We start from the raw sequence: 72,089 nt of genomic DNA, 5'->3' as shown, positions 1-72,089 counted from the left end.
TCAGCTGTCAAATTCATAAATCTCATTCTGAGATTCGTCAATAGAAAACGACATAAAACTACAACGAAACTGTTAATATACAGGAGCAAATGCTTAAAGAAAATACCACCGATATCGATGTTCGTAATGAGACCCTGAAGCAAGAAATATACCGTGAGTTAGTCATCGAACAGATTAATTCAACTTTACAGAGAAAAAAACCAAGGTAAAATCAAATTGAAAAAAGTATGATTTTTTTGAAACATGACTTCATCTCTGTAAACTGATTTTATTATGATTCAAAGTGTATTAGTTTTGTTATTTTATATCAAACTATACATATACCTATTCAAAACAACGTGCCATCAACACTTTGCACCAAAGCAGAGTTAAGCTTTGCAAAATTTCTCGTAGCATATGAAAATGGAATCCCTAACTTTCTTGAAAGCAGCAATGAAAACGTAAGTAAACTACCTGATGACTTTAATAACATTTTTGCAATTCGGAAAATTAATTTTAAAGACGTTGAATTTTATAATAAAATAAGCTACATTTTGTGTTTTTTTTATAAACAGTTTTATTGTTCTATTTATGCTGAATTAAAGATGTTTTAATTCATCAAAATTAGTAAGGCATTGCGGAAGTTGTGATTTTTTTACTCGATAAAGAAATTTAAATTTTTTGGGACAATGAAAGAAATGAAAAATTAATTTCTCTGTTCATAATAATGGTATTAATTTTTAGAAAAAATACTATTCTTTGTAACTACGTTTAAAAAATTTTGATATCGATTTTGGTTTCTCAAATTATTGGAAAGATCTATCACGTGCTTCCATCTTTTTTAAATTTTTTTTTCTTAAAAACAAAAATTATTTTAATATCAGTTTTCAGGCCTTGAATTGCTAAATTTGGTTCATTTTTTTTTGGTTGATAATACTGTTGCAGTTTAGCTTTTTTTCTGACACAAAAAAATACAAAAAATAATTTTAAAGCCATTTTAAATAAGAAGCAGGAGTATAACTAAAGATGAAAGAAGTGTGCGTTAATTTTGAGCAGGAGTTTTTAATACTGTTCATATTTTCTTGCCCATGATAACACAAGCCAAAAAAAAATGCCAGTACTTTTGACCGGACCTGCCTATCTTTATGTATTTTGACGTGCTGAATTCGAACCTGAAGTCATTTTTGCCCAAATACCCTCAAAATTTTGATAAAATTTCAAAAAACCATGAATATTGGGGTTTTTTGCAATTATTTGAAATTTCTGTCTCGAGAAAACCATAACTTCCACAATTTCTAACTGTTTTTAATAAGTAAAAGCATACATCGAACAATAAAACTGTTTGTAAAAAAAAACACAAAATGTAGCTTAAAACGGTCTCCGAACTCTAAAAAAGCGTGAAAAAATGTTGTACTTTGAAATTCAACCCATAAAATCTGCACCCAACTTGGTGCTTGAGCATAATAAAAAAATATTTTCAAAAGAAACAAGTACTTCTCTGTTTAAAACTGTAAACAAATCTGAAATTGACAGAAAAATGGCTGAGTAAAAAATCGTTAAAATCCGAAAACATTGAAAAACGTTTTTTTGACGATAACTTGAAATTGTGAGGGTCTACGAAAAATTTTAAGTGCCGAAATATGATGTACTCAGTAATACCTACAACCTCTGCTTAGGTCATTTCCAAAGTAATTGACATGATTTTTATTTTGTATCACAGTGTAATTGTAGTATGAAAAATAATATTTTCGTCCTACAGGATTCAGGTGGTCAAGATAAGGTGAACTTCTGGGGATTGTTGTGTCAGGAGGGGTGATTCTGATTAGACATTGGATAATGGGAACCAAACCAGTTAGCCAAGGAGCGTCCATTTTGGTTTGTTTTGCTATCTCTTTATGATTAAGATCTCCTCCGAGAACAGCTCCGTCGAAGATCTCTAATTTAAGCAATAAGCTTTTGTATCTGGATCTTTCTTGAACCAACATTGTCATGACTGATGAACTGCTGCATTTTACATATTTGTAAGTTTCGCAACAACCATTTGCCAATTGCCCGAAACTGTGGCATCTTCTACACTGTAGGGCACCCTTATTTCCCCTTGGCTTTTCCCAATAAATTTTAACATTGAAGATATATGTAGTTAATTTCAGTTATATGAGTTGACATGACAGGAACTCTGGTTTTAATCTAAATAGAAAGAGCTATTGTTCTCTTAAGATGATGTTCTCGGTCTTGTATTGCTGAAAGGTGAAAGAGTAGGTACCCTTGGACTTTTTAATTTTCTACCAACAAATAGCTTTGAAAGCCCGTCCCTAACATTCCTTATATAGAATCCAAGTTATGAGGTTTGATGAAATCTGCCATATTACAGAAGGTGTTCATTTAGGCAATATATTCCAAACAAACCAAATCCATACGGCACACGGTTGTCCAAAATGACTTATCTCGTTGCAAAAATCATAACTTTTGAACGGATTGAGTTAGCGGTACAATTTTTTTTTTATTTGAAGGAAATTTCTAGGGCTGTTATACCAATGAATTTCAATAAAATTATTTCACAGGGTGTTTCGGAATCATGGGCCAAAAACAGATTTTCGTTAAAAAAAAAGTTTAAATTAAAATTGGTATGCCATTTTGTAGAAATCACTAATCCACATTTGAAAACAAAATTTCAAAAAAATACAATGTCCCGTTTTCGAAAATTTTATTTTTCAAAAAAAAATTTCAAAATTTTTTTAAAAATCCAAAATTATTTTTTTTTTTTTTAATTTTATTTTTGTCTTATATTTGAGTTATATAAGTGCTTCTTCACAAAAAGTTTCGTTGAAATCGAATAAGCCGTTTCGGAGAATATCGGATTTAAAAAAAAACGGTTTTATGGCAGGTACCGTAAAAAATCCATTCGGTTCCATGCATTAAGCCGAATAGGGTATGTGTACCAACCAATTGTTGATCCAAAATAAAAATATTTAGCTGCGCATGCTTGCGCACTGCCGAGATTTTGTACTTTGAAAAAAAAAAAATGAAGGCAGAAGGAACAGATTTTCTTAAAAAAAATGTTTAAATTATAATTGGTATGCCATTTTGCAGAAATCACTAATCCACATCTAAAAACAAAATTTCAAAAAAATACAATGTCCCGTTTTCGAAAATTTTATTTTTCAAAAAAAATTTTCAAATTTTTTTTAAAAATCCAAAAATTATTTTTTTTGAAATTTTATTTTTGGCTTATATTTGAGTTATATAAGTGCTTCTTCAAAAAAAGTTTCGTTGAAATCGAATAAGCCGTTTCGGAGAATATCGGATTTAAAAAAAACCGTTCTATGGAAGGTACCGTTAATAATGATTTTCCAAAAAAAAATTTTCATTAGAAGATAGACCTTGTTTTAAAACTTACATTTGAATTTTTTAAACAAAATCGTTGGAGCCGTTTTTGAGCAATTACAACTTTACTGAAATTGGTGTATGACAAGTACCGTTATTTTTGGCCCAAAAAAATTAATTCCAAAAACCCCTCTGGAAGGTCTCCAAAAAATGCTACATACCAAATTTGAAGTCAATCGGTTCATCCGTTTAGGCTGTAGATCCTTATACAGACAGACAGACAGACGGACTTCCGGGACCAACTTTTTTGGTATTCTCTATAATCGTAATATCATGGAAAAGTGTAATCTCAACTTTTAGTGAATTAGTGATTTCTACAAAATGGCATACCAATTTTAATTTAAATATTTTTTTTTTAAGAAAATCGGTTTTCGGCCGATGATTCCTAAACACCCTGTAAAACAATTTTCTTGAAATTCATTGGTGTAACAGCCCTGGAAATTTCCTTCAAATTAAAAAAAAAACTGTAACGCTACCTCAATCCGTTCAAAAGTTATGATTTTTGCAACGAGATAAGTCATTTTGGACAACAGTGCGGCATCGAAATTCAAGCCCTTTGTGAAGCCAAAATATTTTATACATTTAATATTAGACCTTTTATCCGATACTGCCAAGGGTTCGACAGAAATGAGCGGGCATTTCTGTTACTTGGTTTTGTAACGGTTATGGTAAGAAAAGGGCAGGTTTAATCGTGGTTCGTTAAACATCCTGAAAAAAGTCCAATCCATTACTTATGATTTCCCAAAAACTATCTTGCAAGTAGTTTACTTAACCCAATAATAATTGTTTGTAAAAACATTTAAAACTATGACAGCAACAATTAATATCTCTTTTCTCGAATGTCAACAAGTTCAGTTCCATTAAATCCCTAAGGGCGACAATAATATTAATTAAATGTCAACTTTTACAAATTGGAACATCAAATCGTTGCAAAAACTAATTAAATTCCTAATCCCCGCATTCATAAGAAGTTATTTTAAAACATTTTATCTTCCTTTTGACGGATGACACCCACAAAATGAAAAGTTTAATTCAATAATTTTAAGATTGCCCCAAGATGATAATAAGAAGGCAAAGTTCGAAAAATCATGTGATAATAATAATAATAACTCAGTATCAGTATTTTATAATTGAAAACCTCCCTTTTCTCCTCCTCCCCCATCATCGTCAATATCTTAACAAAACCGAATTGGAATTTAACGTCTTAAGAAAAAGGTCCCCTTAATAATATCTCATTTCTCGATATAAACGGTTTATCGTATCAGCTTTGGCTTAGTACTCATAATAATTAAAATTCATTCGTTTGCGTATCGCACAGGATTAAGAACTCAGCATAAGGATACTTTCAATGTCAAGTTGATTGGAGCATTTGGTGTTTTTTATTCTTCTTTTTCTTTTTGAATAAAGAAAGGGAGAAGGATGAAAAAAAAACCTAAAATAAGGATATCCCAACTCCATCGCCAGAGAACTCCCTCAAACTTTCCGTTTCCAGTCTAAGGCTTTCTGGCATTGATTTTATTATTTCTATGAAAATATTTCATCCTTTCGCTCGCGAATTGAAAGGGGAATTTATAGTTATTACATTAGATTGAAATGGAATGTTTGTAATTCCAGACATTATAATCCTATTTCATTAAACTCGTCCGTGTGGAAAATATTTTTTCTTGTTTTTTAGACGAAATATATCTCCCTTTTTTGGATTCTTTTTTATTCCTTTTTTTATTAGTGGCCCCGTTATTTTTTTTTTATTCTTTGAAGTCCTTCATCTCTAGTGGAATTTAATTTTCCTAAAGCACCCACCTACCTACCTAGATATAAAACAGTTGTACTCACTCCTTTGAGCTATGTGCAGACAAAAAAAAATAGGAGAGATTTAGTTTGTATTACTTGGGTCTTTAAAAGGATAAAAATGCAGATAAAAATGAATATTTTAGGAATGAAGCCGTTTCCGCCGCCAGGCCATAGTGGCCTAGGAAAAAATTTAATTCATTTTCATTCATTATAGAAAGCGAGAAAATATTTATATTTGCTACTAGTGCTTTCTTTTCTTGAAGATTTCTATTATTTGAATATATTCTTTTTTTTTTACCTTTTTTTTGCCAATAGCGAAAGGGCTGCAATTTTATTTTTTTTTTTTAGAAATTTCCTTGAAACTGAGTGTTTGAATGGGAATGAAAAAGGTTTCATCGTAAAAAGTGAAAGTTATTTTTAAGTCACGTACAATAGCAATTTCGGAGAATTGAAGAAAAAGGGAATAGAATATTTTGAAGTAGAAAATGAGCCAAAAAAAGTTTAATGGGTTGGCATTTCAAAGTAAGTTTTTGTTGGAAAACAGTACTTAAGTAGAAGATTCGCAAAATTGTTATGATAATTGTGGTTGTCATTAAGTAAACTTGTTCTTAATAAAAGTCAAATTAATTTTAATCCTTTTTATTACACTTAGTTTTAAGAATCGCAAAACAAATTAGACTAGGTACTACCTAGAGTACCTAGTCTAATTTGTTTTGCGATTCTTAAAACTAAGTGTAATAAAAAGGATTAAAATTAATTTGACTTTTATTAAGAACCTATTTTGTTGTTGATGGTGCTAATACAAATTTGAGATCAAAAGAAAATTAAACCTTATGAATGGTTTCACAAAATTTTTAACTGCCTTAAATTTGTTTTTTTTTTTATTTTTGTTTATTCAATCCTATTCAACACTATTCAACACTGCAATTCAGTTCCATAGAGAAAGAATAAGACAAACATAATAATAAATAAACAAAAAATTACAACAACACAACATAAGACACAACCTGGCCCCAATAACATCAAACGTCACAAGCCCGATGATGGAGTAAGACACTCCGAATCGCATCGCCTATTTAAATAATGTTAAAAAATAAAGTTTTACAAAGTTTTTAAATAAATTTAAATAATTATATAAAATAAAACAAACTAATAGTGGTTTTTGATTTATATTGCACTCATGTATGTAGAAGATGTTTTGAATGTCTATTACATATTGCCTACAGACTGCCATTCAAATCATGGCGAGTTCTGAAAGGCATTGAGAACAAAACAATTTTTAAAGAAAGAAAACGTCACATTCTTAAAAGTAGATTGGGTCTCATTGTTGACAAGCCCAAGCCTGGATTAGGGTCAACAAATGATGGAAACACAGCAAAACGTTTTTTTTTAAATTCCAAAATAACTGCCGAAATAATAGGACTAGATGAACAGCTAATAAATAATATTTCAATTATTTTAAGAGTCTTGGCGTCAGGATTTTCAATTGATGTAAATGGGTTTTCTGAATTGCTTTCCGAAGTTAAAGAAAAAAATCTTGAGCTCTAAAGCTGGTAGCTGGTACTATATGCCTAGAAGACTATAGAAGAACTGAGGGATGTTATCACAAATTCTTCATCTTCAAATGCAGGTTTCGTATTCATCCAACTAGCTCAAACAAATGCCGACACTTACTACGATCACATCTGGGGTGTTTAGTCTCCAATTTTTTCCTGTAAATAAAACTCAATTTTTTTTATTGCTAACTGATCTATGTATATATTTCGGCAATCAAGTGCCATCATCAGGATCTACTTAATATGCAAGACACGAGTTCTACATAATTACAATAAATATTAAAGAGATAAAATTATAAATAGTGTACCTTAAAATAGTATATTACAAAATGTACCTACTTTTGTACAATTTATTTTGATCTGTCAATGAATTAAAAACAAAAACAATTATTATCTATCAAATCTGAAGCAGGTTTCCGTCCATGCCTGGAAGCTGTCCAGTAATGAATTAGCTACAAGCTGTATTTGCTGTGAAAACGGAAAGGAAGTTTCTTGTCTTTGTTTTTTATCAAGTTAACGTTAGAATGTTGCAAGTAAAGAACCAAAAGTTGTTCTTATATTTTGGAAAACGTACTTCGTCTAACCCATTTTTGGATGAAAAGACATTGCTCCAAAAACTCAATAATTGTTTCGCCTAAAATTGGTCACGTTAAGCTTTTTTAATTCGATTAACGTTTTGTCGTTAAATCGAGTTTTTCATATATAGGTATGTTAAATCGATTTTTTTTTCATGGCTTGGAATAGAGTGTTATAATATATTTGGTTTTAGTTTCAATAACCTGTGTTGCATCAATTTCTTCTTTTATCATCAGTTCGGCTTTTGGATCGATATATATATATTTTAGACACTTAACTGATGATTATTATTATCTATTGAAATCTATAATAAAAGCTACTGTCAGATGTTCACGTTTGATAAAATTTGACAAAACTCCAAGGGTCAAGATCAAGTCTAAATAGCCAAAGTCAAGTCAAGTAAAGTCAAAGTGAGTTGTTAAAAAACAATTATGAAAACAAATTTCAACAAGTTCTACAGCGTAGAAATATTTCAATAAATTAAATATAAATGAAGCTCAATGTTCCATTTGGTATAAAAAACTCAAAACAGAAGGAGGAACTCCTAACTTAAGAAGGCACCTAAAGAATAAGCATCCAAAACACATTTAGAAAAAAAAGTATATTTTTTATTTTACTAATGTTTTTAAGTTTAACCCTTCCATTTAACTTTTCGCAAAATAAGGATAAAGATTTGGAAATTTCAATATCCGAAACCAACTCTGTTGAAAATGAAAGTGAAAATGATTCAGATGTAGAGTTGCTAGAACCAGGAACAACGTCAACGTCCTCAACGACGCGTTTATATTTCAAAGCTCGCTTGTTCCATTGCGTTTAATTAGCGGTGCAAAAATCATCTGGCAAAACCCAACACCATCTTCTCCGCGATTTTGCCGGCCAATTCGAAAAAAACAGAAGTGAAGCATACATTGCTTCTAACTATGGTTGATGGAAAAATTTGCAACGCAATTAGCAGAACAACATCAACACAGAAGTGCTATGTTTGCGGGCTTACATCCAAAGATTTGAACTTTTAATGAAAACGCCATTACCTTTGGATTGTCAATTTAACATGCGCGAATAAGACTTTTTAAAGGTTTTCTTCATGTAGCTTACAAGCTTCCAGTTAAAAAATGGCAAGTAAGATCGCAATATGAAAAACAAACATGCAAAATATGAAAAATTAAAATTCAACGAGAATTTAGAAATAAGCTTGGTATCATTGTAGATCTTCCACGAGCAGGTTTTGACAATAAAAATGATGAACATACAAGTCGAAGATTTTTCAATAACCCTGAAATTGCCATTGAAATAACAGGGATTGATTTCAACTTGAATTTTTCGCTTTAAAATCATTTTGGCCATGGATACAGCCAGACTATATGTTTAGTTATAGCCGTGGCATCCTATGACTCCGACCATGCACAAAATATTAATCCACGGGTCTGTTATTATAGAAAATGTCCTAATTTCAATAGGTCAGCTATCGGAAGAAGCAGCTGAAGCGTATTTAATTTTAATATACATATGTAATAAGAATAAACTCATCACAAATAATCTCAATTTAAACTTTTAGACTAAATCGTTTTAACTATGCGAAAAAGTTTTCAAGGAGAGATTGTAACCAGGACGTCCTCAATCGATTGTTGCTCAGCTCAGATCCTCTAATCTCTCTTCTCTTAGAAAGTCTCAACCGGAAAAAAGAATAAACTTTTCAAAGGAGACATTAAAAATTTGTCTTCTTCCAGTTCAGCTTGAAAAACGCTGAAACTACTGGTCGTTCAAGGTCAACAACTCCTTCACCATCATTAACGCTAGACCGATGAAGATCTAGACAAATGACAATATATGAAGTCCAGGACAGGGTCAACAGCTATGCAAATAAGTAACTTTACTCTGAACAAAATTGTAATTTCAAGAGTTGTATAGGTACTTGGTCCAACAACTTTCATTTGTTAGAAGCCAAATTCAAGAACGAAAAGATCATACTTATTTCTTGTTCTCAAAAATGCATAATCGAGAACACTATTGCCCCAAGAAAAACATAGACATATCAATTGAAAACCCATAAAATTTGTTTGACCAAGTACAAAATTCATTAAATTACAATTTTGTTCGACCGTTTTACGATTACATTACTATGTACATATCGCGACTCTAGAACAACAAGGTTCTAAGTATCTACACCATAGTGTGTTTTGAGAAAAACGCATCTGAATATTTGAAGTCTTATATTCGGGCACTGTTTAAGAAAATTTTTATTTTTTTTTATAACCCGATGAATATGCACAAAATCTATAAAATTGCAACTTTAAAACTTAATTAAAATAGGTTTTTGACCCTTAAATTTGACTTTAAAAATTATGATAGGAATTTGCTGCTCAACGATGCGACACTATATTCTAGAACAATAAGGTTCTATGTACCACTTAGAACCTTGTTAACTTATAATTATCATATATTTTATTCACATAGAACCTTGTGAACTTAATTTGGGGGATAATTGGGGTTGGATGAAATAAAAAATCCTTAAAATCGCTTGGTTGCATTTGTATTATTATAAAAGGTTTTCGAACATTCACGCGTTTTAAATGACATAAAAGCCCAATAGGTAAAAAATATTCATTAACTGAAAGATATTTTTCGATCTGACTGTGAGCGTTGTTTAGTTCTTGCAGAGCTGAATGTCCTGGCAATGAGTACTTCATTGTGATGCTTTCGACACTATGTGTTTTTAAAATGTGTTGCATTGCCAAGGTCATTATTGAATTTTTGTTCTGTGGAACACAAGAGTCACTCCAAGTAATTTTTTTTTTTGTTGTTGAGAGATGTAGCTGCACATCTCATCTAATTTTGAATTATAGAACATAGGACGATTTCTGCTCGTGGACAAGTTAACACATTCTAGAGATCGAATGTTATAATAGGAATATCTAAACTTTTATCCAATGCTTTTTGTTCTCTCATATCAGATTTAAGCTTCAGGTGTACTTCCATTTCAGATTTCATTTAATCTGTTAATTCGTTTTCTCTTGTTGCAATATCGATGAAAATCTAAGTTGAAGTTCGTATTGAAGATTGTCCGGTAAAAACTTTCTTTAACAGGATTTTCAGTCTGATCCTTATAAAGATTGTACATTTTTGTTATGTTAAGGTTGGAATCTAAGTATCTACATCTTTGACGTTTTGGCTCGAGAATAGTAGGACTCAACTTTAGGGAATGAATTTATATGAGCCTTGACTTCTAAAACTTTGTTTTCTGGTACTCTTTTTTTATGTTAAACCACGTGTACCTACATTTTTTAGCAATACCAGTAAGCTCATTTTTGAGTTTGTGGGCATTGTACACTGCCTTTTGCGATATGAAAAAAGTTCCCAACCAAAACGGCTTACAAACTTGCACCTTATCTGCGCACCAGTCCATAAAATACCCAAACGCACTTGGAGAAACAGTCCTTTGTATTTTTGATCTCTTTTTTACGAACGTTTTTTCCCCTAGAACTAAGGTATCCTTTTCCGGCCTGACAATTTGCTTTTCGAACATTTCTTTTCCATTTTTTCTTTGGTTTACCAATCTTTTCCGAGTGTTTCTACTATCAACAAGAAATTCACAGTCTCCCTCCATGGTATTACTCAATGTAGAGTTGTTTAAATCTTGAGCAACATTTTATTACTGAAAGGTCGAGTGCGATGATATCGCCCTCGCATAGTGTGGTTAAAATTTCCTCAAAATTCATTGTATGTAAGAATCTGCTTCAAGAAAACCACTAAGCCCAAATAATAAAAGAGAAAGTTTACAAAAAATATAAACTTACCAAAACAAAATATGTATTATTTAAAAAACACTTGATTCATTTCTCAAACTCGAATATATTGTAAGATAATAGACACTATAATTTCCCTTAAAAAAAGTTGTTACAATTTTTAAACTTTGAAGCAATGTAAAAAATTTACTAAAACACACTTGTTCAATCCACAAAAATCAAATCCAAACTACAAATGTTTGTCATTTTAATGGTCAAATTTAAATTTACTTGAAATAAATCTCAAAAACTACTTGATTCTATTTAAATATAATAATAAATTCCGAACAATAAGGTTCTATCTGTATTTAAAATTGTAACAAAGTTCTAACTGCATGGTTTCTTTTTTTGAACTTTTTGAAACAAAGCTTTAAGTGGAAGTTAGAACCTTTTTGATTAAATCTCAAATAGAAAAAATGCAGATAGAACTCTGAAGCCCAGTCTATCATGGATATGGAAAGAGATAGAGCAAAATGGATTGCGGGAATCGAAAGAGCACCCAAAATTTACCCAGATTTGATATATAACTCATTTTTTTTTTTCAAAATTGTCGGTTAGAACCTTGTTGTTCTAAGGTCGAGATAAATCATTTTTATTAAATTTAAAAATCTTATGTGCAGGGAAGGGAAGACGAGCATTGGAAATTACCAACTCATTAATTTACATGATCTGCAAAGATAATAATTTACTCCACTCAATTCTCAATTGCCTAAAAAGTGGGATTCAACCAATTCATGAAAGTGTCAGTTTTAGAAAAACCGGCATAACTCAAAAATCCAGATTTTTAAGTTATTAATGCCAATATACTGGGAACAATGCATTCTTAATTTTTGTAAACTCAGTATAAATTTAAAGTATTTGCAACCTTTCACACAGCTGATTCATTTTCTTCAATTTATGAAAATAGTATGAAGAATTGAAAAACTTGGAAATTGAAAACAGCTTTTCTGAAGAATTAAGATTTTTAAGTTAACAGTGACGAGTACCCTTTTTACATTCGTTACTAATTCATTACCAAAAAGTTTACCATTTCCACACAACGAGGATCCCATTAAATGTTGGAATGCAAGAAAAGAGATAGTATTTATTTTCAAAATACATATCTAAATGGAATTGTGATTTAATTTTACTTTGCAGAATTTTGAAATTCAATCAGTTTTTCTCGGAGAAAACCCATTTAACAACTCTTTACTCCTTCCACTTTAAATATACCTATAATAAATTCTCTTTCGTGCATAACTTTAACCCGCAGATTAATACATTCTATCCGCCAGAATCAAGACCGCCTGCCTGTTTATTCAAAACAGAACGACCCATTTTTAGTTCGCCTATTTGACATTGTTTTCGTTTTCATCCAACCAAAACAAAAAAACGAAAAAAAAAACATCCACGACCCACTTCTTCAGACATTCATGTTTTATAAAACAAAAGTGTGTCCCGTTCACGAGCACGACTCGATGAAAAAGAAATAAATTCAATATTCTTTTCTACTCCTATACCTTTTCGTTTATCTGTTTTTCATTTATTTACCGTGGCAAAGAGAGGCACCCATATCACCCTTCATTCACCTTTCGAATCCTATACGATATCAGCTGAAATATATATATAAAAACAAAAAAACAAAACAACATAATGACCTGCATTGTAAGATTGTCAAAGTACAAAGGAATAATACAAAACCATCAAGGAAACAAAAAAAAAAGGGAGAGAAAGGGAGGAGAAAAACTTCGATTTGAATCGAATTTAAAATTTATTCATGCAAAAAGCTTTTATGTAATGGAATTCCCAAATGCGGACCGAATAACATCTAAGGCAGTCTTCTTATCATTAGAAAGCAGCTGGTTCCAATCTTTGTTTTGAGAGATTTATCAATAAATTCAAGATTCAACCCCTCTCTTCGATAATAAATAACCCCGGTGTTCACTTGAACTTCGACGTCGAAGAATACGAAAGAAAACCCAGAATGGTGGGGGGAAGTGAAAGCATTACCATCAAGTCCAACTCCAACCGAAACAACGATGACGAAAGAAACGAAGATATACTCCAACGAAAAACGTACGGTGCTACTTGAACAATCCCAAGTTCCAACCCTTCGACTAAATGGGGGCAAAATGTCTGCCCAACTTGTGTACGCATTGTCTGAGAGGTTTTTGCTAGCGATGGTACACTCGGTATACAAGAGGGGAAGGAAGTTTTACGTGTATAATCTAAAGAAAAGAGCATCTCTCCCCCTCTATGATGGCAGAAATGTGAAAAGTTTTGTGGAAAATCTGTTTTTCGTTGTCCTGCTTAGACAAGGGTTTTTGTGTAACGGACGGATTCTTTTCTTATTTCTTCCTTCTTTGTTCGAGAAAGTAATCCAAGAAATTAGACTACCAAGAAATACTAAATTTTAACGGTAATTGCGATTTGGGGAACAAACAACAAGAAGCTCTCGCAATACACACACATTCCTTAAGATCTGCTTCAGATTTTTTGTAATGGAGGGAGAGTTTCAGCTGGCGTAAGACGAGCAACGACGTAGACGTCGCATGTTAAGGAATTTTATCCTTGTTGTTTCCCGTTCATCAAGAGGCAATCATCTGCTGCTTGCAGCTCTTCTTGGAATTCACACATAAAATATCCAATTAGAGTATATCGAACACAGATAGAAGAGCAAAAAATTTAGATCAATAAAAATTATTTAACAGTGTGGCCGAAAAGAAAATTTATGGAGTCACTTATCTCAAAAGTTTCATTATCCTTTTGTTGTTTATAAAAGTCACAGAAACAAAATAAATAATTTTTTTTCTTTTTTTTAATATTCATTTTAAGTACAAAAAGCTTTTAAAGTTAAACATGTTTTTCATTTTTATTCATTCAATTCAAAATTCAAAAATTGTTATATTTTCGTTGTGACGAGAAAATACTAAATACCACAAAGTACTCATAACGTAAGCGCAACAACCAACTTTTCTCATACCCACCATACAATTGCAATAGAATGCTTCTATTGTGTTGCAACTATTGGCTGCATTGATGGACGTAAAATATATATTTTTACTCATAATGTCGAAATTTAATGCGACCCCTGAGCAAATAATTGCTTTCAACTAGGCTTGAATGTGCACCACTAATGTGCATTGGGTTTTGAAAAACTTCTATTAGGTATGTAACTTCCATTATTATTGAGATGTTCTCCACAAAAAGAACTAGCTTGTTTGATTTGGTAAGTTCCCACAGAAAACTAGCGAAGCTCTATCAAATCAAGCAAAGGAAAGTTGTTTAAAGTGGGAGGATGTCAATTGATTCTACTAAACACTGCCCTTATTCTAAAGGTTTTTTTTTTAATTCAAAAAATCCCCCAAATAGTTGGGAGTATTTAGCCTATTCAATGCCAATTTCAGGAAAACACTAGCATCTTCATTGTCCTCTTTCAATGGATGAAACTTATTTAGCATTGAAGCTGCAATTCTAATGTCATCCGTCAAATAAGGAGTTGCTAAATTGAAAAAATGCTGGCGGAACCGCTTAAAATCTCTCTTAAGACGTCCATTGACAAACTCCGCAACCCATCTTACCATATCATCTCTAGTCCAGTCAAGTTATACTTTTGCTGAGAAATAATTCGCAACTGCAGTTCGTACCAAAAATATGAAAGTAAACTAGTACAGGAACTAAACCCCTCATTTTCCACAAAAATATCTGGACGACTTTGGCCGCCTTTTGTTTTGAACAGTTTTGCGACTATCGCTTGTAGTTCGGCTAGTTTTGGCGTTAGAGAAAAATGTTATGAGACAAACTTGTAGTAAATTTTATTTCCCACAAAATATTTTTTATAAGTTTTTACTCTAAAACCTACCATTAAGGAATTATAATGAATTTCGTAAAATGCTATGCTCACTTTTTTTTTATATGGACCATAACTTTTTATTTTAAACTTTTATCGAAAAATTGTTATTATAAAAATTGAAGAACTATTAATTAACTATGTTTTTCTCATATAAGGTTTTTTTGTCCGACGTACCGTTCCCTCACTAGAACGAAAAATCAATAAAAAAAATTAGAAAAAACAGGGTGACGGGAGAGTCTTAACTATGGCGCTGAGGTTTGATAACTGTATTTTGTAGAAGGGTTCAATACAAGTATTTTTTTTACTTTGGGAGGGGGTACTATCTAACCCCGTTTAGGCGGAAGGGGATATTTTCTAAAAAACAACCTAATATTAAAAAAAAAATTCATGTGTGCAATTCACACGTGGTAGAAGTGAAACCTTAAAAATTATTTTTCTTGCATAAAATAAAAATCAAAAAAATGTACCTTTTTTTATTCTATCACCTTTAAATCCATATCTTTTATATGACAACCTTATAAATTAAAAAATAATAAATTTTAAATCATCTGAAAGCATATTATTTCACCTTTTATTTGGCTTTTCAATCATGTTTCTACCATGCCTACAAAAAAGTAAGAATTTTTTAAAGTCAACCATCTCGAAATTTAAAACTGAGATTACGGTACTTCCTACACTGGTGGCTGGTCATCGGCAACAGATCTTCACAGGTGTTTTGAGGTATTTTTCAATTTTTTCAATTTAAGATTGTGTAACTTGTAGAGTACGTACCGTTATGTGTGATATATCAAATAAAAGGTTATGTTATCAGCGTATTAAAGTTAAATCAAATTTATATGTGCACTAGATCAAAAGATATAACGTGTGTAGGAAAAGAACATCTTTTTACCGTTATCTCAGAATTTTTAATATGAAATTAATTGAAACTTTGTACAATCATAATTTATTTAATTACCTATTTACAGTACAAATTTGATTCATCTATCTATTAAAACAAAAAAGTTATAACTAGTTGAAGTCGTGTCGCGTTTTCGTTTCATCTTGTTTCAAATCACTACGATACTAAAGAAGTTTTCACTTCAAAAAATATTAAAAAACAACGGCAACACTAAGAGTTATGAAGTTTTCTGTAATTTTTGTTTTCTAGTAATTATACTGGATAGCTCATCAATGTATTGGACCAGTAGTTGATGATTCTCTCTTTCAACATTTGCTCTTTTATTATTTAAAGCAAGTTGAAAACTGATCCAAAAACTCATTAGGGTCCGAACAAAAATATATGTTCCGGCAATCATCACATAGAAAATAAAATATATTTGCAAATTCGTGTGTGTATTTAGAAGCTAATCTGGTCAACCCAATGCAATGTGGGTGAAATCTTTTTGTGCACGTACTACCTTTGCATTGAATTAACTCATTGTGATTTGTGTATGAGATTGATGTTTCTAAACAACCATTGTGATCGCACTTAGCCATGACACAAACGAAAAAGAGTGTCGGTATTTGAAGGCAATACAGTTTAGTATGTATAAAAAGCTACAATCGATCAAGTTTTGTGTTTTAGCATAGAAAATAGAATCATACAATTTTTTTTGTAGTCGCAGTTATATTTCTGGCAGAACATATACTAAAATTGTACTCACCGGGAGATGAGACAGATAGTCTATATTAATTTCTACAGAGAAAACACAAATAAATATGGGTTTTTGTTGTGTGTATTACGATATTTCTGGTCAGCAATTCATGAAAAACACGCATTCCAGGCAATTTAAGATCGAAACCATCAGTGTGTAGCAGAATAAAAGATAGAAATCCAATTTAAAACGAGTGTAGTTTCAATGTTTTGCTTGGCAGAAACATAACCAAAACAAAGCAAATTGTCACTCACCAAGGCAGAATGAGAAAGATGATTTTGATAATTTATTTATGAAAGGGCGAGAAAGACTGCTTATAACAATGAAAACACTCAGACAACATGCATAGGTTTTTTTTCCCACAAATATAAATTAAGTTATCAATAAATTAAAAAAAAAAATTCTGGTGATTTTACGTGAAGATCATTAGTTTTCAATAATATATAAGCACAGAATTTTATTCTTAACAAAATAGGCAAGGTCGTAATGTTAAATACTATAGCTTTAAATAAGAATTAAAAGAAAAACTGGCAGAGTAAAAACTTAAGCGTGCGAGAATGACAGAAGAAATTCACCTAAATGTTGTTTCTTTCAAAACAACACAAATTCGAAGTCATTTTCTTCTCAAACATAGTGTTAAATAGACACTAGTTCATCGACCCTTGATTCCATTCTAGACCAAGTAAACCGAATAGAGAATACCCTCGCAGAATCACAACCACATCCATCGCCACCGCCCATCCACCACCACCGTTCACGTCTCTCGCCTGCTGTTGTCCTTATTTTAGCGAAATGAAATTTTCAACAGGCCATCTCCTTATTGAAGTAATAAAAGAAGAATAGGAACACAAGCATCACAAGTCTTTTGAGTGACCCGTTGGCCGTTGAGCAAGCACATCCCCAGCAGATCAGTGCCAACTGGCAAAGCTTGAAAAGAGATTCATTTAAGGAATTCATAGCAAAATAGTATAGTAGGACCGTTTCGCCCCATCCATTCGTATTTTCGTTTATTCTTTTGGGATGCCCGCCCAAAACCCGTCCCAAGTTTTTCATCTCCGAAATTGTATAGAGAAAGCAATAAATACAAAGCGTGAATATATATCTATCTACAAAGTAATACACATACAATCATACACCAATATAGGTCTGTTTTGTTGTTTTGCTGCTTTGTCGTCGTCGTCATCGTCAGTTGGTCGTCTTATTCATGTCCTTCATGGATGCCGAGTCCTTTCATTCATTTAAGTTTTAAATTTTAATTCAATTCTCAGTGACTTTTACGAGATTTCCGGAGGCTGGCTGTTTTGGTATTGGAATGAGGTATAGGATGGTTGGTCGATTTTGCCTCAAGGCGGGTAGCTTAACTCTGTTATGTTATGCTCTTTATATGGTGGAAAGCTTTGTAAATGATAGAGCAAACAAAGCAGGACATCTTGTTTGTCTCCATTGTAATTTAATCAATGATAAGTTGGGTCAAGCCTACAAATCATTTCACCCGCAAGGACATTCCAATCGGGGCTTTCGTTTATAAACTGAGCTCCTGGGCTATATACAAATATATATATTATATTATTGAAATTGATTAATGCCTAAATGTGTCCGGAGCAGGTTTTCGGACGTCCGTCGTCGTCAGTCTTCTTTGGTTGTCTGGTACCTTCCATCGTCGTCGTCTTTGACTTATAATATTGAAGTATTTAGATAAAAGGGTGACATATTGTAGAAATGTGTGCTACGTGTATTCAGTAATTTTCACCTTATTTTGCTGATATAATTCAATAGAACGTAGTGTTTTAAGGATGTATTAAAGTTTAAATTAGCATTGTTAGTTAGGTATCTGTAGAAACCTTAGGAGATTTCTAACCAATTTCTAAATTCTAATGAGTTTTGTATTTCTCTATCTGACTAAGTAATCTACTGATTATTTGATGTCTGTGTTTATTTCGATTTTGAAGTATTTTATATCATTTCAATTATTCATTTATAAATAATTACTGGTAATTAGGATATGCATTACGTTTTATCAAATTGTTTATGTTATGAACGAAGATTTATTTCTTTTTTATTCGTGCATTCAGGATTTTGATACATTTGTAAAAGATTTCGTTACCGATGATTTGGTTCATTTCTGGATAGGGTTGTCCAAAACAACACTCAATTTACAGAGGATTTTTCAAGGCTATCAGAGATATAAACTGCCAAATTATGACATTTTTAAAATTAAACTTGAAAATATCAAAATGAATCAGGAATTTAAAATTGTGGCTCTGAGTTTATTGCAGAAATTTTGGCATTAAATTAATGAAATAAATTTTCAAATTCATTTTCGATAAAAAATTGAACTAATATTGCCCAACCGAAGGCTAATAATAAAGATTAAAAATTACGTGGACCAAGTAGTTGCAGCTTTTGACGAGCTTTTTTTTCCATCTAAACTTTCTTCTAACTAGGGTTGCATATAAGAGCTAGTACTGCAGGAAGTAACCCAAAATTGAAAAGAAGAGACCCTTGGACGAAAACCAGACAAGGTCATACGCAAATCGAAAAAGATTTGTGCCAAATACCTTGCAGTGCATCTGTGACTCAAATAATGAGGTTCATACCGGTTGGCCGAGCTCTGTTCCTGATATTCGGTTGTTTAAAATTCGTGACGTTTTCCGTAAATATCAGGAAAATGAGGAGCATTTTCTCAACGTGGAATACAGTCTACCGTTGCTTGAGACGTGTTTTTCAAGAAATTTTATATTGATTTTCAAAATATTGAAGCCAAACAAAAAAACCTAAAGTAACCTTTAACTGCAATCAATTGAGGTCATTAGAGGATTCAAGATAAGTATTTATTCTATACGTTTTTATAATTTCCTAGGATTATTTTTCTTAGCCCTGAAGAAGAGTGTAAGCACACGTGAAACGTCGACACAGAAGATAAGATAGAATCAAAACAAGACCTATAGCCAACGAAGAAGATTAATTTTATTCAAAATATTTAAATATAAACTTACTGGATGAGTATTATTGATTGGTTTAGGACATTATTCCTCTTCAGCTGCAGACTTGTTTTTGAATTTATTTGCGGAAAAGGCAACTCTATTTGTTTTGTTGAAGTTTGATTTGGATGGAGACAAGTCTTCCTCCTAATTACGATGGTTCTCTTGCACATATTGAGCCATCATTGTTTTGAGAACTCGGTCAACTCCTTCTTTAGGATTTTCCTGCGGATTTTATGGGGTTGAATTGAAATTCTTGGAACTGTCGACTGTTGAACTAAGAACCATTTTCGAATAGGTATGCTATCGGCACTTTGAAATGAGTGAAAATACGTTTTTAAACGACTTTATTCAGGTCCGGAGTTTACCCACTTGGTAAACTTGTCCACCATTTCAAGGAGTGTTGTATACGAGTATTGTATTCTTGAAAACGAAATGCTATTTTATTTCCTTAAGGCTTTTACAGCCCGAGTTGCATATCAAAATCATTAATTAGTGGACTTACATGAGATGCACAATTCTGAAATTATAGCTTTCCAAAAATAATTTTTACTATTTAGGTCAGTGTATGCTTACTGCTTTTGAAGGAGACACTTAATATTTCCCAAAGTGTTTTCAAGCGTACATGCGCAAATAAAAAAACAACTTTTTTAAGAGCCCCATTACATCCAAGATAAATAATTTACATTGAAAGTCATGTAATGCTCACCGTGTACCTACCTGTTTTCCCAATTTTTTCATTAAATTGAGAATCATATATCAGGCCACTTATAAGTAATAAGTAGGTAATTAAAAAATCCTGTTCCTTTGTTTTAAGTTGTTTTCTGTACATATAATTTTAAAACATGAGATGTTCTCATCCTTTCCGATGAAATGCAAAACCAAAACCACAGATACATTGATAGAATTTGGGTAGCATCTCCCAGTCAGCAAGTACATATGTCGAGACTTCATTGATTGTTTTTGCTTTCCAAATTTCAATTGGATTTGCGAACGATCCCATACCTCCACCATTCATCCACGGATGCAAATTGTGGGTATTCGCGATTTTAGGGGGATTTAATTCAAAAAGAACTTGCCTCAATTGATTCCGAAATAAAAAGAATTATTATTGCAGTTGTCTCTTAGTTTCCAAGCTAAAAATAAAATAAAAAATAAAAATAAAAATAAAAAAAAAGAACTATCAACACATAAAAAAACTTTTATATCAGATAAAGAGTGTACGAATTAAATTAAATTAATTAAAGAAAACATTTGGCAAAATCTAGCTCCTTCCTTAACAAGATTCTGTTGACCCGCTTAGCTTTTCTTTGCAAAAGAAACAACAGCCTTGATTAAAAGGGAAGTTGTTTAAGTTATAGAGCAATTGAACGCGTGGTCAGCTTTTAAAATACACGAAGGAGCCAAGTCAGTATTCTTGTTTTCCATGGTCAATGGCAAGGTTTTTACTGCCTTATCACTCCATTGCTATAGTCTATAGCAGAGATACCCAAAGGAGATGGGAAACTTTCGTACGTTTTACCCCCCAAAACCCATTTGTTTATTTCGTGTTGTTGTAATCTCTCTTGTATTCGTGAATAAATGTGAAAAACACACATAGTGTAGCCACGGTGTTTTTACGCACACCTAAGCAAAAATGTACGATTTTTCACGCATACTTAGCCAAAAATGCCTATTTTTTCACGCATACTTATCTAAAAATGTCTAAAGCAGCTTGTAGGCAAACCCGTATGACGTCAGAAGTTTCTCATCTCTTTTGGGTATCTCTGGTCTATAGACTTGATGTTAAAGTTTGGCAAGTAAAGGTAAGTTGGTAACACTAATGATGGAAATACGGCAAGACAGTTCTTCAGATATTAAACTGCCTGCTTAAATAACAGGCGTTGATTTAAGGATTTCACATATCTTTAAAAGCTATCTCCTCAAGGTTTCCTATTAATTCAGATGCCTTTGATACAACCCGAGACTTTATATTGAAAAATACGGATGATACTATATGCCAGTGAGTGTCCGTAAGGTTTTATTTCATGGTAAGCAAGTAATTTAATCTTGTATTCTTCTAGGATTCCATGGTTTTCATTTGGGGCTGTGACTGTGGTACAACCTGTATTATTTAGAAAAACTTCCAAAGAATTGAATGATTTGAAAACTACGAACACTGAAAATCCTGAAGCGCACAGATTCAAAATTTCTATTTAACATGCTAGAATAAGGTTCCTCAAACCGCTTTTGCTTATTGCCTACAAGTTACCACTGAAAAATGGCAAGCTAGTAGTCAAAATGAAAAATATATTGTAAAATCACCAAATAAAAACAGAGTTGATGATCGGTTCTTAGGTTTTGTTGATTCTTATTTCGGAAATAGAGCAAGACATTTTATTTAGCGATCCAGAAACAGTTTCCCAAAATAAATGACATCGACATAGGCCTAATAAAAAAAAATCAGAATAATTTAAGAAGCTATTTTTTGTGGATACGATACAAATGAAAATTAGATCCCCGCTGCCGTGCCCGTGACCATGTTCGTATGCCAACCGAAATAACAAAAAAATAAATTTTTTGTATATATAAGTATTTTCAAGATCAAAATTAATCGCGCTCCGGCTCCGATCGTCATCGAGAACGCTTCGAAAGCAGTTATTGTGCTTGGTTAAATGAAATCATTAAAATGCCACAAATTGTTTCTGATAAAATTGGCTCCTTATCTTGTGCAACCAAAGTATTATGTCCTTTAGGTTAAGTCTGCACTCTTGAAACAGATTAATGGAATGTAAATTGAGAGTAAAGAAAAGGTCAAAGGAAGAAAAAAGTTAATTCAAGATAGTTTCAGGGCTAAAACTGGGTCATTGATTGATAAATAACTAAACAGTCAGGCAACACAAATGATGGAAATACGGCCAGAAGATTTTTAAAAGTTGTACAAAAATTGCTGTAAATTACAACGATAGATAAGGAAATTTCCAATTGACAACATCCCTTCAAAACATTTGGAAATTATCAATTTCCAATTGACAAAGATCCCTTCAAAACATTTGGAAGAGAACCGAGAGAACTAAATCAGGAACTACAGCTGGTATGCCAGTAAGTAGGGACATTAATTTTATTTCATAGGAAAAAAATAATTTCCACTTGTATGTAGGTGTACTTGCAATTGGATATTGGACAACTTTCGGAGGAAGCTCAAGTACATAGCAAGAAGTAAGGAGAATCGACAATTTAGGGAGCATTTACTAAAAAAACGAGAGCGACCTCGAGAGTGGATGCCAGTATTCTCAGATCCATTTTTGGAAATTCTTTGCCACTGGGTACAAAGGGGTTAAGTCACAAAATTGCACTTTTCGGGTTTGGATGGAAAAAGAATAAGCTCTATTATATCTTTTATTTGGTATCAAAAACATAAATTTAGAGCATTTTTTTCCTACAAAAATAAGAAGAACAATGCTCAAAATTTCATCGATTTTCATACATTAGATCAACTTCAATCGCATTTTCTGCCAAACTATTATTTATGACTTAACCCCTTTGTACCCGACGGCAAACAATTGTGGGTACATTAAAAAAAAGTTTAATTGAACACAAAGTTCAACAATTACAATAAATCAAATGAATAGGTAATAAAACCCAGACCCAAATTGTTGGCCTATAACTATGTTCCACTTTGTATAACAGCACTATTTTTGGCGAATTTTTTGAAGAAGCCCTGCTTTATTGAATTGTGATTCGTGATATCGTCGCCCTAGTATTGGAGATTGGAGTATACTAGGAACTAGGTATGCAGTCTTATGTTTTCGAATTTGCTCTTTTCAAATCTGCTATCCGTTTCTTCTATCTTTTTTCGTTGTCGAGATGTTCACTATTGTTGTGACAAAAACAAGAAATTTTGGCATTTACGTCAAATTTTTCATGCAATGTAAGAAAATTTTGAGAATTGTTTTGACGTACGTTATGTTTTTTTTTTTAAGTACGTGTATATAAATAAAAGAAACTTCTGCTTTTCATGGCGTATACGGCAAACTCATTTTGGACAAAAAATTTAAATATTTTGAAAACTAAACGAATTGCAGATGTCCAATAACATGTATATAAAAGACACATTTTAATATCTAAATATCATTCTAAAATATCAGAAAATACCAGCGGTTAGTTCTTTCGCAATTATCTTCCGAACATTTAAATGCGATTTCCCAAAAATGTAAAAATGGCGTAGGGTAAGGCGAGGAGGATTGACATGTAGGAGGTTTCATCAAACTCAAATTTCTTCCTTCCTTTACATTTGATTGAAACGATTACTACCTATATTTAACGCTTCGAAGTATACCATTTTATTTTCCTTTATTCTGTTCAATTACTGTAATTGCGGAACAAATTATTTCATATTTTGTTTTTTGTGAAGTGCAGATGTAATTTTTCTTGGTGAGTTCTTAAGCGATACTTTTTTTGTTTTAAGTTTTTGAATGCGATTTGTTGATAAATAAATTAGGTAAATAATAGTGTTCTAATAATTGTAATCATTTAACGTGAATATCAATGTGTAAATTTTCTAAATAAATTTATTAACTGTCTTGTGTTGAAGGAGGTTTCGGCATGTTTTGCGTAGGAGGTTTAGTCAAAATGTAGGAACATCCTTATTTTATTCTTATAGTACGTTTTAGCTTTTTTTCATATTAAAACCTGTATAACCTTTCAGTGAAAATAACACAAAAATAAAAAAGTAGGTATCCTTATCCTGAGAAGACATTTGATAAGTTAGCCATGCTAGAAGCAGAGGCTACGTTTAGCTGCTGGGGTCCCGGAGCAAAACTTAATTTGGGCCCCTTTGCTCTTTATTTTTCTTTGTAAGAAAATGTAAGTTTCCTTTTATTTTTGTTTACCTTAGGTATTCAACATTTTGTACCTTGTTTCGGCCAGTTTTTATTTCAATTTAAAGTTTAATAAGTGCATTTCTGGTTCGATTTACCAATGAAGAAAGATTTAAAACTGACTTTGTGGAGCGTTTTTTTCAACGGACCCCCTTTTTTTACTTGAATATTTTAAAAAACGTTCAAATGACAAAGCAAATTAGAAAAAGATATTTTTTTTTAATTTCTCAATTGGCTTAAGCAAACTTAAAGAGCACTTTTTTAATTTAAAATTGGAACAAAAATTTACTCGTAGGAGTAAAAAATTAATTTTTGCACAGCAAATGAGCATAACTAGCTAGAGTTCTTGAGATTGAATTTTTCAGACTCCTCATTCATTTTTTTTAGAACCCAATAAAGGTTACGAGTTCCCACCTATTGTATGGTTAGCCAAAGAGACCCCTAATTTGAATTTCTTATGTTCCTGGTGATTCGTCGATAAGTAATTTTTCGAACTGACGGAACCTCCTATGGCATGATGAAACCTCCTACTTAAAAGTCGGAACCTCCTACAAGGTAGGATGTTTCGTCACTTTTTCTTTATTTACTAATTAACAATAAACTTTGATATGGGTAGTAATTTACTTACTAAAATTTGTTTTTGAATGAGCTTAAACCTTAATAAAAAGCATTTTATGTAAAAAGATGGCTATTTATAAAAGGAAGTTCTTAATTTTTAACAATATCCGTTAACGTGTCAAAACCTCCTCGCCCTACCCTATACGGTACTTCAATTCTAGGGCGACGATATGTAGACCGAAATTCTTAAGGATCTCATAAATTGAAATACTCATACATATCTGATCAAAATGTTTCAAATTAAGTTTAAGTTTTAACGTAACATAAGAAATATATTATAAACATTATTTATTAAGTTCTTTCATTAGTTTTCTTTCCTTTTATTATTTTTACTAGTACTTTATTCACAAAATACGTTTCTAAGTTTATTTAGCTGAAGTTTATAATTTCACTTTGCATTTAAACAATAAAAACTTAAATTTTCTGTTCGTTAAAACTTTGCTTTGTCATTCTCTTCGAGTACCACACTAAAATTTACTCACAAAATTCAAATTTCTGTATTAGAAGACACCAACACACGAAGACAACTAACATTTCCCTGAATATTCAGATTCAAATATCCTTGACCAAAATCTGATTAAACTAACCATAACGAGTGGTTAGAAAATTTAAACTTTTCTCTTCCTGATTCAGATGAACTCATCATAAAAAATTTAAAAAAAAATCAGATGAAAAAAAAAACAGAATAAGGAAAGAAAAGTCCGTTTCGGAAAATTGAAGCCAAATCTTCGATGCTTAAAAGCATCATATTCTCTCAGCATAAGAAGCTCAGAACTTATGGAACAACTTTGTGCTTGCTTCCCTTTGCCCTTAGTTTATCCTTAAAGTTTTATTTCTTTCCATTGGTGTTCTGTTTTTTTTTTTTATTTTTCTTCTACTAAAAATTAAATGAGTTTTCCCAGACACAAATTTCACTCTCAAACAAGCTGCTGGCTTCTGGCTGGTCCAAATGAGAAAGAACCCCCCCTAAACTCTCATATCAGCTAAAAACGAAAAAGCAGAAGTTGAAAGTTAGCTTTATCGTCCTGAAAAGTTCGGACAATAGTTGCGTTTCAGCAGCCATTCTTCCTACATGACATTTAATTCCATCCCACCGCACCTTTCTCATCCTTCTGCTTTTCTTCTACCGTAAGAAACTTCTTACTTCTTCCCTGTATGCATCCCGCATTTATAGTTCTAACACACACATACATAAACTTTAACAAAATGATTGTGTATATGTAAGAGTATAAATATATATGTACGCTTTTATAGAGAAAAGAGAAAATAATCCCTTTTGATAAGTCTTTGAGAAGAAACCTGCGGTAGTGCAAGGATGAGTCGAAGAAAAGTAACCAAAAGAAACCTCAAGGTGGGTAAAAGCTACGTGGACATAAAGTCATAAGTTTTATTGCCAGCAATTTATCATTCAAACATAAGAACAGGGATCCCTTTTTTTCGGTCCAAGAACGTACTTGAAGCTATATCCAACTTCATATAATATAGGTTTTTCGTTAAATGTTCTTGGATATGTGATCTGTGTGTGGTGGTGGTGGTGGTAGTGGAGCATCAGGCGGATGATATCACAATCTGGTCGCTCATGCTGTTGTAGGACAACAAAAGTTAAGGATAATTAAAGTTATTTTCTTACTCGTATTTACTTTTGTACATGGCTGGAGTTCCTTTTCAAAAAAATATGAACCAGACATAAACAAACATAACCAAATGAATTAGAAAAAATTGATGAATTCAAAATTGGCATAAGTTGAGAACGTTTCAGCAAATTCGGCTTTTGTTATGCAGACGAGGTTTCGTTTCGAGGCCAACATAACATTTTAAGCATTTCTTACTAGATATTCATTTTTTATATAAATGTGTTTCCAAGGCTATCGATATTTTACGAAGATAAGATATTTTTTGTTAGTCATGGAAATCTTCTATTGCTCAAAAACCTAGACCCTGTAATAAAAACTCGTTACATTTATAAAATTGATGATAGTTAGAAAGATCCATATTTCTTTTCGCTTCAAAACCAACAATTTCCTAATAATGTATCATTTTCTAATATTTATCAGAACAAAAACATTACTGTTTAAAAAAAGAGCCAAGTTCTCCTTTGTTGAAATTATGCTGGCACAAAAAGTACTGAAATGTAATAGTGTACCAAGTTCTAAAGTTTGGGTTCAAATTCGTATCAATAAAATTTTGATTGTTCTCTTGACAATTTTTCTTTTAAATACCGATTTTTAAAGTTATTTCAAAAATTGCTAAGTAAACAATCAACATTTTATTGATACGAATTTGAACCCAAACTTTAGAACTTGGTACACTTTAACATCTCAGTACTTTTTGTGCCAGCATAATTTCAACATAGGAGAATTTGGCTCTTTTTTTAACAGTAATGTTTTTGTTGTGATTTCACTACTTTTTGCAAGGTAGGTATGGCTGTAGAGTTGAAAATCTTTATATTTGATGAAAATTCAGTGAAAATGGGCGGTTGCCACGCCCCCTGGCTAAAATTATCAAATTTTTTCCTTTGTATAAACTACCATCTCTACCATTCTACCAAATTTCAAGATTCTACGATAATCAGAAGTGCTCTATAATATTTAATGAAAATTCAGCAGAAATGGGCGGTTGCCACGCCCCCTGGTTGAAATTCTCAGATTTTTTTTTCTTTTATATACACCACAAGTCCTATCAAAATTTCAAGTTTCTACGATAGCGGGAAGTTCTCCATAATTTTGATGATCTATCAGTGAGCGATTTTTGAAGTCCTGTATCGCAGAAACTACTCATCGCAAGAAGCTAAAATTTTGTAAGGAATTTGAGTTCGGCCAGCTCAACAAATGTAACGAGTTTGAAATTTCTGGTATCTTTGGTGTGGAAGTTAGAGGGGGGTCGAAAATGGCCTGAGTTGTTCCCTGTAAATAAGGGTGTAGTGCCGAAGTTGCTAGAGAACTTAGCTGGGCACTACCGTGCCCCTTGATCAATATTTAATTGCAGGTAAATCAGCACACACCGGGAATCCTTTGTCATAAAGGGAACTCAATCATGAAGACCGATGAACTCGATTGCCGAAAAAATTCGGCAGAAAAAAAAAACAACAAACTTTTATGTTGTCTTAGGAAAAGTAGCAGTAGGTTGTAAATTTTTTTTGGAACGATAACAAACTGTCGTTTTTCCTCATTTGCACTAACATCACTCTCACTTTTCAAGCAAACGAGTCCGACCTCTGTCCGAATCCGCTCTGCCTCAGGCGGAGCTGAGTCCGACTTCGACTAAGAAACTGGTCCGACGGCGGCTAAAATTTGTATGGAAATTATAATCACCGCGGAGCCGATTTTATATGTATTGGTTTTTTCACCACGATTTCTCCTTCGACTTTGTGCTCATACACAAAAAATTGCAAGTATGTGAGTGCAACCCCGTTTTTCTCGTTTTGAGGGCGGAATGTCTTTTCTGAACTCAGTTTTCTTTCTTGAAGGGCAGCAATTGAATGAAAATTTTCTTGAAACATGAGTGGGTGGGTAATCATTGACTTCAGCGGAAGTGTCCGCCCATTGTCAGTGTAAAGTAGGACTCTACGAAACCTGCATTCACTTTGGAATTATTTGGTTAGGACTGCAAAGCATTTCCAGTGGTTACTTGGAAAGACATTTTTTTTTTCATCGGAAAAGGGAGACCGTAACCGTACTCCACTTCTAGAAATGCTGGTGCCCTTGAGTCTCCTTCTTTCAACTTACAGGACTTTTCTATAGGGATCTCGAAGCAGTCTTTTATAACCGCAAGCCTTTTATTGCTTCGAATAGTTGCTTAAAACTAAACGAAGTGAAGTGTGTCCTGGCTTGTTTATCTGGTCATCTTACGATCGCGTTCATCTCTATAATCAGTTCGAGAATAAGCTCATGGAATTTTCTGGACGTAGTTTGCTTCTAAATTCCAAAAATGTATGTTTCCAAACAATGTGAAGGAAAGTACCATTCGGAGCTTCATCAGGGTCAGCAGCAGTATCTGAAATTTATTTAAGTTTCTAATTAGTGAATGTTAAAATGAAAAATTAAATTTCGCCAACAAACAAGAGCATTTTTGTAATCATGTCTTTTTTTTTAAGAACGTTCATTTTCGGATGTCTAGTCCAAACTTCCAGAAAGGAATAAAATCTAATGTTGCCTGGTGAATTCTTATTTGGGCAGCCAACTACGCCGCAGTAATAAGGCATTTTTTCGGTATCGTTGGTTTATATTCCTAAATTTATTTATTTTTGAAGCATATGAATTGTAGACTCTGACTTCAAAAAATACGATGAAGATGCCTTTTTGCGCCATTTCTGTTGTAAAAAAAGATAAAAAATGGAATTCATAAAAGAAACTAATAAAATGGTGATATCTTTGTTGTCAGAAGACGGCGCACCTTGAAGCCAGGAATCAACGTCCTCCTCGTCGACAGTAAAGGATGTCAAGGAGGACTCGCGTCGATAACTACGATTACATTGATTTAAGTACATATTTTCATAGTATTCTAAAAAAAGGCGACTATATTTACATTCCATGGCAGTGCAGAAATGTCCATAGCTTGAGTTCATTCGTTTATTTCCAGTCCGCTCTCGAAGTTCCTTTTCTGTTCTTTGTTGCTCAGAGAATTCAAAATATGAGTTTATAGCAATAAATATAAATATGATTCACCTACTACAACCCCAGGTGATGTATTGATTGCCACAAATATTGGCTCCCATCCCAACGATCACCCCTTTATTGTCATTTTTATTCCTTTTCCAGCTAGCAGCAAACTCGATCTACAGCTAACCATCTCCTATTTTGCATCGCTAACCGTTACCGTTGGTGTGCCTGTTCTTTCTATAATTCTAATACAAACACGGCTAGTGTTTACATTACACCTTATAAATGAAACAAACAAGTTATGTGTAAAATGCAGGGGTCCAACTACGGCATACGTTCGTTAACGTACTGACGCTTTATGTCTCTATTATTTTCTTCTGATTGAATAGAGAGAGAAATAGTCAAAACGTTAACGAACGTATGCCGTAGTTCGACCCCAGATTTCGCAACCAGTCCTCAGAAATAGTTTTACTTTCCTACTTTTTCAATCAGTTAAAGCAAGCTTTCAATTACACGGTGGAAACTTAAATTATTCCAATCAAAACCTTTCAAGACAGTACGGTAGATGCGTTCTCTACCTCGTAATGAATATAGAATGGAAATTCATAATAAACAGAGGAAACTATACAAGCTGCACCAATTTATATTCAAATTATTTCCTGGGAAATGCTTGCAACAACTGATCCATTTTTATATTGATACTGTTTCGTTTCTTGCTACTTTCTTCTATTGGCACAATTTTCGCTCCTTGTGGCTTCTTTTCTTTCTTCTTTTTAAATGCATTAAATGCATCATCTAAAAAACTATTTAACGTTGAATTTTCATTAGGTACTTCTTAGAATAAAATCTCTTTTCTTCCTTATTCTTTCTCTTATATTCGTTCGATTACAATCGAATGGTCCGCTGAATCATCTGGATTAAGTGTGCCGTCATTAATTTTGTAAGTCTTATTAACATGAGTGATGAAAGATAAAAGTAATAATGGATGGAAATTGGAATGTAAATTAGACACTCTCTTATTTAACTAAGTTACTTTATAAAAGAAGATATCTAATACCTTTAAATATTCCCCGAAATAAAGTATTTACTAATTTCCTACTTCTTATGTTCTATTCGCTCACGACTGATTTAGAACAACGTATGTTATAGCCTGATCTGGTTTCTGGCTTCTTCGTTGTACTTTGTACATGACACGTTTTGTTTTACACTCAACAATTCTATGCTTTTACTCACACTTCCTCCCTGAGAGCAGAGTGCCCTCTTGTTTTGTTTATCATAATCTTCATCGTCATGTGGATTATTATTGGTACTTTTTGACTTTGTTGAATAATTTTCTGGAAATATCGTAGAACACACTGCAAAATCCTAATCCTTGCCCGTCAAAGACATAACTTTAATTAAAACATTTCCTTCAAATTTTCTCTTCGTCACAACTTAGTACATCAAATAGTTCTTCAGCACCTGCCTAAAAATTACAGGTCTCTTTTCTTTTCTCTTACCTTCGCATTTACATTCAAATATTTGTTGTTTGTATACGTCTTTTAAAGTTTTTGATTTTTTTGACATGTGTTCTGTAAAATTAACTACTACAGGATTTCTTCCGACGTTGGATGCTTGGATCTTACATAATTTGTGACCCTTTTCATTTTATTCCTGGATATACTAATATTGGCTTATCTAAAGACTCTTCTTTAGGATTTGACGGTTTTTCACTTGAATCTCATTTTTGTTCAGGTTAAGCAGTTTTTGTGTGCTAAAGCGCAGTTTTTTTTTTTATTTTAGGTTGTTTGTTTTTAATTTCTTTGAAGTCAAGAATTCCATTATACGAAGAACATGCATTCGTTATGTCTTTAGTAATATCTTCCCCTACCTTAGGAGGGGTACCTACTCCCAAAAATAGGTGCTGATGATGCAGCGCCTTGAGCTCACCGGTTCTTCTTGTGCTGCTTTGGCATAGCAGTCTTTCAGCTGCACTCCGGTTTCGAGTCTTTGCAGATCTCTCTCCATCTAACTCGCTAAATCACTGGCGGTAACGTTCCGTTGAACAGCGATTTTTTTTTAATTTGTATTATTTCTTCATATTTTCGACATTTTTCTTGTATGTATCCTTAGTTCCCAAGATCAGATAGAGAAAATAAAAGTCTATCATATCAGAGCCCCGCATGATTAGATAAGGGGTTGATATTCTTTGATTCGACTCGGTCTTAAGGAGGCACCGCTAAAATGCAGGCAGATATTCCTGGCTGTAAACCACTCCAATAGGCAAGGTTACTTCACCCTGGATTAGGAATGGTTTTTCTTGGTCGTAACTCCTAGTAACTACCGATTTAGAGCAAAAGTACTTTCATAGTTAACTATGTTGTTATAAACCATTTAAAAGGTATACGCAATATATCGTAAAAGAACTGCACTTGGAATCTGTCCAACGTTAAAACTTTCTGCCAAACGGGAATTTTTCAGCACCCTTGCATCATGTACACCATCTGGCCAACTTACGTTAACAGCACAGAAGGAACGTCCTCGGCAACAATCCATCATTGCATTTAAAGCATGTATTGCATATCTGTTAACGAAGTTAACAGTGCATCGATGTTGATCATCGTCCCGTCAATACATCCAGCTGCACGTGAAAAATCTCCTTGAGAAAAAAATGAGTTGCTATTTCCGCAGAATTCTCTGGTCAGCAAAAGGACTTTGAAATCCATGATTGCATCTGAAACTCGGTGAACTACTCTACAGACTGTTGCTATTTTTATTCTGTGCATGGATGGAAAAATTTTTGTTATACTTTTTAAAATATTAATTTCCTGTTTGCAAATTGGTGTTTGGTTCAAGTTCAAATTATAAAAATGCCAAGTGGGTGAAAGGAATTCTGTTAAAACTGGAAGAATATTGGGATACCAAAGTTCGACAATTTTTGAAGTGGTATCTTATTTTAGAAAGCCTACAGTTCTTAAAAATGTATCTATTATCAATATCAAGTATTAACTTTCAGATAACTAATATAAGTAAGAGTGTCTTTTCTAAATAAATCTCAGAATATATTTATTTTCTTGGCCTTAAGGACTAAAAATAACAATTCCATCCCTTTTTGTTCAACCACATAACAAACCCACTACAGTCCCATCGTTTTTGTGGCATACGGATACGGATGTAATCCCATTGTCTCACTGATTTTATATGATTTCCGATCTTTTGTTATAGTTTCTTTTGTTTCCTACATATTTTGCCCGCACCATCACACACAGTACACAAAGTTTGGCGAAACTTTTTTTTTGATTCGTGTAGTCCTTACTCATTCCCTTGAACCGCATTTTAATCTAGAAAATGTATTTGGTCACACATATCTCAAAAAAAAACTAGGGGGTGACCTCTTGAAAAGTCTGTTCCTATATACGCAAAATGAATCCATGCGAGAAGGAAACAAAAAAAAAAACAAAAGCAAGAAAAAAAATATCTATCCAAAGGAAAATCGAAAAAAGTTTAAGGACAACCGCAACAAAAGATAAATCTTAAGCTTAAACTTGCTCAAATTCATTAAAAAGAAATTTTTATAGAGAAATAAATCAGACCAGAGAAGAACTGAGTTTGAAAATATATATTTGTATTTATCTATCTTAAAGATACTATATCTAACTTAAAAACTTTAACTAACGATTCACCTGATGAATTTTCATCTCAAAAAAGTCGATTCAAAAAACGCATTTCAATGTGGGCCAAGAGCCAGAACTAATGCACAATCACTGCAAAATTCAAATGTGAAACACTTTTGTTGGCCACACTTCCACTTTAAAAGAAAAAGCATCACTTTGTGTCTAATGGGTTTAGGGGTAAACTGACACACAACGATTTTGATGGTGTGGTTGCATGCCTGAAGGGGCTGGCGTAGCGTGTAGATGTGTCCAACTCTTGCAATGTGGAACATTTTTAAACGCCTGAAAGAACACACTTTGCGAAGGAATTGGTAGACCAGAAATGTCCTTTTATACAGAGCGGAACTGAGTGCAGCCATTTTATATATAGCATGGCATCATGGCATGATGGCAGATGCAGACAGATGAGAGAATGCATTATTTGAAATTCTGAAATGCTGTGGTGGCGGTTCTTGCTGCAATCCTGTTGGTTAGAGTTTGTTTGAGCGGAGCCATATCGGAAGGATCGCGATTGCAAAGGCAGCACGGAACATCAGAATGAAGTTAGCCTGTCAACGTTTTTGCTTGTGTATCGTATACAATCAATAAAAGTATGGATTGCGTTTTAATGGTTTAATAAATAATGAAACTCTTCAAGCAACTAAAAGGATTTTTGGAATTTGCTTGATTTGAGTTTTTGTGAGTTTGACGTGACAATCAATAAATCAGAAACCAGTCACATCACGATAAAAAACATTATAGTCAATTGTTCTTACAACCGTATAATTTTTTATGAATGAAAACTATCCAGTAAATTCTTGAAAACCTTGTAACGTATCAAAAACTTTGTTTTAGAACCAAAATCTTACATTTATATCGATAAAAGCTCCTTGAAAAAATTCCTGAAATAGAAATTAATGCATTCTAGACTACTTCAGGTCTCCACTTCAATGTATTAATTGCATGAGCTCATTGTTCTTTTCGATAGGAGTGAACTCTCTTCTTTTTCCTCTATTCGGGGCTCTAATGATGTCGATGCCTATGTTTAATGAATCTCCTACGTATATGCTTTACACTGTGAACCGTTTAATTTTTCAACTACTTCTTATTTCAATTTCGATTACAAAAGCCTTAGACCTAAAGTAGATACATTACAAATTGGCTCCCGAGCAGGCCATTCCGACTAAAATTTCAGAATCTTTAGTTTCGGAAAGGAAGCTTTTCGATTTCTCTCTGATTAAAACGAAATTGATAATTGAGGAACAAACTTGGATTTAATGTTTTAATAGTATAATGTTGGCGAAAGAGTTAGTTATTGAGGAAAAAAGTGATCCTCATTATCTTTGGTCAGCAAAGCATAATTTTTGAAATTAAAAAAATCAAAACGGCAACATCTTTAAAGAATTTAAAGTATTTTTAATTACCGACGCACACTGGGGCCGGTTGTATGGAGAGCGTGATCAAAATGCAAAATTGAGGATAACGGTTTCTTCAATTTTGTTGTTGTTGTTGCAGAGTGGACATGATTGTCTATCAACCTTTAAAACTTTCAAGGTCGGAGAGGCAGTAGGCTGCTAGAAAACTAGTTGTAAATGTTGTCTATTGGTAAATATAAAGATCTGTTGTGTTTTAATCGGTCAGTTAAAAAAAAATAATATTCAGAGGGTTAAAAAGAAAAAGAAAAAATGTCATCTATTAATCAAGGTTAGCAGATAATGAAAACGTTTTTTCATAAACAAAAATAATAAAACTCGCGGAAAGAAATAATAAAAAGTGCAAATAGCCATATAAAAAGTTTAAAACTGTTTTTTTTTTTCTAATTTGCAAAGGAGGCTTTTGAAACTGAGTACGTAGACTTATAGTATAGATATTCTTTTATTAGAAACAAAAGCTAGAAGTGAAAGCCTTTGTTGAAATTTGAAGTTTTTTAATTAATTCTATAAAGAAACGAGGTTTTGTAGGTTGAAAAAAAAAATTTTTTTACAGATTCTTCAACCGAAATTGTTATTAAAAAAAAAGTTTTAGTGGATAAATTTATTAGTAGTAATGCCAAAGATTTCGAACAAAAATTTGATCACATTATTGACTATGTTATGGAAATAACGGCTTGTCCTACTGAAAACAGCAACAAAATTAAAAAGGAGCTCCGGAACTTCAAGGCCCAGCTACGTAGTAAGTGGATTATGTATTCTAAGCACAATGAACGACTTGTAGCAAATGAAAAAAGTTGGTCGGAACAAACTTTTGTGTTCCAAAAATCAATTGTTCCTAGGGTAGGGATGGGAAGGCGTACGTTAGAATTTGAGGAATGCAGTGATCAATCTAAACGTAGGAAAACTGCTGCCGTGCGCTCTGAGAATCCGGCAAGTGCCTTGGCTTTTGCTACTCAGATGTCTTTCAGAGCTGCCGGTAAAATTCAAGAAGCTGAAGTTATAAAAAAAGTTTCACAGTCACATACATAACTACGCAAAAGATTGCCTTGATTTAACTCTTAATTCAAAAATTAAAAAATTGTCTCCACGAGAAGCACTTTCAATGATCATTGAAGTTCAACTCTCAAGAAAGCAGTACGAAATCATCAGGAATATTGCTAAAGATCTGTTTCCATCGTATAAAATGATTCAAGCTGAAAAGTCTTTATGCTATCCTAATAACATTTCTGTTAGTGAAACTAAAGCTGAGGTGTCTCTTCAGTCGTTGCTAGATCACACAGCCAATCGCTTACTTATTTCACAGCAAAATATTTTTGAACTTTGCACTGTTAATCCATCTGACGAGATTGTTTTAATTTCAAAATGGGGGTTTGATGGCAGTTCCAGCTATACGCAGTATAAGCAAAAGTTTATATCTGAATGTTCTGATGATAAATATATGTTCCTAACTTCCCTAGTACCTTTACGCTTAGTATTAAATAAAACGAATGATATCCCAGTTGTCTTGTGGCAAAACCCTAGACCTTCCTCACCCAGATTTTGCCGACCCATTAATCTTGAATACGCAAAAGAAACAAATGAACTTGTGAAGGAAAAAAAAGAGAAAATTGATAGCGAAATCAGAAACTTAATAAGTTCAGTAGTTAATTTAAATGCATGTTCATACAAAGTCACTCACAAACCCATATTTTTTATGGTTGATGGGAAAATATGCAATTCCTTAACTGATACAAATTCCACACTCAGATGCTATTTATGTGAATAAAATTAGAATACAGGCAGAATTCAAGAGCCAAATGTCTCTCATTGTGGACAAACCCAAGCCTGGTTTCGGAAATAGCAATGATGGTAACGTAGCTCGAAAGTTTTTTCAAAACTATGAAGCGTCTTCAAAAGTTACAGGAGTAAACCCAGAACTAATCAGACGATTTTATATGATACTACAAGCAATATCAAGCGGCTTCAATATCAACTCTGAAAAATTCCAAAATTACTGCCAAGACACTGCTCGTTTATGTGTAGAATTATATCCGTGGATGCCAATGATCCCAACTGTACACAAAATCCTTATTCATGGGCCTGAAATTATCAATAACGCTTTGTTACCAATTGGCATGCTAAGCGAAGAGGCGCAAGAGGCCCGTAATAAGGACTTAAAAACAAACAGGGAATATTTTAGTAGAAAGACATCCAGAAAAGATAATATAACTGTCTTTACTTACTTCTTGGTATCTGTGTCGTTGGTGCATCAGTGCTTCACAGTTGCCTAATTATGTTCTGGTGTCTCTTCCTTATTATTGCAGAATCTGCAGGTGGCACTGTCTGCCAGACCAATCCATCAGTTGTTTTCATCCATCAGTGTATCATTTTTTTGTTTGTAAATACTGAACTTTTTTTTTAGAAAAGTGAACTATTCCAATTAATCAGTTCGCAATTCATTACTTATGAGTCCTTTAATCTATATATTTTTTTACCTTTTAGTCTTAGAAAACAAGATGCTTCATGTTTTGTTTAATAAATGTATGTACAATACCTTCCTGAAATTCTTAATAAGGTTCAATTCATTTCTTTCAGGAAACTGGAATTATAAACGAATACGCTTATCGAATATCGTGTCAAACAGCCATTTCTCTTGAATTTATTAATTTTATTGAAGCACTCTCTGCATTCTATAGCAACATCAATCAATCTTAATTGAGTATCCCTCCCTACACAGATCCTCCCATTTTTTGTTTTCCTGCATCACGAAATGTTATTTTATTTTTCCTTCTAAATGATTTAGTAATCAGTAAACATGATAATTTATGGCATTTTTAAAAAGTGAATTGGATCAAAAAAAAATAAATAAACAAATAAAAAAAAAAAACGTATACATACGACAACGAGAACGACACAAAAAAAGGGTAAAAAACCGTCCTCAAATGACACTTGCGTTCCGGTAATTTATTTATTTTTATTGACTTTAAAGCTCTGCGACATCTTGCAGAACCAGAATATTTCAAAACAATAAATTTCCATAAAATAATATTTGCTTTTCCATCGCAGAAGAGGCATAAAACCTAAATAAAAATAAGACCACCGACCGTTTTGAAGCCATTAAATATAGGCGCAGACAAGCTGTACGTTGTAATATTGATGACACAGAGGGGTCCTTGAATTAGAAAAAAAAAAACAAGGATCTACCGAAAGGTTAAGCTTATAGGAAACACAACAAGAAAAATCCAGATATTTTATAAGGTCGATTATCATTAGATTCGGGATTGGGGCCGGGACCATGCCACCTAAAGAAACATAAATTCATTCGATTGCCTGGGTTGGAGTTTCCTACACGTCGTCGTAGAAGTCTACGTAGGTTGAAGTCATGGCAGTCCTCTTTTTGGTCTTGTGTAGCAACAATCATTTTTAAGATATTCGATTAGATAACAATTTATACAGAATGAAGGACAAAGGGAAAACTAAATTAAGTCCCACCCGAACCCAGAGGAATAAAGAAAAAGAAAAAAACGGTACTTTTTCGTTTTAGCAATCACTTCAAGGCAAAAGGATCAAGGCATGAGGATGAAATTGGGTACTTAAAACGCATTTACACACAAGACACGCAGCACATTATAATATATCGATGTTATATCCCGGATACTCTTCAACACGACCAACCAACCACCCGCCATCATTGTAACGGTGTAAAGGAGCAGATGGCTTTAGCATAAGCTCTATGGCTTCAGCACCCAAAGTCATCGCATTGCGTAAATAAGCACCCATATAGTCGTGTCGTCGCGCCACCTTTTCAGTCGAAAAATAGTCCAAGGGATTCGGGGCGCATCATTTTCGGGTGGGGATAACGACCTTTTTGCGAAGGATAATGCCAAAAATGGAATGAGTGAGCCAAATGGGTACAATAATTCCAGCCCACTCAATTTAAACTGCGGCTCGTTTCATGGCAGCAGCGATAGCAATGGCGGCGTGGCGCCACAATCATTACACACACATATATGAATATAGCGGTTCAATGCTTTTTGGCGGGAAGGAGTAGTATTTTCAAATTCACATCCAGTTGGGATTTTCATTATTACAATTCTCCAAACGTAATGTGTTTATGGGAAAATGTAACAAAACCTAGGATTTGGAGAAGAGAGGCGGCATGTCGTTACTGTGTTTTTCAACCGACACAAGGCTGGCAAAAAGGAGATATTGTTAGAAATTCTACAATTCAACGGAATCTAGGTTATAAGAAGGAAGTTAAAAAAGAATGATACTCTCGCATTATGGTGTGTGAAATTAAATGCATGTTTCTCAAGCTTAGCGAGGATATAGATTAAGAGGGATGTAAAGGAATATAATAATGGTATACGATAGGTCTACGTGAGTGTGTACCAAAAAGCTGTTTGGTTTTTGATAATTAAGCTTGGCAGAGTGTTCTAGATTATAGAAATAACGATTGGAATAATGTATGTTGCAAAAGATTAATTGAGCGGCATAAGTTTTAGTCCTTTTTGTTCTTTGTTGAGGTTTCTTCACATTATTCTTTCGACAGTCATATCTTATTAAGCTTAGTGTTATCTATGTGTTAAGTAGGAATGAAAATAGAGGGTTAAAAGCTCTATCCTTATTTAGTTAAGTTTAAGTTTAGTTGATGATAGCATTATAGATTTATGTAAGGACCTTTCGAAATAGAAAAAAATAGAATTCGGGACCAGTCCAATACTTTAATTTTTGCATCGAGGAATAACGTGGCATTGTTAACTTTATGGAAAAGACCCCATTATTCACAAATAGAGAATCCTTGAGCAGAGGCGGACTGGCCCAAGCACTCTGGATTTTTCTCGGTAGGCCCTCGGACAAGAACACATTTCTAAAAAGCACTTGAAATTCTATTTTTAAAATTCACTCACATCATGCCTCAAATCGGTTTCTGGCCTTTTTAGTCAATATAAATCTATTGTGCCCCCTTATGGATCTTTCCAGACATATAGAAATTTTTGTTGGAAGCCCCCTATGTATGTCTTGAGGCCCATAGAATTATGTTTAAGTCAATGTAGGCCTCCAATGGATCTTTGGGGGCCTGCCGAATTCTGTTTGCGGGCCCCCTATTCATTTTCAGGGGTCCACAGAATTATGTTTATGGTCTTTAAGCCAATGAAGGCCTCATATGGATCTTTTGGGGCCTACCGAATTCTGTTTGAGGGGCCACTATGCATTTTCAGGGGTCCACAGAATCATGTTTCATTTTTTTTTTCCGTCCTTTGCTTCTACCGTACCTAATCACCCCTAATTAGAGATTTAGGTGACCAAATTCTTTCGTTTTGTTACATATCTGTGAAAATAATGTTATTTGTTTTATTTTGTATCGTTTGTAAATAGATCAATTATACCTCCACTCCCAAAATTTGTTGTGTGCCTCAGACTAAAACCTATGTTATTTGAAATTCAATATTAAAAATAATTAAAATTTATTAAACTGTTTCACATAAATACAAATTTTAATTATCAGATATTTGATGTATCCGAAAAATTTGTCAACTAGGGAAACCAGCTCCTAGAAGAAAAAAAACACGGATCTTCTAATAGAATCTATACTGCCTTTGACAAAGATAAGAAGGTAAAAGAAAATGCCTGGTGAGTTGGCTACAGACGAGCCTATAACCAATGCAAGTTCGAAGCGGAAGTGTACAATACAACTCTTGACACGTGCATTACGTCAGTAACATCTCGTTTCCAAGAACATTAAAAAATAGCAGCAGACCCCGAAAATTTTGGGCATATTTTTGAAAAAAGGGATTTCAGAGACAGAGCAAATTTTGCAAAGTCTCTTCTGCTCAGTTGCGATCCGAACTGATCAACTTTGCTTCATCTTGGCCCAAAATCATAATGAGTGCCAATGAGGAATGCACCCCAGAGAGCGAATCCGATGAAAATGAAGAGGAAGGGGAGGAGAAGAAGGAACACTAACAAACAATTGCGTTTGTTGTTGTTTTAACGTTTTGCAGCGTTATTCTTTTAATTTAAAAACATACAAACATGTTTTTCTTGCGTACAAATTGCTAATGACCTTATCATGTACGCAAGTTGCATGTGAGAGGTCATTTTCATAATTAAAATATATCAAAAATTATTTGAGAAACACTCTGACGCAATATCATCTAGAAACGGCAATGTTAATGTCAGCAGAGTTTCAGATTTTAAAAAATATTTCCAATGATACACTTAACTTACTGGCAGAAAAAAGCAATTTATTGAAAAAATATTTAAAAAATTGAAAATTGTTGAAAGGAATAATAAACATATATCAAAAAATAATTTCTGCATATCAACTTTTATTTTTAAATATTTCGAGTAAGTAAATAATTATGTAAGTATTTTGTGGTCCCTTACCTAAAAGTCTCGGGAGGCCCTTTGACTCCCAGTCCGCCCCTGTCTTTGAGCCTCGAGACTATTCCGAAAACGTAGAATCAAAACAAAAACGTTTTAAGAGCGTAATCCCTTTTGCACATTATTTTTTATCCAAATTTATGAATTCTCTAAATCATGCAAAATTGTAAAGATTCCGACTTGATTCACATTGACGTGCTACGCTTTCGGTGTTGTCAACCAACAGATCAGTTCGGTACAACTTTTTGCGCCTTAGGATGTGTTGGTCTATTCTCTGAAATTTAATTTTTCCAGAATTTTTCTGAATACTTAATGTTTGGGTGATGTCAATTATTTTCTATTTATCGATTTTATTTTTTCCAGCAAGTTATTGGAACAAAAAAAAATTGTATTTTGTTAAAATGAAAAGAAAAACATTAAACAACAAAACAAGTGATGTATATCGATCCACTACAAACACACTATTGTCGAATCCTAAAAGACTCATTCATATTTAAATAGCATAATTTTGTAATGAAAGTTCAAGAACAAGCGTTAACAAGAGTATAATGCCCCGGATATACAACAACACGCAATAAATAATTCAAATTGATTATGTGTCAGAAATTGTATAGGAACATTTCATTTTCGACACTGGCACTCTTGTCGTCGTGGCACAGTGAAAGGCGTTTGCTTCGTCATCGTCCGTCGCGTATTGTTTGTTGGTCCTTCTATGCGTGTTGGAATAATTACAAAATTCGCCCAACGCCCATTCCCACCAGTTGTAGTGGGCTGACAAACGGCTGTCCCATAGTTCCACCTAACTAGCAAGGGAGTCTTTCATCCTGTCGAACACGAAACAAACCAATTGCCTATCATGTCAAACATGATAATGATAGTAATCTATTTTTATTTTGTACTGTTTAATTAGTTACGAAAAACGCTTAAACAAGGTTCTCTATATACTATTTGTTCGCCCACTTTTGGGTCGACGTCAACAAATGCATCATCCAGCATTTATCTACCCATCAAAACCTCATCCCCTAGTGCCCCAGAGTCATGGAATTAATTGATTTCAAATATTTAACCCCGGCCAAAGCTGCTTCATAAATTCGAATATTAATCCTGACATTAATTTACCTCATTTGCCAGGCATTTTTGTGCGGTCGGGTCGGTGTGGTGGAGTACAAGAGCTGGTGATAAATATATGTAGTCAAACGTTCATCAACTTCAACAGACGAGTCCACCACCTTTTTGTTGGACCCGGAGCAGGAGCTACTACCTGATGGCATGCTGGGATTTGGGTGGGGTGGAGGTTGGAATTTGGAATTGAATAACTCTCTACCATCATACCCTTGTCAAAGTTGAAATAAAGTCTCCCTCTCTCTCTCTCTTTCGAGTATTGGGGAGTGTTGAGTGTGCACTTTAAAATCTCCAAGGATATTCATCAGAGTTTTTAGCGAGTGAGTGAGTCTAGGTAAGGAAGAAAAAAAACTTCAAGTCGCTTCAAGTTTAATCCGTGTCAATGGTATAAAGGGTGATTGTGAAATGGCAATGGTTGCTTGTACCCGCAAAAAGCCGTCATCAACCATCGATTTCGACGGTTATTTAGAGTTTGAAAAGTTGGATGTAGAAAGAGGCAGGTTATGTTTTTTATTTTTTTTTTTCTTTCCCCTCCCAAAGGATGCGTTGGGTGGAAGAATGTTTATGATAGGATTTATTTAGATCGCATAAAATTACTAGAGCGTTAAAGATTGATGTGCCTTAAGTGGTACTGACGACGTGTTCTGCAAAAGTGCGTGACATAGATTATTTATTAAAATAAACAGCATACACATGAGTTTTCATTAAGGAATTGAAGTGACTTATTTGATAACATGCTTAGAGCATACGTTTATCTTTAGAAGCATGAAAATAATTATTGAAGATGATTTATAAAGGAAAAAATAATAATTAAAATGGCTGAAAATATGACATATGTGATGAGAAAACAGTTTTTGAATGCTTATAGTGTGTTTTCAAGTTTCTTTTTGGTTAAAAGGTTCTTTTATGAATATGTAGCCTAATTTGCACTTCCTGAGAATAAGGTTGAAATGTCGGAAATTGAACTTTAATTTGTTTAATAAACGGAAAGTTCATTGAAGGATGTTATCGCAACACTAGGCTCAATAAATGTAGATAGACACTTTTTGTTGCTATTGTTGCTGAGGGAGTTACAGAAAAGCATTGGTTTTGCATACAAAGTTTTGATTCCGCATTCCATTAACTTCACCCACAAACTTAAAGAGAACAACAAATTGTCGTTCTTGGAGCTCCTCGTTGACAAAATTTGGATACAAAATCGACTTTTCAATCCATCGAAAAGTAACTTCAACAGACAGACACATAACAAGCGATTCTTATTGTCCCACACAACACAAAACAGCGGCTTTTTACATAAAGGTTCACAGTGCTTGGCTTAGTTTCGAGGAAGATTTTAGTTCTGCACAAGACCAATCAGATCAGAATATCTCGGAAAAACCTCAAAACAGACCAAAATGCCATTTATGGAAAGCTCGTCAAGAAGAGATCGTTGATGTGTCGTCGATGACAATACGATACATACCACTTGTGCTTTAAAAAAATGCCAGTCCAAAGAAAATGTTCAAGTTAAACAACTTGATACGAAAGATGCTTTGGAACCTTGGGTTAAAGCAAATTTGTCAAAACATTAGTACCAAGCCATCAGGAACTTGGTAAACCAAAAAACTGAAGTCGATGTTTTTCCAAGCTATGTAAAAGTTCTTAAAGTCAAACAAGAATGTTAGCCAGCATTCAAACAATAAAAATATCGGATTTATTAGCTGAGGTTTCGCTTCAAGGGCTCTTTAATCAAAGAGCTGAACGCATCGTAGAATCCTAACAAGTAATAAAAAGAAATTAAAAAGCAAGAAACTTTTTGTACATTTTTGAAAACCTTAGGTTCCGTTACAATGTTCTCAATAAGTTTTTGGGCAAAACAAGAAGTGACGACAACGTTGACATCGTACGGAGACATGGGATGCAGAATATCCATCAAAAGTCACTTCTTGCAATCACATTTGGACTTCTTTTCGGAGAACCTCAGGTGTCGGGAAATTCAGTGATGAACATGGCGAAAGGTTTCATCAAGAAATGGCCTCAATTGATCAGCGTTTTCACGGAAAAAAACAGAGTTCATAATGTGAGCAGATTACTGCTGGTCAAATGCGAGACGATCGATTCTTCTCTGAAACGATGAAGGCTTAGCGTTTTTAATAAAAGTTTTACATGTTTTACGTGTTTCTAGTACAATGTGTTTTATAGTTTCTTTTGATTACACTGGTCAACAAAATTTAACTTTTTTTTTTTGCCACAAGAACCAAAATATAATTTTCTAGTAGTTTGGGATGCTGAATCCGAATCTTAAGTCAGAAAAATTGTATTGCCCTCCGTTTTTGAAATATTACCGTTATAAGATGCTAAAAATCGTCATTTTAGCTGTTTTCGAGGTTCTGTTTTTATGTGGGGTAATTTATTATAACCAAATTTCAGATTCGAGTTCAGCACATCAAAAACTACTAAAAAGGTATATTTTGGTTGTTGTGGCAAAAACCTTGTTGACCAGTGTTATGTAGGTACGTATTTACTCTGTTTTGGGCTATTTTTTAAAAACTGTTAATGAAATATTAATATAAGGTATGAACAAAATTTAAAAAATAAAAATGTGGCTAGACCATGTTTTAGATTAAATGTCAATCTTTCATTAGCAAATTAGTTTTTAGCAATAAGTGTTCTGTGGACCTCACAAACTATGCAGAAAATTTCCAAATTTCTCGTTTTTCTCAAAATTTTGTCCGGAGGCCTCTTAAACAAAAGCAAAAACAAACGGTTTCTTACTACTTTGGACGTTATTCTTTTATGTAAGAAAAATTGTTTTGTTTATTGGTCATCGATTACCTGCGCGTTATCAACGATAATTTTTCCGTCTTCGTCATCTAAGAGTTGATCATCTTCCTCTTCACTTTGCGAATCCCTGCGCTCTCATCTAGAGGAAAGGCTCGCATCGTTTTCGAAATCTCCTTCAAATTTTTTTGCAAGGGATTCTAGTTCTTTACAAAGGATATCTCTGTCAAGTCGGGAAATCGAGCAATGGCTTTTAAGCACTCTTTAGGAAGACCATTTTTGTTCATATCAGCAAATGATCAGGGCAAGCTGCATCCTTCATTAAGCACCCGTTGCATTTGAACTTTTCATCAATTTTCACAAAAATAATATTTATTATGACTTTATAGACTGTGATTTAATACATTCGTTTCAGGTCACCAGATCGTCTTCGCATAACTCATTATGTTTTCGGGTTTTGTTTTAGGTTCTCCGTAATAGTAATGAGGTTTGAATATCGTCTTCAATGACTTCAGGTAGAACCATCTTTTGAACATCCACGGCGAAGGCCCTTGCAGAATGAAAAAAAACCTTCGAATGAATCCAATTTGTCTCTCAAACAACCCTTCAAAGCCTAAACGAGTCCCCACGCTTTCAAGTAATCCATATTTGGAATCTGCAAGTATTGCTGATGATGAGTCGAATTTGATCGAAATGCATTTTTTTTTTTAAATAAATTCGTGTTGTGCATTTATCCACTTTGTATTTTCCAATCGGTATTGTATTTTGAATTATCTTCGTTTAAAATTGTTTGAACTATCGTAAGAAGATCATCCGATCTTTGAGGAAAACCACACCTCACGAGAGTGATAAGCCACTTTGAAAGCCACCATTAAACTTAATTATTACACTTTGCTTTTCAAATAAAATCGTTTTACCTTGAGATGCGCTTCGGTAGAACTTTTATAAAAAAATTTACCACAGATATAAAGTTTGGAGAATGAAGCGGTGAGCCTGGAACTATAATTTATTGAATTGTGATAGACGAAGAACTTGTTAAAATAATTCAAAACTAGCCGACCCAGCCCTCGAAATTGGAGGGCCAAATTATTTATTTAATTTACTGTCAATCAATAAAAGACGGAGAATTCGAGATATTTTTTTTTTTATTTTATTAAATTTTTTTTATTAAAATACAATAAAATACAACAAAATGATGAATGATTCTGAATGATCGTGAATGACGATGAATGATGGTGAATGGTGGTGAATACGTATGTGATAAAGCCTTAATAAAACTTTTTTTTTGTTCTGATTACTCAAACTCTAAAAAAAGCTAATGTATTGTTATCATTCAAACTTTTATTTCAGAAAAATCATAAATGTTTTTTTCATTCAAAAATTGGCTTACCGGTATTTTTGTTTTTTATTTTGGTATTGGAGTCGTCCTTTTATCGTTTTGTGTGCTGTTTTATTTCGTTTTGTTTCCAAAATGGTTTGCTTTCGTTAAAACCTTTTTAAAGAAATTATATATTTTAATTTCATTGAAATTTATGCTTTAGAATTTGAAATAGGGTTGAATAGAAAAACTTACCTGCTTTTTTGTTTTTGTTTTTTTTTAATGGCGCTACTTTTTTGTCCTGTGTTTTCTGTTGTTTTACTTTTTCTTTTTTTGTTTTTAACTTTTTGTTTTTATTTTTTTATTACTTTTTATGACTTTTTTTTGTAATTTTTTGGTTTTTAATTTCAAAATTTTTAATTTCAAAATTTTTAATTTCAAAATTTTTAATTTCAATATTCAATGACTGATCTCTGATCTCTAATGTAATGTCTACAGAATAAGAGAAGGAGTACAATGCTTCGGCTTCCATACACAATTCCAGAATTTTCGTACATTTTCTGAACTTTTGTTTCTGCATATCCAGTCCCAGTCGTATTGGTTTCATCTTTACTGTTATAGGTAATTAATCTTACTTCAAATTTTTTATAAGGGAATTTTTTTCTTTTTTTCCGCGCGAGGAACTTTCTACTTCTTCAACATATCCTGGTTCTGATGAATAGATTTTGTCGTCATCCACAGTTCTTTCGAATCCTGATGAAGAACTCATTTAATTTATCACACAAAATATAGGTAGAAACTCATATGTTTTGACGACCGAAAAATTTAAACTTTATCTGTACCTATACAAAAATAATTTTGATACTGGAATCGAATCTCAAAAAATGGTTGCATTCAGTGAACCAAATGAGAAAGAGTTCAAATTTATGTGAAATTTAATAACACTTTACACTTATAATAACAAAATTTATTGAACTGAAAAACATTTGAGGATATTTTCTCGGGATTTCAGGGACATTTAGTCTTCTTGTGGGACAAAACATAACAGCAGAACAACAGTTATTTTCCGGGCAGTCCAGCACATGGCGAGACGTCTGGCATCACTAAGCAAATCCTTATTAAAAAACATTAACTTATGCAACCTCGACTTTATTTTCTTTAACACCATATTCCATACAACTTGAAATTCCTTAATGACGGCTTTAATTCCTTAATGACATTGCAACAGAACTCAACCCAAATCCCAACACAAATTTTTAATAATTTTATTTGATTGAAACTTCCACATCATTCTTTATAATGGTTTTCTTCAACTTTAGCAAAAACCCTGTAGCCACCAACAAGAGTATTACCTCTATATATAGTTGCTTCTAGTTTCCAAAGACCACGTGACAAGTGAAAGGGAATTTTGTCTTCATCTACAGCCATGTCCTTGACATAATAAGTTCCCTTAAAAAAAATTGGAAATATTCATGAAAGAATTGACTGGTATAAATTATTATTTTTACATATTTACTTTTGGAATGGGACACAATCCTGCCGGTGGTATTTCAGGAAAAGTTGAAGAACCCGTTAGTGCTGGGCGAAGAATCTCCTTAAAAGTTACATTGTAAAAGTAACACATCGGGGTCGGATCAACTGTGAAAAAGGGTTTGTCAATGAAACGGCTATTTCCAGTCGGACTTTGCATAGATTTAATTCCATACTGTAAAATAAAACAGATAATTTTAAAGGAAATTATGTATTTAAATCTAAGAAAATTATATTATTAAAGACATATGTATACCGTATATTGACTTCTCATATTATAGTGATATGTAAAGCTTCCATTTATATAGTGATTGTGACCTTTTCTAATAACTCTCAAGCCAGAGAAATCAACAAAACTATCGTTTCCTTTAATAGCTTCAATTCGTTCTAGATCTATTGTAAATTTTGCACATTGGCACTATGAAATAATAAAATAGGAACAAATAATATTTTATTTAGTTGAAATTTATCAAAGGATTGAACTTACCACAGCACAGATCAAAAAGAAGATGCCAATTTGAATAAAATTGTTGATTGGTCTCATTTTAACTAGAACTTATTTTCAGGTTTGAATTTTCGTCACTGACCGACGATTAAGTAAAGGGAAGACTATTTAAATCAAATTAGAAGTTCGTCATTTCATATAAAAATATATAGTTACTTATGCAGTTAAAATTAATCTTATCTTATTGAGAATATTATACATATTTAGTTAAATACATACTTTACAAGCTAATTTTAGACCAAGTGGCTATGATATAATATTAAATTCAGGTAATTATATAGTGAAGAAACTAAAGAAAATTATTTAGGATCGGGTTCAACAAATCCGAGTTCGATATCTAATCTCTTTTTTTTTTCAAACACGTGCAAATTTAAAAATATTTTAAACACTATGGGTTAAAAATAATGTTATTTACTTTACAAGCGTTTTACCGAAACAAATTTTTTTGCAGTGTTGTTTTCATTCGAATCGGGTTGCCACATTTGTAGGCTTACGTTCTTGATATTATTTTATTAATTTCTTTTACTGTATTGACTTTCGTTTGGCATTTAAATTTTTTTTTTTTTATCTGGCCAAACAACAAAGATATGAATGTTTTAATTATGTGATTTGTTTCTTTAAAATAGGGTTGCCACATAGAAGTTCCCATTTTGGAAGTGGCAGTCCTGTTTTTACTTGCGATATAGGTACTATATATCGAGTTATGCATTCGTACAAAAAAAAAGTTGAGATAACATTTTTCCATGACATTACGATGGTAGAGAATGCCAAAAAAGTGGGTCCCGGAAGTCAGTCTGTCTGTCAGTCTGTCTGTATGTATAAGGAGCTACAGCCTAAACGGATGGACTGATTAATGTCAAACTTGGTAGGTAGCGTTGTTTGGCGACTCTCCAGAGGGGTTTTTGGAATTAATTTGTTTGGACCAAAAATAACGGTACTTGTCATATACCGGTTTTAGTAAAATTAAAATATCTCGAAAATGGCTCTAAGGATTTTGTTTAAAAAATTCAAATGTTAGTTAGAAAACATTTTTTTTGAAAATCATTATTAACGGTACCTGCCATAGAACCGTTTTTTTCAAATCCGATTATCTCCGAATCTGATTATTCGATTTCAACGAAACTTTTTGTGAAGAAGCTTTTATATAATTTAAATATAAACCAATAAAATTTCCAAAAAAATAATTTTTGGATTTTTAAAAAAATTTTGAAAATTTTGTTTTGAAAAATCAAATTTTCAAAAACGGGACATTGAATTTTTTTGAAATTTTGTTTTAAGATGTTGATTAGTGATTTCTACAGAAAAGCAAACCAACTTTATTTTAACACTTTTTTTCCAAACAATCATTTATAAAAAATTATTTTTTTTAAATGCCTGTAAATATATCAATCAAAACTGCATACTTGTTTTGGAGGGCAATTTAATTTCAGATTTTATTTTATTTAAAAAAAAAACGAATTTAATTTTGTTTTCCAAATTTCTAGGTATATAAAAAGTCTTAAAAATTTAAGCAACTTTAACTCTAAGAGCAAGTTCGTGCGACCCAGTCGTGCATTTTATTTTCTTTACTTCAGTTTTTACTGAACTATCAAACAAAGATATCACGGGGACGTCTAGTTTTTCAGACAGGTACCATAGATGGTTCTTCATTTTCTCAGTAGTTGCTGTGGATATTGCTGAATTTACTGCCTTGTATCTAATTGCAGCCAAAGTCGCTGAAGTAGAAGCAAACCAAGCTGTTATATAATTTGTGATTGTAAACTTGCATACTTCGCGGAGGCTATTTATCTCATAAGATGTTAGTTTGAACTCTTGTCGAAAAATTAATATTTTTAAGCAATACATTGCCTTTGACATCCAACGAGCATGACTCATAGCTGATGGACTTTTAAACATAAAATTTTCTTTTGGAACAACTCCTAAAAAGACTGATGACAGCTCCAAAAATTCTTTATAATCACTCCTTGGATGATATTTCTGTAGATTAGTTAAATTCAAAATATTTGTTAGTGGCTTGGAGTGATGGCAATATTTTCAAGCGGTTCATCCGAATCTGTTTATAATTAAAACATCGTGCTTTTAAAAATTTTCATAGCTAGATATGTTCTTGAAAGCTCATAAAGAAAAAAAAAATATAAAAATCATTAAGCTTTTTTCACGTGAGTTTCCTTGTAGGGACTGCTTTTTGACCGCAGCATACAACATTTTTGGACCAAACTAAACTTTTTGCAAAAACTAATGAGGGTAAAACAATATAAGGATTTTGTGTGATTCCTTGTCTTCTAAATGCGAAAAGTAAAAAAAACTTAAAATTTTACAATACATTTTTCAATCAGCAACTAACATAAGATATAATATTATATTTATATTATCTATAATGATGTTGTCTAATAATATGTTTCCACCTGCGCTTAATTCGAGATTTAGCTAAGTAGATTTAGAAAAAATCTCGAGATTTATTTTAAATCTACTTCGCTAAATCTCCGATTTGGGTTCAGCTACTCTAAATTTAAGATTTTCACCTACTTTCAATACGAGATTTAGAATAAAACTCGAGATTTATGCTAAATCTACTGAGCTAAATCTCGGATTTAGGGCAGGTGGAAACGTAGTATAAATGTAGAGTTGGCCGTTGAAAATTATCCTCATGTCTGCCGAATCCTAGGTACTATATAAAATATAATGGATATTACATGGGCCCAACTTCCAATAGTACGTCTTCTTGTGAGACATGTGCAGTAGTAATGTTTAAAGGCATCTTTGCCTCCTTGATCACGATCAATTAGGACGTACGTATAATACGTACGTGACCTAACATGTAGTGATTCCACGTGTCCTCTTAACAGCCAAACATTATGTTCTTGTAAGTATATTACATTGGCTTAGGTCACTTAAATTACTTTCCCGATATAATTTCTATAGTGTATACCCCAACCTTTGCGAAGGTTCTCACTTGCATATGACCTTGCAAGTTTTACTTGATAAGAACCTAAGGAAATCATTAGTTATGTCATCTTCAGTTAGGTGGGGAAAATCATTGAAAAGATGCAAATATATTTGCTTCCATCCTGATGAAGGCTACCCTTTGCCTGTTTAAGTTTTTTATTTAACGTAATTATAAAAAAGATTCGGCGAGTTCATTTTCTCACATAATGCAACGATTTTCTGCCACTACTGATTTTATCTAATATTTTTTTTATATTGTTTATTTTATATTTACTACACCTACTTATTCGTCTTACCTTAATTGCAATTAAAAGAATTTAAAAAAAAAGAACAAAATTGAAAGATCATAATCCAAATCGTAACCGATATCAACGTTTTGTTTGTAGAAAATAAAATTACAGTTATCCAGACTTCCAGACTATAGCTGTAACAAATTGTATGTATTCGTTACAGATTACAGGTATTCACATCAGTAAAGACAAAGAGTAACGAAATGTTATTTTCTTTGGCTTTGTAAAATAAACAGCACGTTATTTTTGCTGTAAACGTTGATTTTCAATAAGTTTTTTTCCCAAATTAAGTCAATTTTTTAGAAAATTGCACCTCCAGGCTAATTTTATTTCGAATAATAAAATAAGGCTTTTGTCGTTTGTCGCTCTTGTGGTTTTTTTTGTTGGTCTAATCGTTTTTGTTACTCTTGTCACTTTGTGTTATTGTTGTCGGAGGAACTTTCGAAGAGAACATTTCATCCAACTTATAAAATTGACAGTTTTCATATGTTAGCCCAGGAAGTACCCAAACCAGAAGTGAGAAGTATGAGTTCAATCGCGTGTACATGTGTTGAGTTGAAAGACACGTTTTTATTTTTTATTTCGTAAATGATAATATTATTATTAAAAGCTTATTGATCTATTATGAGATTAAAATTTTTAAGTGTACCTAGAAAATTAAAAAAAAAAAATTACTATAATTATAATTATTAGGTACTACAAAATTAATACATATTTAATAAAAGTTTAAAATGTAATATTTTGTTTAGATGTAGATATATTAAAATTTGGAACGGTTGGAAATTAAGTGTGTGCGGATGGAAGATCTGTATGAAGGCATTCAGCGGCAGAGGAAATCTTCAACTTCGCATTGATACCGCCCAGGGCGCCGCATTTCGGAGGTCTATAGGAGGCGGCGGTGAAAGCGGCGAAAACGCTGTTACAGGGTACCGTGGGCAACGCACTGCTAACAACAGGAAAGCTTCTCACCGTAGTAATAGAGGTCGAGGGAATCCTCAATTCAAGGGCAATTGGGGCGCTAAGCGGCAACCCCAACGACGACGGAGAAGCCCTCACCCCAGCGCATCTTCTAATCGGCAGCAGCTGTTTTTTGCTTTAGTCTTAAGGCTAAGAATAAAAAAATAATTTAAGTTTTTTAAGTTAGTTTTAATTTATAGAAAACACATTTACAACAAATATTTGAAAAGTCTTCCAATTCTTTGCATGCTTGTCAAAGCCTTTGAATGCTTGTCAAAGCCATTCTTTTCTATTTTATTTCGTGTGTAGTAAAAATTTAATCTTATCTCCTTAGGTATAAGGTTATATACTACAAAATGTGTCCGAAGCTAACTCAAAAGCATATCGAATATCGATCCTTTAAGTTTCGACAAATGCGGATTCGATCTTCGATTTCGATGTGGTGTTCAGGAAGACTACAGTAAAGGCTCTTTTCACGGCAGTAGAAACGGAGAATTTCAAATAAAATGAAAAACCAACCGGTCGGTAGCTGAATTTATGATTGTATGAACAGCGGACAAGACTGCATTGTAAATTTACAATCATATTTATAATCAAAAAGACAAGGTTGGATTGGATTAATGGGTTTGAACAAATACATATTGAGAGCCACACTGTTTGTTAATGGCTGAACAATTGTTTAATAATGAATATGAAAATATTGATTTTCTCCTAACAAAAAGATTAAACCAAGACCTAGGTTATTGAAATTTAAAAAAGTTGGAACACAAAGAATCCGTTTGTTCATGAAATTAAATTTCGGGTAGCCAAAGTAATGACAACGAAATCTGTCTCTTTTACAAAGCTTAAATTGAAGTGCTTAGAAGAAAGGATCCTACCTAAACCTTAAAAAAATATTTCATGGTTTGAAAAACAAAATACATGCAACCTTCACAGAATCTAGGCATCAAAAGTTCTAAGGAAAAGATTAAAACTATGGAAACTTGCAACATAAAAACGACTGCCTTCAAGTCGAACTTCCTTTTAACCACACAGGTATGTATGTCCTTATCAAAAATTACTAATTTTATTGGAACATTATTCTGAAAAGAAAATGTTAAGGTACATATAACCAATGATTAAATGGGCCAATAATGGAAGAAACTTCTTTTTACTTAATTTTAAAATATGAAAATAAAAAATTTAATGGTGTTTAATTATTTAAAGAACAATTCTTATTACAAGTGATTTCAAATAAGTACATAGTTTAAATGATTTGAAGTGATGCAGTTGCTGAAAGAGGTGCATGCCGGTTCCCTAGACACAACAGGTAAGCTAGTGAAAGAACAATTATTTATTTTACTTTTTGTTATTAATGTAAAATTCGCAAATTCTTTTAAATGGTCAAAAGGTCAGACAAGGTATTTATTGCCCTTGTATGAAAAAAAAGACCTTAAAGACCTTCATGAACAAGCTCCGAATAGTTAGGAAGGTAATATTGTCATAATACGGCAACGATGTCACCAAACGATGAACTGCTGCCCACAAGTGGTCAGGTATCAGGTAAGCGCTCTGTACTGCCTTCCTTGCAGGAAGATGAAGAGTTTCTTAGCTCGCCCTCCCACAGGAACGATTGGCCGAAAAGTTTCTGGAAGAGATGAGAAAACGATTAGCCCGTGCCGGTAAAAAACGCAGGCACCAGGAAATGGCAAAGATCGACAAAAACAAATAAAAGACAAGGTACGTTTTTGTAGTTGAAACCGTTGATTTTTTTTTTATTCACTTTTATTGTTTTTTTAATACTTCATTAAATTTCTTATATGTAATTAAATACAATTTTTTTCACAAATAATAACAAAAATAAAAATTGTGTTCTGTAACAATGAATTTGCCAGCTAATTAACACCTACATTTAAAGAATTCAACCAAACATTCTTTTTAATCTTACAAATCGAACCGAAAGAATTTCCAAACAAAATACAACTATTGAAATTCCTAGTAATACTCCACAAATATTATACACAGCATAAAGACGCTTATTATTCAATGGTTTCTTCTTTTGTTGCTGTTGTCTTGAAAAAGCTGAAAGAAACTGATCATTCCGGGTAAATTTCAATCTCAATTGTGTCAATATTCCTGCAGCAGCTAGATCTCTCAACTTTTTATTAAAAGTTGGCAAAAAAATCGAATGTTTCGGCAGATACATAACAAATTGATAATTGTAAATGACTTCTTTGATAGACAAAAGTTCAATTTTGTGTTTCAAGTTTCTCTCCACATAGTAAATGAAGCTATCCTGAAAAGCTACCGTAACATATTTTCCTTCTAATCTTTCCAACATTTGAAGTCTTGGCTCGTAGCCATAAGTTTTGGTTTTTATTGTACGTTCATTTGGAAACATCAATGACTCTGAGGACTCTGCAGGAAGTAAAATTGTGTAGTTCCATTTATTGAGATCGTTGAGTCCCGATGGGATTTGTGCAAATTTATCCATGCGAAAAGCATCATAAAGCGAGCCTTGATAAGCGTTGCGTAGCACAAGGGTGAGAATAAGCATTTGTAGGAGAATGAATCTGGCAAAATTACGGCGAGGTATTCTGCTAACCGAGTAGCCAAGGCAAATTGCCAAGATATTAGTCACTGGATTTTGATTCTCTTCACCGAAAATGATCTGATAAATTTTCAGTCGAACCAGTTTCAGGACAGATGTAAAAACAATTGTAACGACCAGAAAACCTGCCACTAGAATCCAAGTTTGCTTGCTAAATGGCTTCGCGAGGCGATCCAAGGAGCTTAAATAGTTTTTTCCTCGGACAATATACCTGAATGCCGAATTGTGGTACTGACCAGTTGGAGAAAAACCGAACCGACCTTCTACTGAATCAACAAAACCTCCAACAATAATGTCTACATCACGATCTTTTATCTGCAAAGAGGACATTATATTTATTTTGTATTTTCCTGAGTAATAAAATTACCTGTTTAAAGCAACCAGATGATTTGTTATTCTTAAAAAAGCTTCTCTCTTTTGGAAAAGGTTTCAAATCAATCGAAAAGTTAATTGTCTCAGCGAGAAATTTCAACAAACTTCCTTCAATACCGGAAATATTGTCCCAATCTCCTTCCGGCTCAGGATTAGTTTTGTTTCCAATAAATGTAAAATATGGAGGATAAATACGAGCCGATACTTTAAATGGACAACCAAACAAGTTTTTAAGTTTATTTGGAAAAATTTCAAATTGCAAATTTTCCGGGTCAAGATCGAATGTTATCAATGGTTCCGGGAAATATCTGCGACACAGGTGCGCCGCAAATAAATGATAGATATAAATTTCGAAGCCTAAATCTCCACGATCCGAAACGACACTCACATCAATGATATCAAATTGATAGCAAAGTTTAAAAATTTCTGCTAAATGATAAAAATATCCGCCTGGCGAAAATTTTGTTAGAAATATTAGAAAACGATAATGCCTTTCGAATGGAGTGTCCACAAAGTAACGAAAGAGTGTCCTATTGATACAAATATAAGAACTTTTACTGTAAAAAGTTGGTACAATGACTTACCGGAAGGCTTCTGTAGAGTCTACAATGAATACATAGTACTCCAAAGGTTGATGGCATACACCGCGAACGTAAAGTTGAACCGATATACTTCCCTGTAAATTCTGAAGAATGTAATCCAACAGCTGGGCATTCGTATTTTCATATTCTGGAATAGAACTATGCTCAGCTATTACAATTGTCGACGTTAAGTTGCTTAAATGTTCTTGGATTAAATAAAGTGCCATTTCCGGAAAGGTTTTATTTTTTTTTGAACGGAGAGTTGAGCTAGTGTTGTGAGTTAGAAGGGCTAATGTAAGCCAGAAAACAAGCAGACAGTTCGATTTAGCCATTTCAAGCTAACTGAAGGACATTTAACAATCCACATTTGATATCTAATATTACAATGTGAAATGCAATGTCTAACTGGGGACTACCAATCAACTGTATCGTTTAATTTATTAAGGTTCTTATAAGTTTATATCTATTTCAAGTGCATCTAGGGCGCATTGGGTCATTAATTAAATAGTCTACTGTAAGGCTGCATTTGTACAAGGAAGCAATCGGAAGAGAATGGTAAGGTACCTAATTTAATTAATTGGATTGTAAAGAATCCTGTTCTTGACTTATAGTTTGCAGTTTTTTATTTTAAAAGATAAATAACTCTTATTCTCAGAAACTTCTAAATCATGTAGAGTTTGCAGAGTGTCAAATTTACGGATAACGGAAACCCCCCCATGAAGGCGTTAAAAAAAATGGAGAATACTATTACTATGCATTCGACACTGTCCTTTCTAAGGGTGACCAGCGTTTTCAGGCGGCTACAATCCATTGTGGATTCGAAGCTCAACCAACAACTCTCGAACAAGCTAAGTCTACTCTTAGAAACACTTAAATAAAATCATTTTCACAATCAAAGACAACATCATTTAATGTGGTAGCAAGAAGTGTAGTATCAACTGAAACTATGAATTTCTTTTTGAAGTTCAACGAAACTGTTGATATTTTAAAAAGAAAGATTGAACATAGTTTCAGGTATATTTTTATAATCAAAATCCTGAGAGATTTGAAATGCCGGATAGAAGAATAAACATTCAAAGTTTTGCATGAAAAAAAAAACACTTAAAAAAGGACGTTAACAGGTAAGAAAGTGCTTTCAAAAAAAGGAGCGTGATATTTTCGGAAGACTGTTAGCTACAGCCCTTGAAAAAGACTTGACTTAGTAGAAGGCTGTTATTTTCTTCATCATCGCGTACTATCGATACCTCAAACATTCGACAAAATAGCTGAACTTGTTTTAGGAAAATCCTTGTAGTACTTCTGCATCTGAAATACATTTAATTTTTGACGAATATTTTAATCCATCAGTCAAAGATGTGGATCATCTTAAATCACATTTAATGTTTTCCTTAAAAAATTGCAGACCAAATAGTTAAAACTTAAATTTGTCAAGTCATTGTCTGAATTAATGGAAGATCAGCAAGATAAGTTCATAAATAGAGACACAAGACATGTTTTTAACCTTTGAGAAGCAATGCTTTTCATACACCTGTTCCGATCGTTCAGTCACTAAACTATTGAATATACATAAATACTTTTGGCAACATGAGGAAGCTGACACATAAATAATATTTAATCTTAGCAAAATAGTTAAAAATTCCAAGGTAATGATAAGATCATTTAACGCAGATATTGGAAATATCCACAAACTTTGAGTTTGTTATATAAAATACCTTGTGCAAATCCTTACCCGGCTTTTAAGCCTTGACATGCTGTGATTATATAGCAAGTTTTTATCGAAAAGTTTAAATCCGACAAGGTACATCATTTAAAGTTAATAATCGAAGTATTTCTTAAATAGTTGATCGATGAGAAACAAGATCCACCTGCTCTACACTACAGCCTGAAAATATTTTTATTTTGTGATAAGTTCAATTTTTCAGAACTGACCAAATAAAAATATGAAATATAAAATCTTATGCGCTGGCTACAAAGTGAAGGATATGACATTCTTGTGTCTTACAAACTGCTCTCAGATTGTTAACAAAGTTCTTTATTACTCCATGATCTACTTAAAAAACAGCACAGTATGAGACTGAAACTCCAGCTACTTTTTTAGAGGGCAACAACATCAAAAATGAATAAAATTGAGAATATCCAAAACATAACATAGGTTGACACTGCCAAGCAAGGATCGGGTACCACCAAACCTGGAAAAACATCAAGAATATTGTTTGCCAATCCAGTCTTAGTGTCTGAAATCACATGTTGGGGCAAAAACCTAATCAAAAGATTTGCTGTAATTTTGGCGGCAATTTTAATTAGATATAACCAGTAGATCCAAACAAATAAAAACATAATGGTGAAATGTATTCTTCCTGTAGGAGTATTGGCGGGAGTGGAAAAGTGTCGGAATAAAGAGTACAAAAATATTGACTCAGACGCACTCGAATAAAAGGCGTGCGTACAGCCACTAATCAAGACGTGATGAACCGAATGACAATTTTCTAAAAAATTGTTTAAAATAAAAAAGGATGTAAAATTTAAAAACAAAGGCAACACCTTATAAAGGTTCATTTGAATCATTTTCAGCAGTACTAGTAGGCTGTTGTAGTAAAATCTCGAAGATAGAAGAAGGAACTGTTCCTTAGGGTGTCCCTTATTTTTTCAACTTGTTTTTTTTTGAACGCATACCCCCTAAATTTGTTCTCTTTGATGTTATGAACGTTACAAAAAAATGGCGTCATTTGAAGTTCATATGATGGACGCGACTTTCAATCAAAGCTTACAGTTTCAATGCATATGGAAATTTCGTTTTTTATTTATTTTTTGCATAGATAGATCACATTTTTTGATTTTTATATGGAGTTTTTGTTTTTTTTTTAACGCTTACCCTCTCATTTTCGTTTGTTGTTTAAGGTAACTCATGCACAAAATCAAAAAAAAAAAAAAAATTATATGAAAAAATTAATGTATTCGGTTCAATAAATTCTGTTTATTCTTTGAATAAATATTTTTAAAATGGTAAATTAAATTAATTACTAGGGATATTTTCTTTTTAATGCATCTTTTCTTTACTTTTGGAACCACAAATCGCAGGTAACATGAGTTACCAAAATAATGTAGCGTGAGTTACCTAAATATTTTAAAATTTTTCCTCGAAATATTGAACAAATGTTTGGTTTTGTCATTAATATTAAAAGCTTGTAATTTTTTATGTGTGGAATCTTCATTAAAAACAAATAAAGGTTCTTAATTTCGCAGAAAAACTTCATACTGTCGGACTCTTAAAAGTCTTGTCCGATTTTTGTAACGTTAGTTACCATCATACTTTTATTTCTCCAATGCAAATGGTAAAAATAAAGAAATTCTTTTTTGTTAATTATGAAAGTAATAGTTATGCTCCATTCATGGATAGTAATTTCGTATCAATTTATATTAAAATTAACAAAAAAAAAAATTATTTATGTATAGGAAATTTTTGTGAATGTAACGTGAGTTACCATGGAATTGCCCCAAATTAAAAAAATACAAAATGCGATCTTTCAATGAAAAAAACAACATTTTTTTCCATATAAGAATTGGAGTTGTAAGCTTTGGTAGAAAGTCGCGTCCATTAACTAAACTTCGAATGACGCCATTTTTTTTTTAACGGTCATTCATAAAATTACAGAGAACAGATTTAGGGGGTATGCGTTCAAATTAAAAAAAAAAAAAACAAAAAAAATCAAAAAATGTGATCTATCTATGCAAAAAATAAATAAAAAACGAAATTTCCATATGCATTGAAACTGTAAGCTTTGATTGAAAGTCGCGTCCATCAAATGAACTTCAAATGATGCCATTTTTTTTTGTAACGTTCATAACATCAAAGAGAACAAATTTAGGGGGTATGCGTTCAAAAAAAAACAAGTTGAAAAAATAAGGGACACCCTACTGTTCCTCCATCAAACCAATTGGAAGCATAGCTTCCATCGATAAGGTTCCAACCATTTCTTCAGGTTTAAGAACCGTTGCAACGTTGGCACTTTTATTTAAGTGACTATTTGGCCAGATATTAATTTGCAATGTACAAGAATAGAAATAATTATTGTTGTATAGTTCCCGTTCGAGGAATTATATCTTATAAGTTTCGTCATAAACAAATCAGTAGAATTTTGCTTTTATACGTGGTGAGAAACTTTTCAAACCGTTCTTCATTCTAATTTTAAATGTCATCCCGTACATTTCAAACTTTTCAAGTACTGCAAAAATCTTATCTTTTTTAACTATTGTTTCGGCATTTCCTAATGCTTCTGAAAAAGAATGTTTTTTGGAATAATTGATATGGTTTGTTTTTTTCTCTTATTAGAAAAAAAAACACATTCTGTTAATGAATGAAAGCCAGTTAAACTTTGACATGAAAGAGGTCCTAAGCTTATGTGCAAAGTGCAACTGATAATAAATACAAAGAAGGAATAATTAAACCTTCTATACTTAATTACTTCATTTAACAATTAATTTGTTACTCCCAAGGCCACCCAACGACACACATTACAAGATTTTCATGGATAACAAATTGTTCTGCTAATTTTCAATTACTTGTGCATGTTTAATTTTTATTTAACAATTTCCTTAATATTTAAACGAATTAAAACAACCAACTTATGTTAATGACATTTTTGTTGTTGTTTTTTTTTACAGTCGGCGAAACAATTTACACTTTCCACATCAAAAGTCGATCACATTCACGCAACATCATTGGCAAGCAAAAGTAGGTTGGTATAATACGAACCAGTATTCCACACGTAAGTAATAAAAAAATATATAAAAACGACATTAAAATAAAAATGAGACAAAAAAAAAAAAAATTCAAATTTAACAGTCGCTCACAGGACCATAAAAATCCAATTTGCACTGAAATTAAAAACAATAACAATTCTTTTGGTAAATTGACTCTGGAACTGTCATTCAGCTTCCGACTGATTGACTTCTAGCCCCTGCTTCCTACAATTTACAAGCTCGTTCGGCTGATCAGCTATATAGTGACACAATAAAACCGTTATCATCGGTATATGTATGTGATGCTGCTCCATTTAAAACTATATACCACCTCCACCAGGCTTTCTGGGTTGTTTTATCTTGGTTTTTTTTCTTTTTTTTTGTGCAGATTCGTATCCCAACAAATTATACATCAATGTTGAGATTTAAAAAACATGTTTGTTTGTTATTGAAAAGATAAAATCTGGAATTCGAAAATCGAATAATGTTTAACATGCACACATATGGGGTGAGCCTTGAGCGGGTAATGTTGGGCGGTGGTGAATGACAATGTTGGGGGGTGGTATTGGTGGACGATTGACATGCGGGGGTTGGTTTTGGAATTCGATGTGCATAAAATTGACAACAGAACATGAAGCAGCACAGATATAGGAAAAATGACTATACGACTACGCAGACGACGACGATGTAAATAATTAGGTTTGGGGGTTTTTGGAATTTATCCAAACACCAACACAAAGCCAAATAGTGTAGCTCTAAAGCCTCACTGCTCTGTTCTGCTTTAAATTTCTCTGCGTTTGTGGTTCATTGGTGTAAATCCTGTTTGCCATTGCTAGTCGATTTTGCTACTCAATGGTTACATTGTAGAGTTGCCAACAATTTTGTCGTACTGTAATAAAAGTATTTGGAAGCCGTCAAATGTCCAGGTGCAGATCAGTGTCTTTACTCGTAAAAATCTCAAAATATGGAAATGTCTTTTTGCGCGATTTTTTGTTGTCAAAATCATCGATGATGTCGTCGGAAGTAATCTTGTTCATTAATTCTGACTCGATGCACAAAAGAGCCAAAAGTTTAATTTTTCATTGCTCAAGGCTGTTTCAGATAATTTGTTACCCTTTTAAGACAAGAAAAGCTTCTATCACCAGAACAATTCGTCGTTGGTATACATTGGGCCTAATGAACGTCTATAGCCAAGTTCGGTTAAACGTTCTACAAACTCTGTCGAATCTGAAGTACCTACAACTTTTTTTTCCATTTATATGTAGGCCATTTTTTCATTGATGGACAAAAATTCATCGACAAATGGTTTCATAAAACAAATAAACACCCTTGGGTTTACCTAAAATTATGTTAATTTAAGTTAACATTGTTCTTAGAAAGAAGTTGTGTACAAATCTTACCCTTTCCATAGTAGATCCGACAATATCTTATTGTTTGTGAATATTCACTAGAATTGGCCAGAACTCAAACCTAGAACTCTTGAAAAGAGGTAAACCGTCGACGTTAATGTGTATTTGTATCGTTGTGTCTTGTTGCACGTTTGCTATACAATTTGTGAGCGCATTTTCAAGACCATAGTGCCGATAGGATCCACCAAATCCATCTTCATTAATGTCGCATTTATTCCTTGGTGTAGACATCACTGTTCTGGAATCCTTTGGCAGGGCAAACTCTGGCACATTCCTGTTTAACAATGCAAGAAGAGCGTTTAAAGTGTTCTGCTTTATAAAAAATTGGCCACTCCATTCCCTTAGGTCTTGAATGATTGATGACCTCTTTTCTTCCGAGTCTGTTTCTATATTCAACTCGGAAAAATTGGATTCGTCCAGTTCTGTGTTCCAATTTTCGTTTTGGTTATCACTTTCGGGAGGACAACATTCTTGCAGTTCATTTTGGGTTGAAAGTTTATTTCTGCTGTCAATGGGAAAGTTTTACAAGCCTTGAAAGCTAAATTATACTCCATAAAACGGATTCTTGCGTTCAAGCTTGATATTCCCAATTTGAGTTTAAGTTGAAGTTTTGAGATGTGTTGATTAATTTCGATAAGAGATCCATTGCACTCAATTTCAGTGTCTTGAAAGGTCGGCAATGACGGGTAGAAAACGACTAACTACATTTACATCACTAACTACATTTTTACGCCAACGCCACCTTACGATGCTGGCCACCATATGTAAGTAATAAGTTAATAATAAGTTGATATTCTTCGTTTGACACTTATAAATAAAAAAGCAATTAATGCCTCAGAAAAAAATCCGATAAAAACAATTCTTGAAAGTTGATAATGCCAAGAATCTACCCGATATCTATAAATTCAAGCTCTCGCCTTACAACATGATAGAAATTTTCCCACTTATCCCATTTAAATGCACATGGTAACCCTTTAAAAAGATGCCTGAATCTATACTTCTTGTATCTAAACTGCCACAGACATTGATTTCCATTACCAACCACGCACCAGCCCCTTCGCAATAAAAATCCTGAAGTACCACCAATAACACTGTGTGCACTTGCATCTAACATATGCGAGAGCAGAAGAAGATGACAATCGTCGTCGTCGTCGATAGAACAAACCTGATCAGGAGGGGTTATACACACCACACATCTATTTAACTTTGACAGATAGCTAAACGTGCAGAAAAACGAAATATTTCGACGAGAGTAGAAGTTGGGGCTGCATTGACTTTAACTAAAGCCACATTCGCCTTACCTACTTATTGTTAGAAATATATTTTACCAATGTGCAAGTTTTTCTTCAGCAGGTTGTTTTTGGAATTCCATGACAAGCGACATACAACCCCTCGTTGGTCCTGTGAAATATTTTATGGGCTACAATATGCCTATAGAAGAAGAAAGTATACATTTTCTGTTTGCAAATGCATCGCTCAGAGATACTCGTACATTAACCGTATAAATAGGAAAATAACCGGAAGGGCGGAACTAATTTGGGATGACTCGAAAAAGGCGTTTACCTTACCAATGGAAATTTCAAAAACCAGAAAACATCCCCCCATCACAACGAGCTTTTTCTTCACAGCATAGTACAGAGATGGTATTGTAAAAAAAAAAAAAGAATTTAAGAGCACCACATACCGCAGAATGTATTGTGTGTATGGAATAAAGTAGACGCTATAAATAGCGCATCAAAAATTCCTCCCTCATTCGGCGGGCCTTTTTGCTTATGTTGGCTTCTCCAGCAACGACGACAATTGCGACCTTCTGATTTATGTCAATGGCTTCGGTGATTGTTGTGTGCAAAAAGGATGTTTTTTCCAAGAGTACCTTTTCGCTTTTACCTGAACAGACGAAAAAAAAAGGAAAACCTTGAGTGCATGAAATTTTAAGAAGATGAAGTCGGTATTCAGACAAAGAGATGGGTTCCCCCTTCTAAATAAGTTACTGCTTTGGGAAGACAAACTTTTTAAAAACCCCACGTCATCGACAACGCAACTGTGATTAAGTACATGCTTATGTTTTGTGTTAATACCTACCCATCAATTAGACGGGAAGTAGACTTGATCGGGATAACTTTAAGATGGAAGCGAAAGTATTTCACTTTTTAAGTAGTCTTCCGTTTGTAGGTTTAAGTTAGAAAAAGGGTGATGCAAGCCCAGGGAGTTACATTAGTTTTCCTAATGGCTGCATGAGTTCTTACAAAATTGGAGTATTTAAAATAATTGGTTTCGGTTCTAACTAAAAGGGGCAAGTACATCTTTGTACACTGAGGGAAAAAAGAACTTAAAATCAACGAAAACAACGTTGATTCAACTATTTTTCGGAATGATTTTGCGTTGAAGACGAAAATTTTAAAATCAAAGTAGAACATCAATCAAAGTTGTTTCAACTTTAAAAAAAAGCATCAATTTATTAAAAAAAGAAAAAATAGGCAGCCGCTGGGGATCGAACTCTTGAGTTACTAGGCGAATGCTTTACCAACGTGCTATCTCACTGTTGAAATTAGAGTGGTAAAATGCAACAAAAGCTGAAGTCCGATAAAAATAAAAAAAAATTACGTTGTTTCAATTTTATTTTGAAGAAGTTTCATGTTAATTTTTTCAACGTTAAATCAACGTTGAACATTTTACATTTTACGTTGCGTTTTTTCCCTCAGTGTAGCCTGATTATGTTATTTACATATTTTTGCGTACAAACGTCTTCTTTAAACTTAAAACTCTAGAATAGTTGCTTTTGCAACAGTTTTTCTATGATTTCAAACCACGAATGTGATTGATATTATAAGAATTTGGCATAAATATAAGAAAGCTTGATGAAGCAGAACCTGATTCATCGTGAAGCTGAGTGCTGGAAAACATGGAAAAGCTATTTGCTCATAATTATTTATTTAATAAATATTTCACAACTTATGAGTGGGAGTTTTTTTTTGTTTTTCTTACTTATTTGAGCTTTCTAACTCTGTTTTACTAGGTATAAATGTAAAGTGCTGTGGAAATATTTTTATGAACGTAGTAAATTCATGACTATAAAAGTTTTCTTAGCCTCATGATTTGGTTATGGAGGTATTTTATGCCGCCAACAATTCATAAGATCCTAGTTCATGGGGCTGATATTATAAGAAATACTTTGATGCCTATCAAAAAGCTTTCTGAAGAAGCTTCAGAAGCTAGACATAAGGAGTTTCGAAAATTCGTGATAGTTCCATTAGGAAAATGAACAGAATAGTTACAAATTGAGACGTGTTAATCAATTTATTAATATTTTCTGATCCCCATCTTACGGTTTATCACCTTCATTGGTTCAATACAAAAAACGTGAAGTTCCAGAAGAAGCTTTATCATTAAATAACAGCAAATTACCGAAGAATAAGGATGTCGATACTTACTTTTTATGATTAGTTTTTTGTCTTTTTTATTGTTTAATATGTATGTGTTAATTGTTGTTTTTTTTTTTATTTGTTGAAAAAAACATTTTGTTTGTTTTTTTTTTTTGCAAAATCTCTGGAACCTTTTTTTTTTATTTTACTTCATCCCCACAAGAAATTTCAGAAGGGACATAGGTGAATCCACAAGTGAAACGTTCAAAAACACGAAATACCAAACAAGACTGAGGCAACCTTTCCTTTCTCAAGCTTTTACAGTCCAGATGTCTGCAATGTAATTTTCCAAAAAAATAAAAGGCTCGTTTTCAAAGTACGTACTTCGTTAGAGTCATTTGTAATTTTTAAAGATAAAAGTGGTTATCCCAAGGATGTGAGGTACAGCCAAATGTTCCTAGAACGTGTGTGAAAGAAGTCAGAAGACCAAATGCTACCCAGGGAGAAGAATAAAATATGAAGCATTTATTTATTACAAACCCAAAATGTGTATTCCTTTCCTTGACCACTGTATATAAGAGTTTAATGAAAGTTTTTGTCTTACTGCCAACTATAAATTTTCTTACCCAGCTTTATTACTCTCGCTAATTCAGAAGATGTTAAAAAAGTTGTAAAATCGGTTTCGTATCCTGATATTTCAAATAATGTCCTTCAACTTGAGAATTACTTTTATTTTTTTAAACAAAATTTGATAAGATAACTTATAATTAAAATATAAATAATTAAAACAACTTTTTTATGTTACTTGCCCAAGTCCATTTTCCATTGTTTTCTTAACCCAAAATTTAAAAAAATTGGAACTTGAACAGCCTGTAAATAAAGGTTTTGACTATTTCGATTTTTAACAAATTTGGCTTAAAAATTTTTAGGTACAGGTGAAAATTTGTAGTTTCCCCAACCAACTTCATCCAATTTTTTTTATTCTTATAAGCCCCATAACTATCAGATTTTACCGCATTTGTTGATGTTCTCTGTACATAAAATTTGTTTGTATTATTTTTAAATTTAAAATTATTTTTTTTTTAAATATCTAGTTTTATGAGTTTTTTATAAATTTTTTTGTGTTTTTAATTTCCAGATTCAAAATGGGAATGGAAATGAATAGCCGAGGGATTTGCAATATTGGCAGTTTCCAAATTGTCATGGCACTCTTGACGGCAAGCATATGGCGTTTCAAATCTTGAGAAAAGATGTTCTTATATTAGATACCACAATTATAAAGGAACAGACAATAGGTTAATATAATTTTAATGGCGCTAGCAGTAGCAGATGTTAACTGCAGAATGATCTATGTGGAAATAGGATGCAATGGACGAACAATGACCCTTGAGTGTTATCTCCTGCAAAGCTCTGTGCAATCTAATATTGATTATGGAGATAGTATGTCTCCACTAGATAGATCGAGGCATGTGGTTGAACATAATTTCGGAATAGTTTCCAATAGTTCTATACAATCAACACTGAATCAGCTTGTTGCATTTTATATAATCATAATTATTATTGAACCATAACAGTAATAAAATTAATGTATTATCCCAACCATCCTTACCTGCTTTAATACCAAGCAAAAGCACGGGAACTCAAAGTGCTCATGGTCATAATTCCCGTAAATGGACAGCAGAATGCAAAAAACCATCTTGAAGTTATTATTACCTTATTACGATAAATGGGGAACCATTTTGAATACCTCCAAATGTGAATTTATTTGTTTTAGAAATGCATCTACAAAAGGCCACCATCTAGTTGTAAGGGAAAGCAAACAGATAAAACTCTGTATTAAAGGAAATAATATCCCAAAGAAAATATCCCTTTGAAAGTCCAGATGGACACCCTAAACATCAAAATCTATTTATGCAAAATATTTTCCACAACACTGTTTATATTGTTTTTTGTTTTTTATAAAAAGAAGTGCAGAGATATCGAAGGCATTATAGAAGCGAAGCGACCCTTTAAAGAAAATGTAGCTCTTTAGCATTTTATATTTTGTACTTCATAAACTAAAAGTTTCCTGTCAAACAATGAGACATCGACTAACTATAGTGGAACATGGTAAGATGGCTTATATTGTCTACTATTATATAGCCTTTATATGGAAAGAGTCTCTAGGACAATGTCACATGGCATAGGTATACTATTCTTTATACTTTCTACTCATACTGTGTTCTCGTTCAAAAGTTCCCCTTCTTTCTTGTTGCTTGTCAGAGTGATGCTATTGATTTGGTATTATCGTCCACAATGGCTTCGAGTATAAAGGGTATATTGGGACTGAAAGTGAAGCTGGAATATTAATTTTCATAGAAGAATGAAGAAGCTTATTGTTTTAATGACGATCCATGCGATATATAAAGAGAGAGTGAAAGATGGAAGAAGATGAAGAAACACGTTAAACGAAAGGGGATGCTTATTGACACTGTGTCGGTGGCTTTTCATTAGTTTTTAATTAAGCTTTTTAATAGTTTGACATAATCCTATTGAACTTAATCACTTTAGTTTTAAGGTAACTAAAGTAAGTAAGTACAGATTTGGTTGAAAGTCTTTGTATTACCTTTTATGTTTTGTTATTATAGGGACCAATGTATAAAGTGTATACACTTTAAGAGATTTTAGCACTTGAGGCTTTGGTTAATTCATGCATGCATGTACATAAAATAATTTTGATGCTTAATATTGAAATGGTTTCGTTTAATGATAGCAAAAATCTGATTTTTGAATTTGGAGATAGGTTTAGCGATTTTTTTTTTCTGTAAAAGCCATAGAGCGGGTGGCGGCTGCAGAAACGCTCAACTCATCGAGTTAAATAAAAATTCACTTTTGTAGTAAAAGATGACCGTGAGTAACTTCGAAAATCAGAGGTCTTCCCGTCCGCATCCTGGCACCCTGGCAGAATTGGCATAGAAGGGTGAAATTGGGTGCATTTTTTTGGCACCCTTCAACTCAGTGAGCTAAAGAAAAAAATTACCATGGTGGCCTTAGACTCAATTAGTGTATCAAAAAACCACAAGTCTTCCTTTCGGTAACCTGGCAGGAGTGACGGTAGGGCGCATTAAAGTGGTCGATTTTTAGGGCCCTCCTAACTCATCGAGCTAAAAGATGAAATTGGTGTCAAATGAAAGGTAGCAATGTCTTCTTTAATAACTCACAGGTCTTCCTGGCCAAATCTTGGCAGTTTCTGCACTCGAAGAGCTATTTTTTTATTTTGTATTTATTAAATTAAAATATAATTTAATATTAAGATTATACATCTTTTAGTTAATTAAGCTTTGTGAATTGGAAAATTATACAATTAAATTAACATTGGTATTAAAAAATCAAAATTTAGAAAAAAACAATCAATAATAAAAAGAGAAAAAATAGAAAAGGGAAAGAGAAGAAGAGAAAAGCAATTTTAATTATAATCACAACAAAAACATTACTGTTAAAAAAGAGCCAAGTTCTCCTATGTTGAAACTATGCTGGCACAAAAAGTATTGAGATGTAAAAGTGTACCAAGTTCTAAAGTTTGGGTTCAAATTCGTATCAATAAAATCTTGATTGTTTACTTGACAATTTTTCTTTTTACTACCGATTTTTAAAGTTATTTAAAAAATTGCCAAGTAAACAATCAAGATTTTATTGATACGAATTTGAACCCAAACTTTAGAACTTGGTACACTTTTACATCTCAATACTTTTTGTGCCAGCATAGTTTCAACATAGAAGAACTTGGCTCTTTTTTAACAGTAATGTTTTTGTTGTGATTTCACTACTTTTTGCAAGGTATGACTGTAGAATTGAAAATCTCTATATTTGATGAAAATTCAGTGAAAGTGGGCGGTTGCCACGCCCCCTGGCTGAAATTCTCAAATTTAAAATTTTTTCCTTTGTATAAACTACAAACTCTACCATTGTACCAAATTTCAAGATTCTACGATAATCAGAAGTGCTCTATGATATTTGATGAAAATTCAGCGGAAATGGGCGATTGCCACGCCCCCTCGCTGAAATTCTCAAATTTTAATTTTTTTCCTTTTTATAAACTACCAGCTCTACCATTCTACCAAATTTCAAGATTCTACGATAATCAGAAGTGCTCTATAATATTTTATGAAAAACCAGCGGAAATGGGCGGTTGCCACGCCCTCTGGCTGAAATTCTCAAACTTTAAATTTTTTCCTTTTTATAAACTACCAGCTCTACCATTCTACCAAATTTCAAGATTCTACGATAATCAGAAGTGCTCTATAATATTTTATGAAAAATCAGCGGAAATGGGCGGTTGCCACGCCCCCTGGCTGAAATTCTCAAACTTTAAATTTTTTCCTTTTTATAAACTACCAGCTCTACCATTCTACCAAATTTCAAGATTCTACGATAATCAGAAGTGCTCTATAATATTTGATGAAAATTCAGCGGAAATGGGCGGATGCCACGCCCCCTGAATTGAAAATCTCAAATTTTCGATTTTTTCCTTTGTATACACCACAAGTCCTATCACTGTGTAAAATTTCAAGTTTCTACGATATCGGGAAGTTCTCCATAATTTTGATGATCTGTCAGTGAGTCAGTGAATCATTGAGTCAGTGAGTCAGTTACGGTTTTTGCGATTTTTGAAGCCCTATATCTCAGAAACTACTCATCGTAGGAAGCTGAAATTTTGTGAGGTGTTTGGTTTTGACCAGCTCAACAAATGTAGCGAGTTTGAAATTTCTAGCATCTTTGGTGTGGAAGTTAGAAGGGGGTCGAAAATGGCCTGAGTTGTTTCCTGTAAATAAGGGTGTAGTGCCAAAGTTGCTAGAGAACTTGGCTGGGCACTACCGTGCCCCTTGATAAACGTTAAGCTTTTAGGTTGGAAACGATGAAAATGAGTTTTTTGTTAAAGTCTGGTTTTTGGGTGTGTGACCGGTGATTTAAGGAATTGTTTTGTTATCAAATCAAAGATAAAAACATGAATAAATCCATAAAAAAATTAGGAATAGATTAAAAATTTCTAAAAATAGACACATAGAATGTCCAAAAATACCTATATTTCTGAGCAATTAATCAAAAAGTAGGTATGTACCTATGCTGTGAAATTTTATAGTTATCAAACCTAAGCATGAAAAAGATGCCAAATCGAAGGTTAGAATGTCTATTACTTTAGCCAAAACTTGGTAGTTTAATAATGCGGACAATTATAAGCTAGGAACCTAATAACCATTCGATTTTATTCTATGTTGACCGACTTTTAGTTTTTTTCTTTTACAGCCTGTGTTGACTGGCTGAGGTGTGGATCGAGCTGAAGGAAGAAATTATTATAAATTATTATAAAAATGAAAAAAATATAAAAATCTATTTTTTTTTAAATCAGATTCTTCTGAAGAATCAGATGAATAACACTGGTTAACAAAATTAAATTTTTTTTTTGTTGCCGAAACAAAAATATACTTTTCTGAAGTTTTTCGGTGTGCTGAACTCGAATCCGAAATCAAAAAAAATTAATCAGCTCCCGTTTTTGAAATATTACCGTTAGAAAATGCAGTACTTCGGACCTTATTCTTTCATACAAAGAAAATTGTTTGAGCATATTTTGTAACGGTTTTTATAAGAACTATTTACCACATTTTTAAACCTGTTTAAATCTTTCCGATATCTTTTTTACTGCCAGAGATATTTTTATAAGTTTTATAACGTGATTATCTTCCTTATGATATATGAAGCCAAACCCACTTACTTCAGTTTAAGATATAGGGCAATACAAAAGATATTGAAAAGATTTAAACAGGTATGTGAAAAGATCGAAAACAGTTCTTATAGAAACCGTTACAAAATATGCTCAAACAATTTTCTTTATACAAAAGAATAAGGTCCGAAGAACTCAAAATAAAAGTTTTTTTGCATTTTCCAACGGTAATATCTCAAAAACGGGAGCTGATTAGTTGTTTCTGACTTCGGATTCGAGCTCAGCACACCGAAAACCTTCAGAAAAGTATATTTTTGTTTCGGCAACAAGACCCTTGTAAACCAGTGTAATCTAAACACTTAATATCTTCTTCTTCATCTTTCTGTATTATACATCTTAAACCCGCAATGGCGTTCAGTTGCATTCGAACCAATAAGGTTCTAGAATTATTTGGTATTATTTCTAACCCATCCACATTGTTCGGGCTTTTATTTTTTTGACAGGTGAACTCCGTAGCTGAAAGCCACATGAAACTTATAAAAATTGCTGTAAAAGAGAAAATTAACAGTCGGTCAACATAGAACAAAATCGAATCGTTAATAGGCTCCTCGCTTATAACTGTCCGCAAGTTATGGCTTGGAAGACCTCTGAATCACAAAAGAGGACATTCTAACCTTTCGTTTGTTGTAACTTGACAGTGATTAACTTGACAGTGATTAATTGAAATCTAAATCATTGCAATTTGTCTTAACAAAGTTATTTAGTTCGCAAAACTCATCAAAATATTTTCTGTTATTTATAATAACATTTTTAGAAAGTAAAAACACAATATATGTAGTGTTTTCAATATCTTCCCATTTTGAATGTACATACTTTAAGTGTTATCCA

At 32.9% G+C, this 72,089-nt stretch overlaps 2 protein-coding genes across 2 annotated transcripts; both read right to left on the bottom strand.

Annotated features, from left to right (window-relative positions):
• Positions 1-47,367: 47,367 nt before the first annotated feature.
• On the bottom strand, positions 47,368-48,623 carry LOC129906538 (uncharacterized). The gene is made up of 3 exons (XM_055982327.1): positions 48,008-48,623; positions 47,738-47,926; positions 47,368-47,670 (listed from the first exon to the last, which is right to left on the bottom strand). The coding sequence occupies exons 1-3, from the start codon at positions 48,023-48,025 to the stop codon at positions 47,509-47,511; spliced, it is 369 nt and encodes a 122-aa protein (XP_055838302.1). The 5' UTR covers positions 48,026-48,623; the 3' UTR covers positions 47,368-47,508.
• Positions 48,624-54,349: 5,726 nt separating this feature from the next.
• On the bottom strand, positions 54,350-56,315 carry LOC129920930 (uncharacterized). The gene is made up of 3 exons (XM_056002475.1): positions 55,996-56,315; positions 55,407-55,941; positions 54,350-55,354 (listed from the first exon to the last, which is right to left on the bottom strand). The coding sequence occupies exons 1-3, from the start codon at positions 56,217-56,219 to the stop codon at positions 54,350-54,352; spliced, it is 1,764 nt and encodes a 587-aa protein (XP_055858450.1). The 5' UTR covers positions 56,220-56,315.
• Positions 56,316-72,089: the final 15,774 nt, after the last annotated feature.

The sequence above is a fragment of the Episyrphus balteatus genome, chromosome 1, assembly GCF_945859705.1.
Source record: "Episyrphus balteatus chromosome 1, idEpiBalt1.1, whole genome shotgun sequence".
NCBI classification, from domain to species: domain Eukaryota; kingdom Metazoa; phylum Arthropoda; class Insecta; order Diptera; family Syrphidae; genus Episyrphus; species Episyrphus balteatus.
Note: the sequence above shows the minus strand (reverse complement) of the source record. Positions and strands in the feature narration are given on the sequence as shown.

Excerpts from the sequence above, each read along its gene's own strand:
- LOC129920930 (XM_056002475.1), bottom strand. The coding sequence starts at position 56,219 with ATGGCACTTTATTTAATCCAAGAACATTTAAGCAACTTAACGTCGACA. Across the intron at positions 55,942-55,995 it reads GACTCTACAGAAGCCTTCCG|GACACTCTTTCGTTACTTTG; the intron begins GTAAGTCATTGT and ends TTGTATCAATAG. Across the intron at positions 55,355-55,406 it reads CATCTGGTTGCTTTAAACAG|ATAAAAGATCGTGATGTAGA; the intron begins GTAATTTTATTA and ends TCCTCTTTGCAG.
- LOC129906538 (XM_055982327.1), bottom strand. Across the intron at positions 47,671-47,737 it reads GATTGTGTCCCATTCCAAAA|GGAACTTATTATGTCAAGGA; the intron begins GTAAATATGTAA and ends ATTTTTTTTAAG.